Here is a 60,948-nt window from a genome sequence, read left to right as displayed (position 1 = left end):
GAAAAAACTATAATACATTTTACAATGCTGTAACCTAACAAACGGTCCAAAAAGTCAAGGGGTCTGAATACTTTCCGAAGGCACTCTATTTACCATGTTGTTGATATTGTTGCCATTTCCACCTGGTATTCACTAACAAACTAGTTATTTCTGGTATACAGAAATGACTGATGCAATATGAATTGTGCAGTGTTATTATTATGCAATTACAAATTAAACACTTTCTTAGCTAACCTTTGTACTAAGTTTCAATCATAAAAAATAAATGTATGGATTGACAATTTATAAAATGTATAAGCATTGTTAAAGGTGTGGGAATCACACACAAGCATGTTTCATTAATAAATCACCCTTTTATTTAAAAAATCCAATGAATCATTTTTTCACATCAAGTTTAAGGTTTATGAATCAATGTTGTCATGGATTTCAACGTACAAACAATTCACAATCTAAATCTGTGTAAGAACATTTCATAAATGATGCCCCAGATTTAAAAAACTGAATATAAAATAAAGCAAAAGCAAAACTGCAATTTTACATGTTAAGGGAGAGTGTGCGACTGATATTTAACTAAATGTACAGTACAGATAGCCAGAGTAAGCATTTCTGATCATGCCCTGTTATCTGGTACAATGGAAGGACCAATAGTATCAGCAAGTCGTGGCACGGCCTACCAGGCACTGTGCCATCGGCACGCTGATTTGATTCACATAGGTTATGGAAACTTAAATCAGTGGAGGACTTACAGTGAGGCATTTCTTGATCCTCTCTAAGGTGATCGGAGATTAGCGGGTCGGAAAGGAGATATACCATGCAGGTTTGGGGGCTCGATTCCAATGTCAAATCAGGAAGTCTCCTGAGTTAAACTTATCTAAAATAAAAAGTGGTATTGACTCCCAAACCTGGAGGTCAGGTTTCACGGTGGAAGTCCCTCTTCCCGCCCGTCTTAATGACCAGCTTGACGTCCGTAACGATGATGTCATGACTCACCGCCTTGCACATGTCGTAAAGCGTCAACGCCGCCACCGTGACCGCCGTCAGTGCCTCCATCTCCACTCCGGTGCGGCCTGTGGTGTGGGCAGTCGCCGTGACAACGGCTGCGAGTCGGCTGGCGTCGAGGTTGAAGGTGACGGAGACATGGTCTAAGGGCAGCGGGTGGCAGAGCGGGATGAGGGCGCTAGTCTGCTTGGCGGCCATGATTCCCGCTAGTTGCGCTACGGCTAGCGCGTCGCCCTTAGCTAACTGGTTGTCACGGAGCAGGCGGAAAGTGGTGGGGCCCAGATGAACGCTAGCTGTGGCTGTGGCGCTTCGCCGTGTGGGAGACTTGCTGCCCACATCCACCATGGAGGCACGGCCTTGGGCGTCAGTGTGTGTCAGTTGGGCGGTGGTGGGGTTGTCTGGCTTAGGGTAGTGAGAGGAATTTGCGTCCGCCCCCAAGTGCTCCTGTGTGGGTTGTTTGAGTTTGGCTTGGGGGACATCTCTGGAGGTTTGTCTGTGGCACAGCCTTATGCTATGCTGGCCTAGGAGGTGTCCTGTTTTGGCGCTTCTCAGTAGTGTGCAAAGGGAAGGAATCCCGGAGGTCCTTGTAGAGGAATTCTTTATTAACTTTGGACCCCTGGTAAGTGTGTACCTGAGGCAGTCTGTGTCATTGTGACTCAACACATGTGTGTGTGTGTCAGATCCAGCAGCTTTGGTTTGATAACTGGGGGTTGCCAGTAAGTCACCGATCCCATATTTGCTGCTGGGGGCTACACTAGAGGCACCGTCACCCCCGTAAAGGCTTCTTTTGACAATATGGGACCACTGAGGGATTCTTCCACACCGGTGGGTTCTCGAGCAGCTGCCATCAGGCTGCACTGTTGAAACAGTGTAGCCTGAAAGGCACGAAACATCCTTACTGTGTTGGCCACCCCCGCTTCTGGAGTGGTACTGTTGGAGGGCCATAGCTGAGGTGAGGACTCTAGGATGGGGGACATAGGAGAGGGGTGGGGAGGACCCCTGGCTGATTCTGGTCTTGGGCAGGGACAGAGGCCTTTTGGCTGTGGTGCCTGAGAGACAGGGAGGAAATTAAGATGAAGGTTTAGGAAGGCAACTCGAAAATATAGTCAAACAGCATTGTAATATGGTAATGCATTGTCATTATTGTAATTCAATCAGTGTTAGTGATTTTATTTTAAAAGTTACCACATGACTTAGAGGTCAAAAAGGCCTCTATCCAAGCAGAAGATCAATGTTTCCCATTTTACATGCCAGAAGAATACAATGTAGCTGAAAACACAACTCAGAGATGCACATCTCCACTTCTTTGACATGGGCAGCGCCGTTGAGGGCTTTCACCATTTTGAAGTAGTTGAAGTGGGACATGCTAGTGAGTTAAGGATAACAGAATTCTATCCAGGTCACCAGGATGGTTTAGCCAATTAAGTATACTCCTGAACATTCCGTAACTGCAGGTGGCAGTAAATCACCTACCTTGGCTTTATACCTGTTCAGACTTTACACACTCCAGCACAATAGGTGGTGGCATGCACCTTTACCGTTAATTTACAAACTTTCAATTTACTCATAGAAGTAAAAAGAAATGATATGAGCTCTCTAGTACATTTCTATGGGTTCCCTTTATCAAATTCAAATCAAAATGGACTGAGGGGACAAGATTAGGAGAGAGGGGGAAAGCGAGTGCGTGAGTTATGTACAGCCGCACCACCCACCTATTTATTTTTTTAAAGGAAGGCGAGATGAGTCAGGAGAGAGAGAAAATGAAAGAGGTAACAATTTCACCTTGTTTGAAATCTGAATCAGTGTGTGATCAAAACGTAACGTTATGACTAACTACGATTCCCTGAAGGAGTGAAAAGAGGTACAACATACTATGGGAAGTCGCACACTTGGTTGACGGAGCTAAAACCACGGCTGACAAGACCAAGGAAATCTGCGCCTCCCTGGAAGCCCCGTCGTCCACAGGTGATAAGCGAGAGGGTCGGATTAATTCCCTCAATTTAATTCCACTCTTCACCGAGCCCAGGAACGGTCGGTGTGGGGCCAAATAGGTGTTGTACCTTGTTTCCCTCCTTCAGGGAACAGTAGTTAGTCATAACATTACGTTCCCTTTCAGTCAGTCAACAACAGTACAACAAACTATGAGGAATAAAATCATGCCCCAAGCCGATCCCAACGGATATTAAATGAAACCATGGCAGACTACCCAGACTTGACCCCGCCAGATGCGGCAGTCCGGGTATTGCGCACACGGCATGCTGTCTAGTGAACTTCCATTGAGAGCATCTCGAACTGGCTGCATCACCACTTGGTATGGCAAGGTGCTACAGAAGGTGGTGTGAACGGCCCACTATATTAACTAGGGCTGAGCTCCCTGCCGTCCAGGACCTCTAACAGGCGGTGTCAGAGGAAGGCCCGGAAAATTGTCAAAGATCCCAGCCACCCAAGCCATAGACTGTTCAGTCTGCTACAGCATGGCAAGCAGTACCGGAGAGCCAAGTCTGGGACAAAGTTTCCTGAGCAGTTTCTACCCCCAAGCCATAAGACTGCTGAATAGTTAATCAAAAGGCTACCTGGACTATTAGCATTTACCATCTTTTGCATTGACTCCCTCTTACTGGACTCTTCTCACGCACAGTGCATCGAGAAAGTATTCAGACCCCTTGACATTTTCCAATTTTTTATACATTACAGCCTTATTCTAAAATCGCTTAAATACTTTTCCCCCCCTCAATCTACACTCAGTACCCCATAATGACAAAGCGGAAAAAGGTTTTTAGAAAATGTTGCACTAAATAAAATGCTAAATTCATCAATACCTTATTTACATACACCACCGTTCAAAAGTTTGGGGTCACTTAGAAATGTCCTTTTTTTTTGTCCATTAAAATTACATAAAATTGATCAGAAATGCAGTGTAGACAATGTTGTAAATGACTATTGGAAACGGCAGATTTTTTTATGGAATATCTACATAGGCCCATTATCTGCAACCATCACTCCTGTGTTCCAATGGCAAGTTGTGTTAGCTAATTGAAGTGTATCATTTTAAAAGGCTATTTGATCATTAGAAAACCCTTTTGCAATTATGTTAGCACAGAAACTGTTGTTCTGATTAAAGAAGCAATAAAACTGGTCTTCTTTAGGCTAGTTGAGTATCTGGAGCATCAGCATTTGTGGGTTCGATTACAGGCTCAAAATGGCCAGAAACAAAGTACTTTCTTCTGAAACTCAGTCTATTCTTTTTCTGAGAAATGAAAGCTATTCCATACGAGAAATTGCCAAGAAACTGAAGATCTTGTACAACGCTGTGTACTACTCCCTTCACAGAACAGCGCAAAACTGTCTCTAACCATAATTCAAAGAGGAGTGGGAGGCCCCAGTGCACAACTGAGCAAGAGGACAAGTACATTAGAGTATCTAGTTTGAGAAACAAATGCCTCACGTCCTCAACTGGCAGCTTCATTAAATAGTACCCGCAAAGCACCAGTCTCAACGTCAACAGTGAAGAGGCGACTCCGGGATGCTGGCATTCTAGGCAGAGTTCCTCTGTCCAGTGTCTGTGTTGTTTTGCCCATCTTAATATTTTATTTTTATTGGCCAGTCTGAGATATGGCTTTTTCTTTGCAGCTCTGCCTATTGTTCGAGCGAAGGCCTCCTAAGCGTGTTCCAAGTCGAGAAAAACTACACATAAATCATGAGTATCTTTCAAAGAAACAGTATAACCGCATGATCTCGACCCCAAACCCGGATTTCCATCATCGTCTTAGACGCCTTCTACTTGTTCCTGATTAGGAAACGTATGAGTACAAAAACAAACTTCAGCAAACAACGTCAACACAACGTCCAAATACATACAACATGGCGCTGTTTCTAGCTCCTAGCAAACTTTTTTTGTGCGTAATTTTGTACAACTTTCTGAGAAAATAATATATTATTACCTAGTCGGAAATAAACTTTTGGATATTAAATCAGTGGTTCTCCACCCTAAATTAGAGCAGAAATTCAACTTCCCTGTATTAGATCCTTTGTTTAAACTTCCCAAGGCAGTGCTATTCACCCCAGGGGCTGCCGGAAAAGATGCAGGAGTGGGGCCCTACTCAGACTCTGGCGGTGTGCATAACATTCTCCGCTTCAGAGTATATTACTCGTTAGCGTTCAGTCCCTGGACAATAAAGTAGACGAGTTCAGGGTAAGGATCTCCTTCCAGAGAGACTAACATACTGTTTAATAGAATCATGGCTCTCTCCGGATATATTGTCCCCGTCCATTCCGCCAGCGGGGTTCTCTATCCATTGCGCGGACAGGAAGGCAGAAGTGTTTGTTACATCATTAACAACTCATTGTGTGATTGTGGTAACGTACAGGAACAAGTCCTTAACTCAAAACAGGAAGCTCCCGTGGTAAAGACTGTTCAATGTTGGTCTGACCAATCGAAATCTATGCTTCAAGATTGTTTTGGCCAAGCTGCGCCGCAACTTTTGAAGGACGAACCATTGTAGACTCCCAGCCAAACCCAAGGAGCTGGGGAGAAACACAAACCAAGAAATAGATAGGATTGATATACTTGAGCCACCCGAACTCGACTCACTAGCAACAGTATACAACTACAGTTATACACTTTTAGGACATACTGTGGTTGGATTTTTTTTCTCCATTTACATTTACAACTCTACAGGGTTGGTGGGTCACCCTCGGGACGGTTGAGCTAACGTAGGCTAACGCGATTAGCATGAGGTTGGAAGTAAGACATTTTTTTCTCCTTAGGACATAGACATATCTGATATTGGCAGAAAGCTTAAATTATTTTTAATCTAACTGCACTGTCCAACATACAGTATCTAATACAGTGAAAGAACACCATGCTATTGTTTGAGGAGAGTGCACAGTTATGAACTTATATTTATCTATAAACCAATTAGGCACATTTGGGCAGTCTTGATACAACATTTTGAACAGAAATGCAATGGTTCATTGAATCAGTCTTAACACTTTGCACATACACTGCTAACTCTAAATTGCACCTGGGCTGGAATAATACATTATGGCCTTTCTATTGCATTTCAAAGATGGTACAAAAAAAAAATATATATATATTTGTTTTCTTTTTTACCAGATCTAATGTGTTATATTCTCCTACATTCATTTCACATTTCCACAAACTTCAAAGTGTTTCCTTTCAAATGGTATCAAGAATATGCATATCCTTGCTTCAGGTCCTGAGCTACAGGCCGTTTGATTTTGGTATGTCATTTTAAGCAAAAACTTTTTTTTTAAAGGGTCAGATTTTTAAGACCTTATTAAGGCTTTCTGTCACACACACACACACAACCGGCTATAGTGTTTTGTCGCCACCTACTGGCAAACCATAGCATTGAATTCAGATTTGATCTTCAAATAGAACCAATCGGAGGAAATGGGTTTGGAAAAATCATCCTAATCTGAAGGCCCTTAATAAATACATTCAAATAGCCTACTGGTAAGAAACAGACCAGTCAACTCCAGCACTAGGGCTACGTCTAATTATAGCAATGCAATGTATAAGACACCTATCAGACAGACCTTGATAGTCCTGCATCCAATAGAATTCTGGGTTTAACGGTCCTCCGTGGCGGATTTATTATTATAGACAGAAAAACTCCTCAGCACATCCACCCTCCCCCTCAGAAGATCAAGACAGTTGAAGAAGCCGGCTGTCGAGGTCTTGCAGTTGTGGTCTGCAGTTGTGAGGCCGTACTGCCAAATTATATAAAACAACGTTGGAGGTGGCTTATGGTAGAGAAATTAACCTTCAATTCCCTGGCAACAGCTTTGGTGGACATTACTAGTCAGCATGCCAATTTAAAGCTCCCTCAAAACATCTGTGGCATTTGACAAAACGGAATATTTTAGAGAGGCCTTTTGTCCCCAGCAAAAGGTGCACCTGTGTAATGATCGTGCTGTTTAATCAGCTTATTGATATGCCACACGTGTCAAGTGGATGGATTATCTTGGTAAAGGAGAAATTCTCACTAACAGGGACGTAAAGGACCTCCACATCCGGCTTCTTCACTCCAGTCACCCAAGTCATCGGCTGTTCTCTGCTACCGAATGGCACCGGAGCGCCAAGTCTAGGACCAAAAGGCTCCATAAGACTGCTGAACAATTAATGAAATGGCCACACGGACTATTTACATTGATTCCCCCCTTCTTTTGTTTTTACGTTGCTGCTACTCGCTGTTTATTATCTATGCATAGTCACTTTACCCCTACCTACATGTACAAATTACTTTGACTAATCTGTACCGGTACCCCCTGTATATAGCCTCGTTTTTTTAATGTAATTTTCTTGTGTTAAATCAAAATGTTTTTACTTTAGTTTATTTAGTAAATATTTTCTTAACTCTATTTCTTGAACTGCATTGTTTGTTAAAGGCTTGTATGTAAACATTTCACGATAAGGCTTGACATATCAATAATTGTAGCTAAGAATTGCTTTATTCTTGATCCTTGATTTAAATTACTCTACTGTTGTAGTCGGCGCATGTGACAAATAAAATTATACTTGATTTGTCTTGTTGAAAAACAAATGATAGTCCCACTAAGCTGTAATGAATGAAATTTATCTGAATGAAAATTAATGAATGAAATGAATGAAAATTATCTTTGGTTTCTTAAACAATCCTTGGTTCCGGGCTGTGTCTGGTCAAGAGAGGTGGAGGGCCCCCTCCATAGGAACATCTGGCAGAACGCCCAGAATATGTTCTTTAAGTTAAGATCGAGACAGAGCCAGTTCTTGGTCACCTCCATGACCAAGGCCCTTCTCCCCCAATTGCTCAGTTTGACCGGGCGGTCACCTCTAGGAAGAGTCTTGGTGGTTCCAAACTTCTTCCATTTAAGAATGATGGAGGCCACTGTGTTCTTGGAAACCTTCAATGCTGCATACATATTTTTTGTACCCTTCCACAGATCTGTGCCTCGACACAATCCTGTCTCGGAGCTCTACGGACAATTCCTTTGACCTCATGGCTTGTTTTTTGCTCTGGCATGCACTGTCAATTGTGGACCTTATATAGACATGTGTGTGCTTTTCCAAAGCATGTCCAATCAATTGAATTTACCACAGGTGGACTCCAATCAAGTTGTAGAAACATCAAGGATGATCAATGGAAAAGCAAAAATGGAAAAGACTCAATTTCCAGTCTCATAGCAAAAGGTCTGAATACTTATTTTAGTTTATATATATATAAATGTGCAAAAATATCTAACCTGTTTTTCACTTTCTCATTATAGGCCATTGTATGTAGATTGATGAGGACGTTTAATTTGATCAATATTAAAATAAGGCTGTAACGTAACAAAATGTGGAAAAGGGAAGGGGTCTGAAGACTTTGCAAAATAACTTTGTAGAAATCTTAATTTAATGTAATATCTTATGTTGTTCTTGTATATTACTGTTCTGTACGTGTTATGTTGACCCCAGGAAGAGTAGCTGCTTCATGTGCAGTAGCTAATGGGTATCCTAATAAACTAAACTGGTGAGCTGTGACGCCATCCCAACCAGAACACTAAGAAATAGAATGAATAGAACAGGCATCCCCTTTCAAGTCAATGATGGTAGAATGGGTGGACTGGCAACCATTGTGAGTGAATCCATGCCAGGAAGCAAATTAAGTACGTGCTTTGATTTGTTGACTCAACTGACATGACACAAAATACATTCCATTGCTTGAGTTAGCATCATCTGAATGAACAGTTAACATAGCAATCTAGCATCAGTTGATAGATCATTCACAATTGCCATGGAAATTGTATCACAATACCAGGCAGCCATTGCAAGTGTACCAGTCAAATTGCCAGGGTAAGAGCTTCCATGCCTGTTCTATTTAAACACGCTTAACAAATTGCCAGGGTTAGAGCTTCCATGCCTGTTCTATTTATATGCCAGAACATCCAGTTTAAACACGCTTAATTTTCTTTCCCGCCATGAGGTGGTTCAGCTTCAGTTGTACAATTCCCCCTTTCCCCCCCCATTGCATACTTCAGATGCACTGTACTAAAACCCCCACAAACATCCAATGCCTATGTGGTTATATTGGCATCTACAAGCTAGCACCTCTAACAACTCAACTAAAAATGAGATACACAGGCATGCTTTGAATTATTGTGTAAATCCTGTATTATCATGAATGGGAATCTTGGATGAGTTTCTAAAGATTCTGCCCAATGTGAACATCTCAATGGAGTGATCGGTAGGATATCACATCACAAGATACGACACACAGTCTTGGCGTAGTGAATCCATTCCCCTTCACACATGCTGCATTAAGTTGAAGCATGTGTGGAAAAGGAGACGGTAGTGAGCCTAGTCTCTGCAAAGCACTTACAAGCCTCTCTCTCCAGCAAGGGGTTGCCTTATGAATCATTGATAACTGAAGTTAATACAAGATCTCAGATCTAGGGATGTGACAAATGGAGAAAAACATTCTAACATTTAAACTGCAATTTTGTGGTTTTTCTTTAAAACGATAAGAATTCCTACAATTCCATGGGAAAGCAGCTGCACTGCTGCCAGCAACGTTTTGGGTCTTACGGTGCGTTGCACCGTGTCACTACGTCACGCGTCATTAAGCATTGCACCTTTACTACCATTACTGTACCTCAATTCCAACTCGCAAAGTTAGCATTTCCTTCTCATTTAACTTCTCAAAGAATTGCCATACAGGACTTTGCTTCTGTCGCTTGCTTTTCCCGAGCATTTTTCCAACTGTTAACGACGATGATGTAGTGGTGGAGAGTCCTTGACTCCTTGCACGTCGCTTCCCATTTCTGAGTGTCAAGATTCGATTCCATTAGGAATCTGCTTCTAAGAAACAGAATGTTTTGGAATGGAGGACACTGATTAGTTGTCGTACTTCCAAAGACACAAACATTCACAGCGAGGTTAGGAGGGGGAGTGGCACAGTATAGGCAGGTCAGCCACCAAGCAGACAGAGTCAGAACAGTACGATATCGGAAATCAAAAGCTACGCGCGACGTACGCCTAGTTTCCTGAAACGAGTCAAATTTAGGTTAGATACTACTGCATGGTCTGAACAAGAAGCACAAGCATTTCGCTACACTCGCATTAACATCTGCTAACCATGTGACAAATAACATTTGATTTGCGACTCGTTTCAGGAAACTAGGCGTACGTCATGCATCAGTACTTCACAGGAGAGCCATTTGAATGTAAAACTTTGTTTTTTTTTATCTAAATGCATTTTGCTGCAGAAATACCTTTTGGAACATGTGCAATTTCATGTGCCTTAATAATACACTTCTATGCCATCTGTAAATATGAATAAAAGAGTTAAATTACAAGCCTAGTTGGTTTTGCCACTGATGGATTCTGTTCAAATGTAACATGTTTCAAGTTAAACTGTAGTTTGTTTGTATCCTGTTTAGTGAATGATTACTGAGCATTAAATGGAGTTTAGGCCATTAAACTGTGTGCATGCTAATTTGGAAAGGTTGACCTAATCAGATGAGGAAATTGCCTACGATCAGACAGCAAGGTCAGGCCCACGACAAGAAAGGACCATGGACATTCCACAGGGGAGATATGGCAAACTCATTGGGGTCATAAAATGTATAGCTGTGGAGGTGACACCTAAAGGAGGGAAGAGTATAAGATGTGCTGTGAACTTTCTAAATGTACCCACTCAGCTGACGACATCCTTGGTATTAAACACTTGGAACTTCTCTTGAGCTTTTGGTCTCAATTCAACTTATTGTTGCGAGTTAGAATATCCTCACTAGGGTAGGGGGCAGCATTCGGAATTTTGGATGAAAAGCGTGCCCAAAGTAAACTGCCTGCTACTCAGGTCCAGAAACTAGGATATGCCTTAAACTGTGTGCATGCTAATTTGGAAAGGTTGACCTAATCAGATGAGGAAATTGCCTACGATCAGACAGCAAGGTCAGGCCCACGACAAGAAAGGACCATGGACATAGATTTGGATAGAAAACACTCTAAAGTTGTCAATACTGTTACAATAATGTCTGAGTATAACATAACTGATATGGCAGGCAAAAACCTGAGGAAAATCCATCCAGGAAGTGCTATTATTTTGAAATGCCTGTTTTCCATTGAAAGCCTATCCACCATACAAAGACTTATGACCTAGTTCACGAGCCCTATGGCTTCGCCAACAAGTGGCCATTGTTTCAGGCTTTTACTCTGAAAAATGAGGGAGAAACAGCACTTTCAATGAGAGGACAGTGGAAATTTCCAGACATGAGTCCAGCTCGTGACCAGGAGCAAGCCTCTCGTTTCTCCTTTTCTATTGACGAAGCTATTGTCTGGTTGAAATATGATCGATTATTTATGACAAAAAACAACCCGAAGATTGATTATAAACATCGTTTGACATGTTTCTACGAACTTTTATGGTACTTTTTAGATTTTTCGTCTGTCTGTTGTGACTGCGCTTTGTTCCAATGGATTACTGAACAAAACAGAGGGACATTATCGAACAAAACAAACATTTATTGTGTAACATGGAGTCTTCGGAGTGCAACCATATGAAGATCCAAGGTAAGTGATACATTTTATCGCTATTTCTGACTTTTGTTACTCCTTCTTGGCTGCTAACTGTTTGTAATGATTTGTCTGCTGGGCGCTGTTCTCAGATAATCGCATGGTTTGCTTTCGCCGTAAAGCCTTTTTGAAATCTGACACAGCGTTTGGATTAACAAGAAGTTTATCTTTAAGCTGGTGTATAACATTTGTATCTTTTATGTATGTTTATTATGAGAATTTCTGTTTGTTGAGTTTCACGCTCTGCAATTTCCCCGGATGTTGTTTGAGACAGTAGATAACTGAACAAAACTGAGGTTTTTGGATATAAAGAGGGACTTGATCAAACAAAACCAACATTTATTGGGTAACTGGGAGTTTTGTCAGTGTAACCATATGACCAAAGGTAAGTGATTCATTTTAGCGTTATTTCTGACTTTTGTTGCTGGTTTGCTGTTTGTAATGATTTGTCTGCTGGGCGCTGTTGAAATCTGACACCATGGTTGGATTAACAAGAAGTTCATCTTTAAAAATACGTATAACACTTGTATGTTTATAATGAGTATTTCTGTTTTTGAATTTGGCGCTCTGCAATTTCACTGGATGTTGGCCAGGTGGGACGGTAGCGTCCCACACCCCTTAGAGAGGATATACAAGGTGCAATTTCAAAATTTCGTTGTGCGTAGGGCTGTTGCAGTGACCGTATTACGACCACACCGGCGGTCACGAGTCATGAAGGCAGTCAAATTCCACGTGATCGTTTAGTCAAATAATTAGGCTTCTCCAAGCTCTGATGCTGCTGATGGTCATTAGTAGCCTACCAATCTTGCTAACTCAGCACTTTATTGTCCCTCTAATCACTCTGATGTCGATGCAAATGTGTTCGAAAATCAATCACTTCAGGCTATGCAATTGTGCAAGATAACAGTGATGGCCTCTACTGAAAAGAGGAGAATAAGCTTTTTATAGGCCTACTATATTTATTTCTCAACTTTCCTAATATTAAGCACATTGCTTATATTTAAAACAGGAGTATAGACTACCTGGCTGGCATGAAAATAAACTACCGGGAAAAAAATAAAAAGCGTCCTCGATTCGCAAAGACGACAAGTATTTTTTCCCGCGCCCCTGTTTCGATACAGGTGCATGATAATGGTCCATTCTAAATCCCCAAAAAATGCACACATTATTTAGTATACATAACGACAATATTAAATCAAGAATATTCTGATGGTTGATAATATTAGCCTATCACTTGTGTATTATATATTATCACTTGTGAATGATGCCTAGCATAAGAAACAATGCCTTTTTTAAAATCATGGTCACACACCTCATGTAGCCTAGCACTAAAGTGGCCAAATAACTTCTTAAAATTAAGCACATTAATCTGCTTTACAAGGGGTGTAGAGCCTAACTGGCATATATAAGCAGCACGAGTTTCAATTTTGGGGAAGACAATTTTCACCATAAAAATGCACCTTTATAATAAAAGTATTACATGCATAATTGCATTTGCGGTCACTTTTGATAATAGTGTTTTCCGCTAATAGAACATTTGCGCTTATCGCCTACTACCATGTGCGCATTGCTACACATATGTGAAGAAATAGCCGTCAGCCAGTATACATTTTTTTTTGGTGCTAGTGGTTGTATTAATTTGAGATCTATCGCATCCCACAACTGTCCAGGACTATGTTTGGAATATTTATTTCTCGCACAGAATAGGTCGACCTTTGTACTATGGGAGATAGTAGATTGACATAGGCTAGTGCTTTTGCTATTCGTTAGGCCTGCTCATCTTGTTAGCTGACAAATGTGGACAGGTCCTCCAATATCTACCTCAGAATTGGATAAGGACACGCGCAGTTGCGTCCCCGATGGGTCTGTCTTCACTTGTAGCCTGTGAGAAATGCCTGATCACGTGATGGAGCGCAGCACTCAGGGAGAAATGCACAACGGCCACTGGCCAAAAAAGGCATGGATTTTTTTGGGGGTGCATTATGTCCACACAAAGGGGATTCCACCGTGAAATTCTAGTCATTATCAAGTGCTTGTCAAATTTTGAATGAATGACTGATGGTGTGTGTACAGCCTGCGCACAAAAACAAAGCAGGGCACATGCCTTTCAAGTAAGTGACTTTTTTCAAATCATCATTTAAGTCGCATCATGCAGCCTCGCAGTGTATTAAAAAACAAAACATATAGCCCAACGTTTGTAGAACAACTAAAGTTACATTAAATTAAGCATATCGGAATATATATTTTTGTTAACCGCTCAACACAGAATAGCAGCATGTGCGCACTCCCTCAAATCGTTTGGAGAAAATATCCTTTATTTTTTTATTCAGCTTTGATCAATTGTATTTTTCATAATATAAAATACTGCCACGGAATTCTAAGCAAATCTTGCCTGCTAAATGAACTAGTGTAGCCCACAGCCTTATGGCATAGAGCCAGATCAGGACATAACTTAAGGACTCAGAGTATGCTATTCTGTTCCTCATGCTTCTTTAGACCTGTCTAAAATAAATAATGGATTTGTGTAGTCTATATTACATTGATTTACTAGACTTTTTAAAATGTAGATGTTCCAAAGGTCAGCATCAGTGGCTTGTAGGCTGTGTGTGAAAGTGCTAAATGTGTTTGTTAATTAACAGTCAATTACCATGAAACTGACAGTTATTTGCTTGACAATCACCGGTTGACGAAATATCGTGACCGCCACAGCCCTACTTGTGCATCAGCAGAGCAACTGCGCCCCTCATGATGAGATCAGATTGTGTCCCCTAGCCCTATCAAAGTTGCCTATCCCTGACCTAGGCTATCGGAAGGCAAGACGGAGCTATTAGGCTAACATTTTGTTTATCTGATTCTTTCAGGGGGTAAGGGGTGAATTACAAATGCAGGGCAGTTCTCGTGAATGAAAGACCAAAGTTAATGTGACAGAAGATGAATCACCCACTATTGGTGAGAAGTTGAATAATTTTAGTACATTTCTCTATTGTTCAAAAACCAATTATTATGGTGCATTCAATCCACCTTCGTCATGCTTACAACGAAGGTTGCATTCCTCCATCATGGAGACGCGCAGGTAGCTGTGCCTTCGACAAAAGTCGCCTGTCAGGAAGGCAGAGAAGGGTAGAACGTCCTCGTTTAACCTTTGCCTCCGGCCCCCTGGGACAGTCACCTCCTGGACAATAAAAGACAAAAGAAACTGTGAGCAAACATCTTTAGGCTTGGAGGCTTACCTAGCCAGCATTTTCTGTGCTTCATGTAGGGGGCGCAGTAAAAACCTGAGAAAAGTCCAACCAAGAAGTGGCCCTGTTTTTGAGACCTCTCTGTTCCAATGCATTCCTATTGCACATATAAAGGGATATCAATAAGACTTCTTTTTCTATATCTTCCCTAAGGTGTCAACAGCCTTTAGACATAGTTTCAGGCTTTTATTTTGAAGAATGAGCGAGAGTTTGACTGATCGTAAAATTCGACTGTGCGACAGACCACACATCTTTTTACCTCTGAAATATAGCTAACGGATTTGCTAATGTTGCAAGCTTGGTTGATAAAATGTTCATATAGTAAACAAAAAGGAAATAAATTGTAAGCGTTAGATAATACATATCACGAAAACAACTGAATGTTGTCCAGCATTACCGTATCAAAATTGGAGTCCTCTGACAATCTGCAAAAATGGATTTGGAACTTTAAACCGTATCACTATAGGCTATGTTTAATCTTACAACAGCTACAAAAAGAGGCCGTATTTAGTCAAATGTTACATCAATATTAAACTAATTGGTACACTAATTTTCATACAGATATCAAACAAAAAAACGTGGGTACACTTTCAGTTAATGTGAAAATGTTCATCCCCTTTCAATGCCTTAGCTCTGAAATGTAAATCTTTACACATGTTCAGATTGAGTTATCTTTCTAAAATGTGTATAGTTTGCCAAGTTATTTAGCGACGTGTTTACCACCACTGCATGGAGAAAGTCAAGAAGAAGCAGTGGAGCGAGGTGGACATGTTCCATGCCATGGAGGACAGCGGGGCAGTGATGGCTATCTGCCAGGCTACCAAGGTTAGGCATCTTTTGTTTTTAGGAGATTACCACGTGTATGTGAATTTTATCTGCTAGTAACAGTTTTTTGTTCTATCAAGGTGCATGGTGTACCTCATCAGACCCTGGCCGACTGGCTGAGCGGCCGGGTGACCCATGGTTGTCGCAGTGGACCACCCAGATTGCTTGCACCAGAGGATGAAAATTCTATGGTGCAGTACTGCATCTGCTGCGCCAGCCATGGGTTCCCCTTCACCAGACAGAGGCTGATGAAATACAAAATACGCAGGTAGTTGGTGTTCTATGCGTTTATGTATGTAGAATGCTGGACTGAATGTTCTCAATGTGTGTAATGTAAATGTGGATGTGTATGGTGATGACAAAACAAACATTTATCCTGATGGACAATTTCATATTTCCTTCTATTGTAGCTTTCGGCACCCAGGGGAAACAATCCTGCCACTGGGGAAGAGGTGGTGGAAAATGTTCAGAACCTGAGCATGAGGAGGCCGGACACCCTAGCCAGGGGGAGAGCCGAGTGTGCCACACGTCCGACGATGGACACCTTATTTACTTCTTATGAGAAGCACTTGGAGGAGAGTGGGTTGATGGAGAAACCCAGACAAATGTTTAACTGCGATGAGTCTAGGTTTTGTAGCAACTACTATTGTTGCTGTAGTACTTCTACATTTTGCAGAACCATATTAAATCAATTTGATGTATTCCCCCCCCCCCCCCCCCCCCCAAAATTAAAGAAGACACCACCTGCTGTGCTCACTGCGTGGATCGTGATCCACCTGCAAGCTCCCCGCAGGAGTGTATGTCCAAGGTTCCACTGCAGGAGTGTGCTGTGGCTTCTGCCAGTACCGGTTCCACTGCAGGAGTGTGCTGTGGCTTCTGCCAGTACCGGTTCCACAGCAGGAGTGTGCTGTAGCTTCTGCCAGTACCGGTTCCACTGCAGGAGTGTGCTGTGGGATCTAGCTGGATTTTTATTGTGATTTTTGTGACAATATAGGGATGGAGGTCAAGATTTAATTGTTTGTTTTCATATGAAATTTCTTTGTTTAAAAAAATAAATGACTAAAATATATATTTATTCAACGCATCTTGTGTAATTCTTCCTTTACTTTCCAAGTGCATCTCTGCAACAAACTCCAACAGTGTTTTAATTGTTTATGTCAATGCACATGACTGAAGTAGTATTTGTTTAAACTCATGTATATTTTAGTTTATAAACTGTTATCTACTTTCTCAAACCAAGATGAATATGTAAAACAAATATTCATTCTTAAACGCTGTTGAATATGACGATGTTAGCGTGGAACCCCGTATTTATGGAGAGTTTACAGAAATATGAACATCTTAGCTCTTATTGCTGGACTTTGACTGTTGGAAATCACCTTCCCAGTCAGTCTATTGTGCGTAAACAAAGTTATGACTACGTCCGTCCTAGTTCGCTAATTAATGCCTTAATCGAAATTACGGATTGCCTCTCATCAGCTTGCCGTCCCCTAATGCCATAGTGTGTACATCTTAAATGTCATTAGCAACCACATGTTTAAGCAAGTCAGCCATGTTTTTTAAAGTCAGTAAATGTAGCTGAATGAACTGTTTTGCTGCCAGACAAGGCTGATAGCCAGATGTAGCAGTGCTAAGATGTTGGGACAGCTTTATGTAGGCACCGTTTGCACTATAATGGTGACAATTCATGCATTGTTCAGTGTAGTGGCATTGCTGGCATGCATCCCACGTTGTTGCTGTTACCCCACCAATATTTACATGCTAAAATCGCCACTGGTGAGTTTGACAGCTAGCAACAACATGCATTATAACTTAAGTAGTTTGAAATGTTGGTCAAGCCTTTCTTAATAGCCTGGGCAGCCGTTATAGGTGTACTTTCTTACCTGTGTCGTTACGGTGACAGCTGCACTTGAGTGTGCACGAGTTACGAGTTCAAGTTCATTTTCCTCTTGCGTGTCACTGGAATAGAAGCGCAGTATTTTGGCTGTTGAGCTTGGCGCAAATAGTTTCATGTGCTGCGTTGACAGAGCCTTGACAACGTAATGGTTGCACAGTACAATGCGGCAGCACTTGTTGACATGAAAAGCCATCGCATAAATTAAATGTAGCTATGGAAATCGATGTTTATCGTCCTAAAAGTATCAAAGGAAGACACTTCGCATCCAATAGTGATGGCGGAGGATCGCATAACGTCTTCAGAGTCACTGCAGCCATATTCGAGAGGGAGTGGGCAGCTTCAGCCAATCATCTGAAACTGCGATTTTGTTGCCGTCTGGTAAGTGTAGTTTTACCATAGATAGGTTTCCTTCCATTGACACAGGTTTATTCCACAAAAGAAACGTCGCTAAAAACAACATTGCGACATGTAATGGCAACGGCAACTATAGGAGAAATGTTCTAAAGATCTACAAAATATTTATCCATTCAACAGAGGTGGAACGGACCCTCTTTAAGGGTTGATCCAACCGTTCTCAACTAACTTGCCAGCGACTTCCAGACATCTAAAGAGAGAGAACAACTCACTGAACATTACTCGCCCTATCTGTGGTTTCGTGTTCAGAGCGCACCCTGGACGCTCTGGCAGAAAGTAGGGTGGTTCTGAAAGCTCAAACCTCACAACTACAGTCAAGCACCCAAGCTAACTGGCTAACATTGGCTAGCTACTTCCAGACACATAATGAGAGAACACCCCACTCTGACCATTTTACTCACCCTAGAAGAGCTGGTTAGGCTTTTTTCATGTTATCCAGAGCATTGGTGACTAACTGTGCTGCTGGCAGCAATTGAATTACGCTTTGTTGCCAACGCTTACTGACACCAGACATCTTCAACAGGTGTTGAGCGTTCAGAAATGCATCAGTTATTCTGCGCTCTGGCACACTAAGACAAGAGTCTTTTGTTAAGAAATGTAGCTAACTAGGTAAACAATGAATCCCAACGCATGATGTAACGTAAACTTTTTTACATCACCTTGGTCCGTACAATTGACCTTATTTTAGCGCCCCAAAAATGTAATACTTCCAAATCAACTGTAATGTCAATACCATTGTAAAGCACAATTTCTCCCCTTTCCAACAGAATCAATTACATGACCCCCACGCTGCCCGTTTCTACATGACTCAAGAAGGCAATGAGCCCCGTCGGGTCTTTTTAAAAATGTCGGGTGGGGAAGCGAATCTAATACGTGATAGCGAGGCGAGATGTCGTGTTGGAAAATTGCTTTTTTTCACTCGATCTGTCCCAACTTATCACCTTATCGCCTCTAAAATGTAAATAAAACACTATAAAGAGTTTATATAATGTGTCATTACATACCTATTTGAAGGTTTGTGTCGAATTTGAATCGGGTTTTTAGGGCGGTGCTAAAGTGATCTTAGAAGTCAACAGAGGCTTTGAGAATGATGATTGCATACAATGATGATGCAAAAAATGACTAGGTATCCCCCCCTTTACCCCCATCACTGTCCATTTATTGTTTTTAAAGGATGAGAGAAGTGCTACACCTGGTGGAGAGAGATTGTAAGACAGAAATAGTTGCTTTATGCGTGCTGTACGTTACGGCATGACACGTCACGATGTAACGGAGGGTCAAATTTTTTATAACTTTTCTCCAATACTATAGAGCCATTACCATGTTGATCAACGCTTGAATAGAAACCTAGTTCACACCCCCGATTTTGAAGTCAACACAGTCGCTACAGTCCCATTAGTTTTCTTTGTAGCCTCGTTTGAATGTTGCGGTTGCACACATTTGTACGGAATGGGGTGAGTTTACGTTAACGTTAATTAGCGAGACAGCCAGCTAACGTTAGCTCGCTAACAGTACACTTGAAATTAAAATACTTTGTCAAAATTAGAGTGGAGTCTTTTGTTAAGACATGTAGCTAGTTAGCTAGCTAAACAATGGACCATAATCATAATAATAACTCATGACGTTACTACCCTGCGTGAATCTGCAGGTAGCTAACCAACCAGGTTATATGGCTATAACTAACTAGTCACGCAAATGTGTCTGAGATACGAAGAATAAGCTCATACATATAACGTTAGCTCACGACCCAGCCAGCTAACGTTAGCGAGCTAACAGTACACTTGTAATGAAACCACTTCCTGTCAAAATCAGAAACGTGTAATATCTGAAAATCTTACCAGTAGTATACATCATAGTTGGACGTGTCTCCTGTCTGATGCCATGCATGGTTGCCTTAGTTTGACGATGTAATCCAGACTGATGTTTTCTCCATCTCCTTAGCTATAATACTCGAATTCCACTGATTTCAAAACTCGGTCCTCCAGAAAGTGGAGAGCATACACATAGCGTTAGCTAGCGAGCCAGCCAGCTAACTGTACACTTTAACTCAACATTAGGTTTATGCAGTTTTACTACGCAATAAAAAAAAATGTTAAAGCTGCGTTCGACACGATTACCTAAACATACTGACCAGCTCCAATAGACAGACGCGTGCTTTGTGGTAGACCAATCCAAACTCATCTCTCGGCATGTCCAGCCCACTCATTATCTCAGCCAATCATGGCTAGCGGGAAGGTTGCTCACTTTTTCTGTGGCTTAACCAACTAGGCTCGTAATTTAACAATTGTATTTGCAGATGGTATACAAGTTTGTTATTAAGGCACATGAAAGTTCACATGTTTGACAAGGCATTTCTGACCAAAACAAACGCATTTTGTTAAAAATTAATGTTTACGTTCAAACGGCGCTCCTGTGAAGTCCTGACTTGCGACATACGCCTAGTTTCCTGAATCGGGTCACAAATAATGTTTCATTGCAGGAGAAGGATTGTCTTGTCTTTCAAGAATGCCTGAAGTGCTTGGCCTTGCTTTCTGGTTGTTTCACCATCCAATTATTTCAGATTTGCTACGGATAATGTAAACACTTCAACCACTTAATTTTTATTCAACACTAGGTTTTTGCAAAAAAGTTTTTTTTTTTATAGTTGTGACGTCATTACGTCAAGCTGTTTTTATCGACACAAACGCACCGTAGCAGGCAATTGTCACATCTATTTTCTAAGCAAACTTGTTAAATGTCCACAAGAAATCACTGGAAAAGTTTTTATTAAATTTTTATTTAACTAGGCAAGTCAGTTAAGAACAAATTCTTATTTACAATGGCGGGCTACCGGGGAACAGTGGGTTAACTGCCTTGTGCAGGGGCAGAACAACAGATATTTACATTGTCAGCTTGCAGATTCGATCCTTTCGGTTACTGGCCCAACGCTCTAACCACTGGGCTACCTAAGTTAATGGAAACATAGCTAGTGACTTTGGCGTTAATGGGCTGCTATACAAGTCACTACAAACAGCCTGAAGTCTGAATTAAGAGCAATTGTGTAATTCATTGATAGCCTACATGGAAATGACAAGAGAAGCCTTCAAAAACGATTTGAGACAATAATTGACTGTGAATTGAAAGCATTTGGGACGGGCAGTCTGCAAGTGGAGATAATCTAACAATGGTGCTGGAAAAATGTAACCGAGGCATTTAAAAAATGTTTTTTATGAACTATGTGACAACAAGCCCTAACAAACAAGGGAAGGCAATAACACTTGTTCTGTCATACTGCTACTGTTCAGGGCTACATGTTTTTGCTGAGTCTTTCTGTAGATTCAGTGATATAAAATAAATATACATGGGGTAAGCATAGGGCAGGGAAAGCACCCGTTTGAACCTCCATGGGAGGAATGGGTCTGTTAAAGAAGTTGTAAAAAACTAAAAATATCACCACCACCTACTATATCCCAGTGAGTACCTTTTAGCCTCCCCTCTCCATATCAACTTTAATTCAAAGTCAGCTGACCAATCAGGGTTTTGAATTTGATTTGACAATTTAAAATACATCAAAAATGTTACACCAGTCAACATATACAAATATTACTGTACACAAAAATGTCAGAAGACTTGTTTCCTCTTGACTTATTATGCTCAAGAAGTCATTGTGGTCCTCTTGTAGCCTATTCTGTAACCAATAATCAAGTTTAACGATGACCCGTGCTGATGTTTGTGTCACTTAAATATCCATTAAACAACCAGAGAAATACTATACAAAGAGACACTCCTAGTGGGTGAAGCAGGAACACTAATGCATTAATTACTTACATTCCTCCAAATACTAACCTCACTGTGGTTACAAATGCTAAATAATATATTGTGTTTCACATGCTGTAAACTTTGTCGACTTGTTCCATGTTATAATGTAAATGTGTCCTCAGTTCATCCAATAATGCTCCACCTATAGATGTATATTTTCACTTATTGGCCTAATTTATCAGTGGCAAATAGCCTACAGGCGTAAAGAATACACGGCTATAGAATCTGCTACAAACTAGCCTCAGGAGGTTGTCAATGATTCATGAATGCAGACCGATGACTCTGATAAAGGAGTTGTACTGTGATTTTGGAGTTTGACTGTATTTGGTGAAATTATTCTCACCAACACACTACCACTCACTTGCTACAGCTAATGGCAAATTTCCACCTGAGACTTATCCCGTTGTTTTACCAAAAAGGCTCAGACTTTGTGTTTCCACCTCCACGGCACGGCACCTGTGTCTCCCAGTGGACCTGCTCTGACTTGAGACCAAGGCCATGCCACTGGTAATGTACATAGCAAGGTTGCTAGGGTTTGGGTTAATAGGTAACACAACCAAATATGTATTTCTCTCACGCCTCAATTTCAATACTTTCTATTCATATAAACAATTGAAACATGTAAGGGGAATGTCAATTATGTTCTCGAAAAAGAACGAGATTAAAATGTAGGGTAGGTGCTCAAATGCACATAGAGGAGCAGCCCACACAAAGTATTCATCCCATGTATACAGCACAAAACAAAGTCTACCGCCCTTTATTGGCTAGGACACATCTTCAGTGGAGATTCACAATTAAATAGAAACTGTTATTATTTGATTCTTACACATTATCTATTGTTGAAGCATTGACAGTTGGTGTGTCAGTAACACTGCACCTCTATCTTTTGTGAGAATGGTGTCATCTAGTTGAAACTTCTGGTATTGCATACAACATGGTCAGGTTTTCAGTGTAGTAGGTGGCAATTAGTCTGGCTGACACCGAATTCATAGTCTGGAAAGGCTCTTTGATGTTGTCGGTATGATGTGTCGTTAGTGAAGGGGGCGCCGCTTTTAATGGTTGATTAGCCTCTGTGTCTTTCTCACTCAAACACTCACACACAGGATCTGAGTGCTGCCCCCTTCCATTACAACTGTTGTATTTTCAAATTCAAACAAAAAGAGGTTGCAACCACCAGAAGAAAATAAAACAGAACCAATTAAAGCTCGATCAATTTCTGGGCGAATATTGCATAAACAAACTGAGTCTTGTCCAGACTGTACACGCATTGTAATGCCAAAGACACACCAGAACTAGGAAGTGATGAGTGTTCCTAAGGGGTCCATTCTCAGTCCTGACTTAAATCTGCTTGAAAATCAAGGTTTGAATCCGTTTAGTTCTTAAACGGAAGTTGTGGAAATTGTCTCTCGTCATAAAATATAAGTGGCTGGAAGAAGGAATCCCGTGGACTTCACTCCACATGGAAGAACTGACAATTTATAGATGTCCATGTTGTTCCCATTAACATATTTGCTGTGAGTAGGCCTCAACTAGACAACACAACATGCCTACCACTTTGAAGATGCAAAATATGTTTTATTGTGAAAAACAAGAAAAAAACAGAACTTGAGCGTGCATAACTATTCACCCCCCCCAAAGTCAATACTTTGTAGAGCCACCTTTTGCAGCATTTACAGCTGCATGTCTCTTGGGGTATGTCTCTATAAGCTTGGCATATCTAGCCACTGGCATTTTTGCCCATTCTTCAAGGCAAAACTGCTCCAGCTCCTTCAAGTTGGATGGGTTCCACTGGTGTACAGCAATCTTTAAGTTATACCACAGATTCTCAATTGGCTTGAGGTCTGGGCTTTGACTAGGCCATTCCAATACCTTTAAATGTTTCCCCTTAAACCACTTGAGTGTTGCTTTAGCAGTATGCTTCGGGTCATTGATCTGCTGGAAGGTGAACCTCCGTCCCAGTCTCAAATCTCTGGAAGACTGAAACAGGTTTCCCTCAAGAATTTCCCTGTATTTAGTACCATCCATCATTCCTTCAATTCTGATCAGTTTGCCAGTCCCTGCCGATGAAAAACATCCCTACAGCATGATGCTGCCACCACAATGCTTCACTGTGGGGATAGGGTTCTCGGGGGGATGAGGTGTTGGTTTTGCGTTTTCCTTGATGGCCAAAAAGCTACATTTTAGTCTCATCTGACCAGAGTACCTTCTTCCATATATTTGGGGAGTCTCCCACATGCCTTTTGGCAAACACCAAACGTGTTTCCTTATTTTCTTCTTTAAGCAATGGCTTTTTTCATGTACACTCATCCGTAAAGCCCAGCTCTGTGGAGTGTACGGCTTGTGGTCCTTTGGACAGATACTGCAATCTCCGCTGTGGAGATTTGCAGCTCCTTCAGGGTTATCTTTGGTCTCTTTGTTGCCCCTCTGATTAATACCCTCCTATGGTCTGTGAGTTTTGGTGGGCGGCCCTCTCTTGGCAGGTTTGTTGTGGTGCTATATTCTTTCCATTATTTAATAATGGATTTAATGGTGCACCGTGGGATGTTGAAAGTTTCTGATATTTTTTATAGCACAACCCTGATCTGTACTTCTCCACAACTTTGTCCCTGACCTGTTTGGAGAGCTCCTTGGTCTTCATAGTGCCGTTGCTTGGTGGTGCCCCTTGCTTAGTTGTGTTGCAGACTCTGGGGCCTTTCAGAATAGGTGTGTATATATACTGAGATCATGTGACACTTAGTTAAATAAAGTCCACCTGTGTGCAATCTAATTATGTGACTTCTGAAGGTAATTGGTTGCACCAGCATAGGGGGTAAATATATATGCATGCACCACTTTTCTGTTTATTTTTATTTTTTAAACAAGTTTTTTTTTTTCATTTCACTTAACCAATTTGGACTATTTTGCGTATGTCCATTACATGAAATCCAAATAAAAATCCATTTAAATTACAGGTTGTAATGAAATAAAATAGGAAAAAACGCCAAGGGGGTGAATGGTTTTGCAAGGCAATGTATGTTAAGTGATTTATGTTGAGAAATACAGTGCCTAGTGAAAGTCTGTGCACCCCTTGCTTCCCTAAAATGAAATCTAAAAAGGGATTAAATTAGGTTTGTTTCCACCGGATCTACCCAACCTGCCTCACATTTTCAAAGTCAAAGAATAAGTATAGAACATTTTCTAAATTCATATATTTTGTTTTACAATGAAGATGTCTTGATTGCGTATGTCTTCACACCCCAACGTTAATAGTTGGTGAAAACACCTTTGGCAACAATTACAGGTGTAAATACTTTTGAATAAGACTACCAACTCTGCATAACTCTAAAGACAACTGAGTTTACAAAACATTAGGAACACCTTCCTAATGTTGAGTTGCACCCCCCTCTGCCCTCAGAACAGCCTCAATTCGTCGGGGCATGGACTCTACAAGGTGTCGAAAGCATTTCACAGGGATGCTGGCCCATGTTGACTCCAATGCTTCCCACAGTTGTGTCAAGTTGGCGGGATCTCCTTTTGGGTGGTGGAACATTCTTGATACACACTGGAAACTGTTGAGCATGAAAAACCCAGCTGCGTTACAGCCAGTGTCTTGCCCATTCACCCTCTGAATGATACACAATCCCTGTCTCAATTGTCTCAAAGGTTAAAGAAGGATTTTTAAGCCATCTCCTCTCCTTCATCTACACTGGTTGTTGTGGACTTAACAGGTGGCATCAATAAGGGATCATAGCTTTCACTTGGATTCACCTGGTCAGTGTATGTCATGGAAAGAGCAGGTGTTCCTAATGTTTTGTACACTCAGTGTATATGCCCAAATAATAGACGATCCATCTTTTTGGGGGACCTAGAACGCAGGCTGGCTGGGATGGGTTATTATCCAATTCTAATGGGAGAAGACGTTAATCAGGTTCTTGATCCCATTCTGGACCGCAGTAGCTCATCTTCCTCCCGCCAACGTAGGTCAGTTGGGGTATTAGCCTCTGTAAGGCCCTAGGTTTGGTTGATCTGTGGAGAATGTTCAGTCCTACAACAAGAGACTATACATTTTTCTCCTCCCCAGCATCATGTTTATTCCAGGGTTGACTCTTTCTTCATTTCTGGCCGTCTCCTCTCCTCCAGCCTCTCATGCACAATTGGGAATATTCTGGTATCTGATCATGCTGATATGAATCTCTGCTTAGTACCCTTAAGTAAATCTCATGGGTGGAGGCTTAATTGTAGTTCTAGTATCTTTTGGATGTTGACTGCAGGTTTTTTTTAAAGCTCAAATTGACTTGTATAAAGAGATGAATCTGCCCTCCGCCCATCACCTGGGGTGATGTGGGAGGCTCTAAAGGCTTTCCCTAGGGGCCACATAATCCAGCATGCCTCACACAAAAAGGAGGGTGCTGCCAAACAACTGGAATTTGAGAAACAGATACATGTGGCATAATCAGGTTTCAAACAGAATATGTCTAGCATTAATCTTAGGCATCTGACACAGTTGAAATAAGAATGCAATACCCTTCTCACTCAAAGTGGATTTCTTTCTATTCAGGGCTAGGCAGAAATATTTTGAAGAGGGTACATTACATCAAACAAAAGTAAATATATGGATGAGCAATGACCGAGCGGCATAGGCAAGATGCAATATATGGTATAAAATACAGTATATACATATGGGATGAATAATGCAAGATATGTAAACATAATTATTAAAGTGGCATTAATAAAGTGACTAGTGATCCATTTGTTAGTGGTGGCTGTTTAACAGTGATTTCAAGTCTGTATGTAGGCAGCAGCCTCTGGTTAGTGGTGGCTGTTTAACAGTCTGATGGCCTTGAGATAGAAGCAATTTTTCAGTCTCTCGGTCACAGGTTTGATGCACCTGTACTGACCTCGCCTTCTGGATGGTAGTGGGGTGAACAGGCAGTGGCTCGGGTGGTTGTTGTCCTTGATGATCTTTTTGGCCTTCCTGTGACACCGGGTGCTGTAGGTGTCCCGCAGGTAGTTGCGTTGTGCAGACCACACCACCCTCTGGAGAGCCCTGCGGTTATGGGCAGTGCAGTTCCCGTACGAGGTTTCAAGACTAGTCATTCAACTGAGACTGCTCTTCTCTGTGTCACGGAGGCGCTCCGCACTGCTAAAGCTAACTCTCTCTCCTCTGCTCTCATCCTTCTAGACCTATCGGCTGCCTTTGATACTGTGAACCATCAGATCCTCCTCTCCACCCTCTCCGAGCTGGGCATCTCCGGCGCGGCCCACGCTTGGATTGCGTCCTACCTGACAGGTCGCTCCTACCAGGTGGCGTGGCGAGAATCTGTCTCCGCACCACGTGCTCTCACCACTGGTGTCCCCCAGGGCTCTGTTCTAGGCCCTCTCCTATTCTCGCTATACACCAAGTCACTTGGCTCTGTCATATCCTCACATGGTCTCTCCTATCATTGCTATGCAGACGACACACAATTAATCTTCTCCTTTCCCCCCTCTGATAACCAGGTGGTGAATCGCATCTCTGCATGTCTGGCAGACATATCAGTGTGGATGACGGATCACCACCTCAAGCTGAACCTCGGCAAGACGGAGCTGCTCTTCCTCCCGGGGAAGGACTGCCCGTTCCATGATCTCGCCATCACGGTTGACAACTCCATTGTGTTCTCCTCCCAGAGTGCTAAGAACCTTGGCGTGATCCTGGACAACACCCTGTCGTTCTCAACTAACATCAAGTCGGTGACCCGTTCCTGTAGGTTCATGCTCTACAACATTCGCAGAGTACGACCCTGCCTCACGCAGGAAGTGGCGCAGGTCCTAATCCAGGCACTTGTCATCTCCCGTCTGGATTACTGCAACTCGCTGTTGGCTGGGCTCCCTGCCTGTGCCATTAAACCCCTACAACTCATCCAGAACGCCGCAGCCCGTCTGGTGTTCAACTTTCCTAAGTTCTCTCACGTCACCCCGCTCCTCCGCTCTCTCCACTGGCTTCCAGTTGAAGCTCGCATCCGCTACAAGACCATGGTGCTTGCCTACGGAGCTGTGAGGGGAACGGCACCTCCGTACCTTCAGGCTCTGATCAGGCCCTACACCCAAACAAGGGCACTGCGTTCATCCACCTCTGGCCTGCTCGCCTCCCTACCTCTGAGGAAGTACAGTTCCCGCTCAGCCCAGTCAAAACTGTTCGCTGCTCTGGCACCCCAATGGTGGAACAAACTCCCTCACGACGCCAGGTCAGCGGAGTCAATCACCACCTTCCGGAGACACCTGAAACCCCACCTCTTTAAGGAATACCTAGGATAGGATAAAGTAATCCTTCTAACCCCCCCCCCCCCCCCCCTTAAAAGAGTTAGATGCACTATTGTAAAGTGGTTGTTCCACTGGATATCATAAGGTGAATGCACCAATTTGTAAGTCGCTCTGGATAAGAACGTCTGCTAAATGACTTAAATGTAATGTAATGTAAATGAGGTGGTGATACAGCCCAACAGGATACTCTCAATTGTGCATCTGTAAAAGTTTTAGGGTTTTAGGCAACAAGCCAAATTTCTTGAGCCTCCTGAGGTTGAAGAGGTGCTGTTGCGCCTTCACCTCACTGTCTGTGTGGGTGGACCATTTCAGTTTGTCCGTGATGTGTACGCAGAGGAACTTAAAACTTTCCACCTTCTCCACTGCTGTCCCGCCAATGTGGATAAGGGGGTGCTCCCTCTGCTGTTTCCTGAAGTCCACGATAATCTCCTTTGTTTTGTTGATTGAGTGAGAGGTTGTTTTCCTGAAACCACAATCCGAGTGCTCTCATCTCCTCCCTATAGGCTGTCTCGTTGTTGGTGAACAAGCCTACTACTGTTGTGTCGTCTGCAAACTTGATGATCGAGTTGGAGACGTTCATTATCACGCAGTCATGGGTGTACAGGGAGTACAGGAGGGGGCTGAGCACGCACCCTTGTGGGGCCCCAGTGTTGAGGATCAGCGAAGTGGAGATGTTGGAGGGTACAATGGTGTTGAATGCTAAGCTGTAGTCAATGAACAGCATTTTTACATAGTTATTCCTCTTGTCCAGATGGGATAGGTTAGTGTGCAGTGGAATGGCAATTGCATCGTCTGTGGACCTATTGGGGCGGGAATGCAAATTGAAGTGGGTCTAAGGTGACAGGTAAGGTGTAGGTGATATGATCCTTGACTAGTCTCTCAAAGCACTTCATGATGACATAAGTGAGTGCTACGGGGAGATAGTCATTTAGGTCAGTTACCTTTGCCTTCTTGGGTACAGGAACAATTATGGCCATCTTGAAGCATGTGGGGACAGCAGACTGGGATAGGGAGGGATTGAATATGTCCGTAAACACACCACCAAGCTGGTCTGCGCATGCTCCTGAGGTTGCGGTTAGGGATGCTGTCTGGGCTGGCAGCCTTGCGAGGGTTAACACGTTTAAATGTCTTACTCAGGTTTGGCTGGTGTACAACATCTCCTATGCACTTCCTTATAAACTCACTCACCGAATCAGTGTATAAATCGATATTATTCTTTGAGGCTACCTGGAACATGTCCAAGTCGAGTGATCAAAACGATCTTGAGGCGTGGTTTCCGATTGGTCAGACCAGCATTGAATAGTCTTTGTCATTGGTACATCCTGTTTGAGTTTCTGCCTTTTGGAGGGGAGAAGCAAAATGGAGTCGTGGTCAGATTTGCTGAAAGGAGGGCGGGGGAGGGCCTTGTATGCATCGTGGAAGTTAGAGTAGCAGTGATCCAGTGTTTTGCCAGCCCGGGTACTACAATCAATATGCTGATAGAATTTAGGTAGCCTTGTTCTCAAATTTGCATTGTTAAAATCCCCAGCTACAATAAATGCAGCCTCAGGATACATGGTTTCCAGTTTGAATAGAGTCCATTGAAGTTCCTTGAGGGCCGTCGTGGTATCGGCTTGAGCGGGGATATACATGGCTGTCACAATAACCGACGAGAATTCTCTTGGGAGATATTACGGTTGGCATTTGATTGTGAGGAATTCTAGGTCAGGTGAACAAAAGCACTTGAGTTCCTGTATGTTGTTAAAATTACACCACAAGTCGTTAATCATGAAACATGCACCCCCGCCCTTCTTCTTCCCGTAGAGATATTTATTCTGCCGGCGCTACGCACAAAGAATTCCGGTGGCTGTACCAACTCCAACACCGTATCCCCAGAGAGCCATGTTTCTGTGAAAAAGAGTATGTTACAAGAGCTGATGTTTCTCTGCAAAGCAACGCTTATTTTAGTCTATCTTGTTATCTAGAGACTGGACATTAGAGAGTAATATACTCGGAAGCAGTGGGTGGTGTGTGCGCATCTGAAGTCTGACCAGAAGGTCGCTCCGTCTACCTGGAAGAAGTTTGGAACCACCAAGACTCTTCCTAGAGCTGGCCTCCCTGCCAAACTGAGCAATCTGGGTAGAAGGGCCTTGGTGAGGGAGGTGACCAAGAACCCGATGGTCAGACAGAGCTCTAGAGTTCCTCTGTGGAGATTGGAGAACCTTCCAGAAGGACAACCATCTCTGTAGCACTCCACCAATGAGGCCTTGGTGGTGGAGTGGCCAGACGGAAGCCACTCCTCAGTAAAAGGCATATGACAGCCCACTTGGAGTTTGCCAATAGGCACCTAAATGATTCAGACCATGAGAAACAAGATTCTCTGGTCTGATGAAACCAAGATTGAACTCTTTGGCCTCTTGCCAAGCGTCAGGTCGGGACAAAACCTGTCACCATCCCTGCGGTGAAGCATGGTGGTGGCAGTGTCATGCTGTGGGATGTTTTTCAGCGGCAGGGACTGGGAGACTAGTCAGGATCGAGGGAAAGATGATCGGAGCAAAGTACAATGAGATCCTTGATGAAAACCTGCTCCAGAGTGCTCAGGATCTCAGACAGGGGCGAAAGTTCACCTTCCAAGAGGACAACAACCCTAAGCAAACAGCCAAGACAACGCAGGAGTGGATTTGGGACAAGTCTCCGAATGTCCTTGAGTGGCCCAACCAGATCCCGGACTTGAACCTGATTCAACATCTCTGGAGAGACCTGAGAATATCTGTGCATCAACACTCCCCATCCAACCTGACAGAGCTTAAGAGGATCTGCAGAGAAGAATGGGAGAAACTCCCAAAATACAGGTGTGCTGAGCTTGTAGGGTCATACCCAAAAAGACTCAATGCTGTAATCGCTGCCAAAGATGCTTCAACAAAGTACGGAGTAAAGAGTCTGAATACTTATGTAAATGTGATGTTTCATTTATTTATTTTTTTATCAATTAGAGAAACTTTCTAAAAACATGTTTTTTCTTTGTCATTATGGGGTATTGTGTGTAGATTGATGAGGAAAAAACCCTTTTTAATACATTTTAGAATAAGGCTGTAACATAATGTGGAAAAAGTGAAGGGGTCTGAACTTTCGGAAGGCACTGTATGTAAATTGTGTGTAAAATGTGCAGTATGTGTAACAAGAAAGCTGTAAAAACAATCATGTAAAAAAAGTTACTTTTGTCCCCCGAAGAGGATGTTTTTATTGGATCAGCCAATACATCTAAAAAATAAAACCCTTTTCCCCCTTGATTTGGAGCCACGCTCAGAATTTGAATTGATTATCATGTCACTCAGTCTAGTATAGAGGCACCCTGTTCCATGTGTATCTTTCCGAGTCCCAAACAGTTGCAAACTGTTACCGTCTCTATGCGCCAGTAGTTCAAGCCTGGGGATGAAGTTAGACGCCATAATGGGACAGATACAACGTTGCGATCTTCATACATCTCTATTTCTGGAACGTTGCTGGCAGGCACTTCCCTTAAACTCAATCTAAACTGTCCAATGTAGACAAGCGAGTCTAATTTCACGGTGGTCTGAAGGCTATTCCATGAGCTGGGGGCATAAAATCTGAAAGCATTTCACCCCAGCTCAGTGGATACCCGCGGGACCACCAAAACCACCCAGTCCAGAAAGCGGGTCTGACAATTGCTGGATCTCCAGTTAATACGTGAGCTGAGGTAGTGGGGGAGTCTCTGAAGAATCACTTTATATACAAAAAGTTGCCAATGCTGGGGCTTTCTGGTGGTCAAAGACTCCCAGCTAACAGAACTATACAAAATGCACTGATGTGTGTTAGAATTGTCCGCAGTGGTAAAATGCAGTGCTGAACCTAAAGGGTTTAAAGCAGAGGCTGCCACATGCATGTAGATTATATCACCATAATGAAGTACTGTGAGAAGCGTTGCTTGAGCAATCTTCCTTCAACTTTCCAAAGTGAGACAGAATTTATTTCTAGAAAATAAACCAATCTTAATTCTCAACTTTCTTGTCACTGTGATTTAAAATAGAGCTGATCGTAATTCCAAATACGTAAGTAGTTAAAATGGGAACTTGCTCAACTTGGGCTCTCTTTAATGTGCAAATACAAAGGTCCTCGTGGTCAATATTACGAGACCTAGAGAACAACATAAACGTGGTTTTATTAGCATTTAGCCCTAGTTTAAAATCAGTAAGCAATTTGTTTGAATTGAGTCAAAACCATGCTGAAGTTCATGAATGGCCTGCTGTACTGAAGGGGCACAGGAGTAGATAACTGTATCATCCACGTAGAGACCAATAACGACCCCTGCGGCAAGCCTTTCTTAATATTGAGGAAACTAGATTTGATACCGTCAGTAAGCACATAGTGTCCTGTCTGTTAGATTTGTTTTTATTAAACAATTGGACGGTAGTTATCCAAGTCAGAAGGATCTCCGCCTTTGTGTAGGGGGTGGACTTGTGCCTTTTTCCATATTTTAGGAATAACCCCAGAAATATTTGTGAAGACAAAATATAGGTTAATGATTCTGCAATAAGTGGGGCAAAAAGCTGCAGCAAAAGAGGATCAAGTGAGTCAGCCCCAGTTAGTTTTGTAAAAGTATTTTTACATCAATCTTCAATAAGGCACTTAGTACATCATAGACATCAAATGGTTGAAATGAAAAATGAGGAATGTGTATCATTCTCTGCAACCTGGCTCAAAGTGAGTGAAAGACTCCCTCTGCTGGAATTAGAGTTTTAAGAAGCTGAGGCAAAGTGGTTATTAAAAGCACCATAAATGTCCATCCTAGCTGTTATGTGACCAGAGGCTGTCATAACCTGCTGGTGTAATGAGGGGATGGAGTTTTTTTTCAAGAGATTTTACTACCTTCCAGAAGGATTCCCACATTTCTCAGATACACAGTTCAAGAAGTACTGTATGTCAGTTTTGCTTTTCTAATCAGGGAAAGACTTATGAGGGGCGTTAGTCAAAATAATACCTAAAATAGTCGATTTTTGCGGGGTGTTTACAGTTTGGCAGAGTTGGCTCAGTTATCAGCTGAGTAAAATTTTGCTCAATGCAGATATCTTTCAGCATATCAGAAATGAGCATCAACCAATCCAGATTAAGATCACCCAAAATTAATAATTCAGATTTAGCATAGTTAGTTCGCAAGTCAGAGAGTTGGCTAATAGCACAGACAGAGGGCGATAAATTCCCACTAGTGTAAATTGGGCATTATTACCAAGGCCCACATTTAGGACTACATTCTAATTGCTTAGGGAGAGAGGTAGTGAGAGATACAGAAACATTTAAGTTGTTCTTTGTAAATATGGTTGACACCTCCACCTCTGCCAACTGTCAGATCTAAAAGCACTATAACCAGCCAGAGGCATGAATGTCCACATTGGTTTGAGAGGCCAGAGTTATAATAAAATACATTTTTGAGATCAAACTTCTGGCATTTACATGAATCAGTCCAATGTCGCAGCTGTCGTATTTCAGATCAGATGGAGTTTCTAACACAAGCATACTATGCTATACCATAGGGCTAGCTTGAATTGGCATAGATACAAGATTTTCTAGAACTGTACCGTTAGGCCTATGCTTTGAGTGAGGATGTGGCCAAAGTCAATGATGGTTATCAGTTCCGGGCCTGCAGTATGATGATAATGCTGCTAATTTATGGTTGTGATTACCTAAGTGGAACTTGAGGAAGTAGCTAGGCATACAAAGCAAAATATACTGTATGCCTAAAGGAGCTCAGCTGAGGCCCAAATTCAGCACTACTGGATGGACAGCACCGCCCCATAGAAATAAATGGTTTAAACCATGACAGAGAGGTGGGGGTGTTCGTTTCACTGGAAAATGTTCATATTTACCGCTGTAAAACATATTTACCACGGCATTTTAACAAATAAGAATGGTTGAATTGGTATTATTTAGAGACCCCCTGCATTTAGTGGAACTAATGTCTCATTCAGGGGCCCCCCCTGGCTCCCCTGTAATTTGCACCATGCACACACACACATGCACAAATACACACCGTGGTCCCTAGATGGCAGGCAAGCATAACATCTTGCATCCTGCAGTTGAAGACCATCTTACAGTTTTTCTTGATTGCTTGAACACGGAATGAAATTAGGAATGAAATGGCCAAAACAATAACTTTTCTATGCAACAGTTTGTAATTTATCATTGGTTTCACCACCGAACGCAAATCCTAAACAGATGTTGGCGAAACAGTGCACAACTTTTTACCAAGACACTTTTTGCAAAAACAGTTGACAACTCTACACAATACAGAACAATATATTGTGTAAAGTAAATAAAAATACATTTCTCACCGTCAATAATAATTACTCCCGTAATAGTAAATCTATACCACCAACATGTAAACCCTCTTTGCATAATCACAATCAGTCATACACTGTCACGTTTACTCCTGCTCCCCCCTCTCTGGCGCTTGTTGTCGCCAGTTCTCATTATTATGCACACCTGTCACCATCGTTACGCGCACGGACGCCTCATGAGACTCACCTGGACTCCATCACCTTCCTGATTACCTCCCCTATATCTGTCACTCCCTTTGTTTTTTTCCCCGGATGTTATTGACTCTTTCATGTCTGTACGTGGCTCGTGTTTTGTTCCATGTTAATTTATTCATTTCACTTCCTGTACTTGCTTCCTGATTATTAGGATGCCTCAGCCGGCTCGTCAGGCTTCCAAGCCTCGATTGGCTCATCATGCTTCTATGCCTCGGCTGGTTCTACAGGTTCCCGCGCCTGTACGACCGGCCTGCTCCTGGGACCGTCCCCCTGATCAGTGTCCTGCGGCTGGAGTCGCATGTCAAGGAGGGGATACTGTCATGTTTTCTCCAGCAAAGGTTGTAGCCAGTTTTGTTAATTTATTAAATTCGCATCTGTACATGCTTCACGAGTCTTAGTGTACATGTTACATGTACACTAGATCATATTGTTATTTCTCAAATTGCCAGCTTCGAGAGAGACTATGGCCAAACTACTAGTTAAACAAATGAGGAAATAACAGTGTTCCAGACTTGAGTGAAAATAACAATTGAGTGACACTTTTTTTACATCTCACCTATGTTGATGTTAACTTAATAACATCTGATACTGTAAGTTTTAAATAATAGAACTGCATTAGAACCATTTTATAGGCACCAACATGAGGTGTAATTGGGGAATTTATCACCAACAGACCTCTGATGGGCAGAATGATAGTTGAGAAGGGTTCTTCTGTTCACTCTTTCTGGTTATTATGTTGAGACTGCTGTGGCTAGGTGCATCATTAAATTTCTGATTACAGATGTCAGGGGTGTGACTTTCACTGCGGACAAGGGGACATGTCACCCCACACACACAATTAGGGGGTACAAGTGTGTGTATCATTGGAATGTGATACAAAACGCAGGAACAGTGTGCTTTAGACCATGCGGATGGGTAGGCTGTTTGGCGTGTTTATCTTTACTAGGGTAGGGGGCAGCATTACAAATTTTGGATGAAAAGTATGCCCAAATTAAACTGCCTGCTAGTCAGACCCAGAAGATAGGATGTGCATATAATTAGTAGATTTGGATAGGAAACACACTAAAGTTTCCGAAACTGTTAAAATAATGTCTGTGTATAACAGAACTGATTGGCAGGTGAAAACCGGAGGAAAATCCAACCAGGAAGTGCTGTTTTTCCATTTGAAAGCCTATACACCATGCAAAGACTTAGGACCCAGTTCACGAGCTCTGTCTTCCTCTACATGTGGCCAGTCTTTAGGCATTGTTTCAAGCTTTTACTCTGAAAAATGAGGGAGATACAGCACTTTCAATCAGTGGCCAGTGGAAATTTCTTTATCAGCCATGCTCCCTGATCGGGAATGCGACTTGTTTTTCCTTTCCTATTGACGAAGCTTTTGTCCGGTTGAAATATTATTGATTATTTATGACAAAAACAACCGGAGGATTGATTTTTAAACATCGTTTGGCATGTTTCTACTAACTTGTACTTTTTTTTGACTTTTTGTCTGGAATTAGTGCATGCGCCTTTTACTGGACAAAACACGCGAACAAAAAGGAGGTATTTGGCCATGAAGGGACATTATCGAACAAAACAAACATTTATTGTCTAACATGGAGACCTGGGAGTGCCACCAGATGAAGAGCATTAAAATTAATCACTTACCTTTGATATTTCTGACTTGTGACACTCCTTGGCTGGAAAATGGCTGTATGGGTTTCTGTGGCTAGGTGCAGACCTAACATAATCGCAAAGTGTGCTTTTGCCATAAAGCGTTTTTGAAACCTGACACAGCGGTTGCATTAACCTCTCTTGGGTACGTGAGACGTTAGCGTCCCACCTCTTCAACAGCCAGTGAAACTGCTGGGTGCCAAATTCAAATACAGAAATACTAATTTTAAAAATTCAGAAAACAAAACGGAGAGGTTAAATGTCAGTGAAGACACTTGCCAGTTGGTCAGCACATTCTTCTCCACAATGAGCCCAGTCGGAGGGGCAAATGGACGAATACTCCCTGCAGCAAGAGAATCCTCAATGTATCTCTACATGGTCAGGGAATAAAGCCGCCCCTGAGTCAGTGTAGTACCCAGGAGAAGGTCGACTGTACGGTTGATGCGGAGGGAGAGATGTAGCGTGGGCCTTCTTGAAAACCTCCCGGAGGTCCTGGTACTCCGCAGGAATGGTGGAGAGATCCGAGGCTTCTCTCAAGCCCGCAGGAAGACATGCCAGGGCAGAGCAATGTGAATGGCAGAACCTGGCTCCAACCCATGAGAGAACTAGTTGCCCAGTCAGAGGATTGTGCCTCTGGAGCCATGAAACCCCCAAAGCCACGTGTGCATGAGGGGATTCAATGGGCAGGAACTGCATTGACTCACTGATTACAGGTTCAGCCCCTGGTTCGACCGCAATCTTACAGAGTTATTCCACCTCAAATTGCATTTGGCAAAAGGCTCGGTACACGCATACTCAGGCTGACTGGCTATTGTTCTGAGAAATGAGTGCACTCAGGCTATCCGGAAGGCCAAAGTTACTTTAACAGCTTCTACCCCAAGCCATAAGACTCCTGAACAGCTAATCAAATGGCTATCCAGACTATTTGCATTGCCCCCCCCCCCCTGTTTATTATCTATACACAGTCACTTTAACTCTACCTACATGCACACATTACCTCAACTAACCGGTGCCCCCGCACATTGACTCTGTGCCCACACCCCCTGTATATAGACTCACTATTTTACTGCTACTCTTTAATTATTTGTTTAATAAAAAAAATGGACTTGCATCACGTTGTTGCTGAACTTTTATTTTTTCTTAACTGCATTGTTGGTTAAGGGCTTGTAAGTATTTCACTAAGGTCTTCACCTGTTGTATTTGGCACATGTGACAAATACGATTTGGCAACCTGAACCAGGTTGCAGGCACTGGTTCCAGTTTGAATTTTTTTTTCTTGAGTGGGCAGTTTGAGAGCTTGTCAATATTTAAATCACCCAGAAAATGTACTTCTATGATCATCTACATCACAGGTGTCAAACTCATTCCACGGAGGGCCGAGTGTCTGCGGGTTTTCGCTCCTCCCTTGTACTTGATTTATGAATTAACATCACTAATTAGTTAGGAACTCCCCACACCTGGTTGTCTAGGGCTTTATTGAAAGGAAAAACCTGCAGACACTAGGCCCTCCGTGGAATGAGTTTGACACCCCTGATCTACATTATCAAGCATTTCACACACATTATCCAGATATTGACTGTTAGCACTTGGTGGTCTATAACAGCTTCCCACCAGAATGGGCTTTAGGTGAGACCGATGAACCTGTAGCCATATTACTTCAACAGTATTTAACATGACATCGTCTCTAAGCTTTACAGGAATGTGGTTTTGAATATAGACCGCAACACCGCCCCCGTTAGTGTTTCTCTTTTCAGTAGATGTTAGAGTCCATCAAAGCTGGGACCGAGAGACTGCTAAACAGCAATCACTAACTCAGAAGCTGCTGCCTACATAGACTCACTAGTCACGTTAATGTTTACATATCTTACATTACTCATCTCAAGTGTGTATATACTGTATCTTATACCATCTATTGCATCTTGCCTATGCCGCTCGGCCATCGCTCATCCATATATTTATATGCACATATTCCATCCCTTTAGATTTGTGTGTATTAGGTAGTTGTTGGGGAATTGTTAGATATTACTGCACTGTCGGAACTGGAAGCATAAGAATTTCGCTACACTCACATTAACATCTGCTAACCATGTATGTGTCCAATAAAATTATTTGATTTATAACCATGAATTGCTACCATTGTCATCTGTTACAAGCAAGTTATTTACTTAATGGACCTTTTTTCTCAGGCTAAGTGATATTTCTAGCACTTCTCTGGGATGCTTGATTGTTTTTAATGCTTTACTAGCAAGCTTAGCAGAAGTAGACTTGCTCAAGTTATTTATATTGGAGCTTATAGTGCAGCTCACCCTGCACTAAGTGGTCTTCCTACTATTTCAGTGCTAACAGTATAACTCTGGTTCATAGGCTCATGATTACTGCACACAATAGCTGTAGGATCAACAAAGGTATTCAGGGCAATTAATGTGACGTAAGTGAAGTTACTTACGTTGTCTTCCAATGTCCCTTGGATAATGTACATTTGATGCATTATGACGACTCATTGTCAATGGTAGGGATTAACTGAGCTGGTCTTGGAGCCAAGATTTGGATGGACTCTGTCGAGGTATCTTCTGGTTCCAGAAGGTGTCAAAGTTATCAATATAAGTGATTCCAGCAGAGCCAGATGTCCTGTGCTCCTGTGTAGCACAGGGTTTTTGCATTGGGAACCGAGATGTTTCTCACCATAGAGCTGCTGGTGAGGTTGAATGGGCTGGTATCTCAGGCAGCCTCACGGTCTGATGAGGGTGGGAGCTCTGACGATCTGAACCTGAGGTGGAAGCCACCGGAGAGGGAGACGGAACAGAGGATGAAGCCGCAGGTACCTCCGGTTCCGATCTCACGTGGGAAACGCACAAGGAAGAATCTCTTATGATTCATGCTAATCATTTCCCATATCTGGGAAAGGATCCATAAAGGGCAGCAGATGAGAGTAGTATTTTGTCAGGCTGTACTAGGTGAAAGGAGGTGTGTTCTACATAATTGGCTGCTATCAACGCACACGTGGTGTTCACGCAGTGCATGAACAACACCATGAGCAGGAGAGACTTCATGAGTCTTTCATACGGACTATGTGAGACATATGAAGGCCAAGGCAGCAGCAAAGATTCCATACGAGCCATTGCACAAGCCAAATTGCGCACAGGAGAAACTGCAGGGTGGATATGCACTCGGAACAGACCCCAAGACACTGGTTTCAGCTGCAAGCGACTTGTTTGTTGTAATCAAGTGAACGTGACAAAGATTTGTGGTGACTTAGGACAGGGTATAACAGCCAAATGAGATTCAACTGTTGCGTGAAGACTCACAACATACTGTAAGCACGAGCGAGGCAGCAAATGTGTGCAATAACTGACCATAATATACTTTTTTTTTAACCGCTGTCATACACGTACATTATAATGCCGTTATTGCTTTTGTGCTGATTTTCACTATTCATTAACACACTGGAGATTTATACTGATATTTTCTTCATTGACCGTATGTCTTGTGGGTTGGGTATTTTTATTTGTTTTATCATTAAAAATATGCTTTTATTGTGTTTCAACGCACATGCTCTTTTTTCATAGTTGTAACAAAGACACTCTGCAAATGTATTTTATACTTCAAATTCAGTTTTCAGTGGTTTTACATAGCCTACAATAACTAACTCATGAAAATGTTATGTTCTTTCAAATATTTACATTTCATATTCTACTGTTACCTAAGACCTTCATAAACGCAACCAAATGGCATGAAGGGGGGTCCAACGGGCCAGGCTTTTTTAGTTAAATAGAATTATTACTGGTGGCTTTCGGTACTCCTCGAAGCCAGCTATTCTACTGTTAAATATGCATATGGTCATTTTGACCTTCGTGGCGCTTTGAGGATGATAGGCTTCTAAAGTTATATTTTATGATATTTATCTGAATGTACTGCTAGTGTAAAATACACATTTAGGAAAAGTCAGGGACAGGTGGGTTCAAGGTTATTGAAATCACAAAATAGAAAACAGTCAGAATGACTGACTTGGTGGATCAAGTATTAAGGGAACTTTGCTGTCAAATTATGGCCTTTTGATATATGTAATGTATTGGCAAAGCGTTTAATTTCAATGATAACATATTCACTTAGGCACTCACTTGCTGAAGGCTACAGGACTGAAAGCCATTGAATGCAACAATGCTGTCTCTGTCACAAGCAAAGACTGCCATGGGTGGTACTGGTCACCCTAAAATTCACGTTAAAGGCACCCTGGGAAATATGCAAATAAGGTTTTACACCTTTTAGTGTTTTTCAGAGGTACATTTTTGCCACTTAAAAGAAACAAACAGCTTTGTCACTGTGGTGGTACCCTAAAAAGGCATTTGTAGTGCTAGGGCAAAACACTAAATGTGTACCCAGTGGGGGACCCAGTACAGAGTTGGGAAATTCTGTCCTACGGTACACCATTGGCTCTAAGGTACGAATTGCAAGGGTACATTTTATGTACCTATAACTAAAGGATGTACATTACAGCATACCAATACAGTGACAAGCGTTAGGAATAATCTAAACCTTTTATTTTTGAATGTGTAGAGAATAGGATGCCATTTTGGACATGCCCATATCATACTCTCATATCTGCCATGGCAAACACCACACCAAAATTAAGGAAAGCGATTTGAGAGACGAGCCTATTCCTTTTTCCTGAAGATATTTTTAGTTTTCCTCTTCATCGTGGACAAGTTAAAATGATGAATGGCCAATCAGTGTGAATGGGGAATGCTCCCCATTTAGTATCTGTCCACATCTGGTTTAGTCAGATCTATATGTCCGACCGTGAATATGGAGTCATTTCTGATCTCCTCCCTGTACGCTGTTGTAACGATTGTCTAGCTCTTCCTCCTCAGACGAGGAGAGAGGGATCGGAAGACCAATGTGCAGCGAGGTATGATGACATAATGATTTATTTAACAAGACGAAGACGAAACGAAATACACTTGATAAATTAACAAAAGAACAAAACGAAGTAGACAGACCTGAACGACGAACTCACATGAAACACGAAGAACGCATGAACAGGGAAACTGACTACATAAAAGAACTAACATATAAACAAACCGAAAACAGTCCCGTGTGGCACAACGACATACACAGACACAGGAGACAACCACCCACAAACTAACAGTGTGAAAACACCTACCTTAATATGACTCTCAATCAGAGGAAATGAAAACCACCTGCCTCTAATTGAGAGCCATATTAGGTCACCCTTAAACAAACATAGAAACAGAAAACATAGACTGTCCACCCAAACTCACGTCCTGACCAACTAACACATACAAAAACTAACAGAAACAGGTCAGGAACGTGACATAACCCCCCCCTTAAGGTGCGAACTCCGGGCGCACCAGCACAAAGTTTAAGGGGGGGTCTGGGTGGGCATCTGACCACGGTGGTGGCTCTGGACGAGGTCGCCACCCCACCATAGTCAATCCCAGCTTACGTTTCCCCCTACGACTGACCACCCTCCTATTCCACCCACTTAATTTTTTGGGTAACATCGAGACAAGGGGCAGCACCGGGACAAGGGACAGCACCGGGATAGAGAGAGAGCTCGAAACAAAGGGGTAGGTCAGGATAGAGAGGTAGCTCAGGATAGAGGGGCAACTCCGGACTGAAGGGCAGCTCCGGACAGAGAGACAGCTCTAGACTGAGGGGCAGTTCTGGATAAATAGCCGCTCTGGGCTGAGGGACAACTCATGACTGGCTGACGGCTCTGGACGCTCATGGCTGGCTGACGGCTCGGGACGCTCATGGCTGGCTGACGGCTCGGGACGCTCATGGCTGGCTGACGGCTCGGGACGCTCATGGCTGGCTGACGGCTCGGGACGCTCATGGCTGGCTGACGGCTCGGGACGCTCATGGCTGGCTGACGGCTCGGGACGCTCATGGCTGGCTGACGGCTCGGGACGCTCATGGCTGGCTGACGGCTCGGGACGCTCATGGCTGGCTGACGGCTCGGGACGCTCATGGCTGGCTGACGGCTCGGGACGCTCATGGCTGGCTGGCGGCTCGGGACGCTCATGGCTGGCTGACGGCTCTGGCAGATCCTGGCTGGCTGGCGGCTCTGGCAGATCCTGGCTGGCTGGCGGCTCTGGCAGATCCTGGCTGGCTGGCGGCTCTGGCAGATCCTGGCTGGCTGGCGGCTCTGGCAGATCCTGGCTGGCTGGCGGCTCTGGCAGATCCTGGCTGGCTGGCGGCTCTGGCAGATCCTGGCTGGCTGGCGGCTCTGGCAGATCCTGGCTGGCTGGCGGCTCTGGCAGATCCTGTCTGGCTGGCGGCTCTGGCAGATCCTGTCTGGCTGGCGGCTCTGGCAGATCCTGTCTGGCTGGCGGCTCTGGCAGATCCTGTCTGGTTGGCGGCTCTGGCAGATCCAGATCCTGTTTGGCAAGAATTGGATTTGCCGTTTCGGTCAGGAAGCTGGAATTTATCTCAACTAAACTAATGGTGTCTCTTGTCAGTTCAGTGGGAGACTGTTTAGCCGCTTGACTCATTGGTTGATCTTCGGTTCCACATAGGATGAGCTATAGAGGGAGAGATATGTGGAATTGACCCAGGGGTGACAGCAACTTTAGCACAAAAAAAATCAAATATATATATTCGGTTTTTACAAAATGTGTATTTAACACAAGCAGGTGCAGATTTAACACAAGCAACAACAGGATTACAATTTACAATACAGGAGTTTACACTCCCGTCCACCCACCCCTTTTCATGTAGCTGGGAATCTTAAGCACATCTGACAGGCAGACATTATGGGCCCTATTGAAGTAAACCTGTTAAATTAATTTCTGTGACGATGACAATAAGGTGGATTGGATCTCAATTGTCTACTGAATCAAGTAGGAAAGCTGGAAGCTGATACGACAACAATAGCACCAAGAGAGGAAGCCCTATATAGAATATCCATCTCACTAAGAACTTTGATGGTTCTCTCTGGTTCTAACATGAGCTTACATATCTTACATTTACATTTAAGTCATTTAGCAGACGCCCTTATCCAGAGCGACTTGCAAATTGGTGCATTCGCCTTATATCCAGTGGAACAGACACTTTGCAATAGTGCATCTAAATATTTTACAATTGAGTATTATTGTTTATTTTTGTTTTACACGTTATTTTGTTGACCCTCCAGCATGACAATGCCATTTATAAATCCAAAACTGGTGTATTGTTGTAGTGCAAAAATAATTTAAAAAAATAAACTCGTTTGGAGTAACCGGGAAACTAGTTAGGGGTTTTCATTGTAATATAGTGTAATTCATTTTTGCTATCACAAAAATAATAATTTGGTTGTGTTTATGAAGGCCTTGGGTAACATTAAAATAAGATTTTTATTTTATTTCAAATAACACAATAGCATTTCCTTTAGTTTGTTACTGTAAGCTATATGTAAAAAATAAATCCAAAATTCAAGTGTTCAGTAAAAAAAATTAGTGGAGTGTCTTTGTTACAACTATGAAACAGAAAGCAAATTTGTTGGAACACAGTAACAGCTTATTTTTATTAACATTTAAATTCCCTGGTCAAAAGAGGCCAAGTGCCCCTGATAAATAGTGAAACTCGGTACAAAAGCAATAATGGCATCTTTAACATAAATGTCTATGAAAGCAGTAAATTATTGTCAGGTTGTGTGCATCTTCATGAAATGCCATCAGTTTGATTTCATGTAGCTGTTTTCCCTTGTACTAACAGTTGACACAATTTTTGTAATGTTCAATTGCTTGACACACTTTGACATACCTTTGTTTGGCTGTGGTGCATAAGTTTCTCTTTATTGTGTCCTGTTGTCTTGTAATTATTCAGCACCATTGTGAAGTACAATGGCTGTGCATGTGCCTTATTTTGCGAATAGGGAGGGAGCTTCCTTCTCACTTTGTTCATGGTGTTGGCCAGACTTGTTTTCTTTGCGAGCAACTTGTTTGCAAATTACAGTGAAGTGAAGTCATCCATGGTGACATTTCTCCCCTTGCCAACTTGCCAACGTAAGGTCCCACAAGCCCCATCACCACATTCTACACCACTCGCTCACCTGCTGCCTGATGTGGATAGTTTTCCAGGTATTGAAAGCGTTCAGCATGTACAATTGCACACACTCTCACTATGTAGCCTACTCCAGTTAGGCCAGAGTCGACTGATAAGATGGGCTGATATAGGGTACATTTATAATTAGAATGGATCAATACAATAGAATGGCCGCCCTGTTCTTCATTCACAATTGGTGATTATCAACTCCCACTTTCTCCCCATCATACTTTACTTCATTTATTTAATCTGTTACATGTGAAATTAGTTTCGGTATGGTTTCGGTTCAGCTGGGCACTGCACTTTCAACTCTCCGAAAAAGGAGAGTAGCAGGCCCTACTGTTAGGAGGAGGGGCAATGGGGCAAAACCATTAATAAAATTACATGCCTGTAATGGGGTGTGTGCTGGTGGCAGGGAAGTCTGGCGCAAGAGAATGAAATTGGTATAAACTGAGTAATTTAATAAATGCTTACTCTGAAAACCAGCATACAAAATAAAGAAAGTGGGTAAAAACATGTTGCACACCATAACATACTTGGTACCAATACATACAATGAACAATTCCCGACAAGGACATGAGGGAAAATATACAACATGTAATTTAGGGAATTGAAACCAGGTGAGTGTGAAAACAAGACAAAACAAATGGAACATGAAAAATGTATCGGCAATGGCTAGAAGACCGGTGACGTCGACCGCCGAACACCGCCCGAACAAGGAGAGGAACCGACTTCGGTAGAAGTCGTGACAATGCCCTCCTAAAACGTGTTATATAGCCTATTTAGGAAAAGTCAAAGACAGACGGGGGCATGACTTCTGTAGTGGTTCTAGTGTTAACCTGTCTCCTCTCCATCTACACTGATTGAAGTGGATTTGAAGTGACATCAATAAGGGATCATGACTTTCACCTGGTCAGTGTATGTCATGGAAAGAGCAGGTGTTCTTAATGTTTTGTATACTCTGTATATGTTAGTGATTTAGTCGACTCAAACGCCCCCTTTTCAGACTATCCCCCTCATCTCCATGGCATGAGATGGACCGACCCATAGCGTCGATTACGGGGCTGTAACAAACATGCAAGGCTGGTGCACAGTCAAGCTGTCACAGAGGGGGGGATCAAGATGCTAAAAGTAATTAACCAGCTGACGACAGGGTGTCTCCTCTAGCGCTTTCACCCTTCCAGTTTGACTGATGGGTCGCACTTCGGTAGCTTCCATCTCTTTCGTCCTCTCCCCTTCAACTCTCATCTCTGGCAAACCGAGAGCTGCGAGGGGACCCGGTAACAACTCAGACGTTCCTGGAGCTTGTCAATAATGTCTGCGTGGCTTGTGTTTGCATTTTTAACTACAGTTTACCTCACGCTATTTGCTCTGTAAGCGCTAACCACGAAGGTAATGTTGACTGAGCAGATCATTCAGACCAACCCGTCACATCCCCAAATTCTTTCTCTTTTACTTCTGGTTCAAACAAAGTCCACTTTTTTTACTGCCTCTTATCTACTCCCCCACAAGTATTACTCCATTGTTTATCGATGTAATTCTCCCTCTTGTGAACCGAAAAAAAGTAATTGATGGCAAAAAGCCAGCGAGCGCCCCCCACCCATCCCAGCTCTGGGAAAACGGCCATTCCCCACATCTAATTTTGATGTTTACAGTTCCCGCTAGGAACAAGCGCCTGGGTAATGTTTTATCTTTTGGAAAGGTTCCATAATTGATCATTATCAGATCAAATTATGGGCTACCAAAAGCACAATGCAATATTGCTGGGCTGGCTCTAAAATAAGCAAGGCCACCACAGATATGCTCTCCTCCCTTTCTTCCTCTCAATTAGCTCATACATCACGTTCATAAAGGGGGTTCGGCTTTAATTATTATTACTGCCGGTGTGCGGTCTGATGTCACCTGAGATTTGCTTGATTGGAAAAGAAGAACATCAGAAATGGAGAAGCTTTGATTCGGTAAATAACTTGGCTGGCTTTCATTGGTTTAATTTGACTGTTTATTTCTGCCCCTGCCGTCACCTTTGGGATATTTTAAATGTGGCTGGATGCTGAGAGAACAGACCACAGGTGGAGAGGCTGTTAATAAGATAGTGTTCTACCGCATGGGTAAATCACATGGGCTTTGTCTCTGCATCTTCTATTCTAGTCTACGCTGACTCTAGGCTGGCAAGACACAGGCTACCCCAAGCTTAAGACTTGACCTGTTACTTTTACTAAAGTGGGTACCAGTTATCTGCATTGAGGGCACAAGGTCTATCTGTATGCCCAAAAAGCTGAGTTAACTGGTCCAGCCTTCTGAATCCCATTATAAAGAGTCAAACTCTTTATTGGCCTATTGTCACCTTGGTCATCATTATCACTGTCTAATGAAAGAGCTTCTTGCCACACTATGGATTTCACTCAAGTCCTTGCAGATAAGTTATCACGAAAGAAAGAAGGTACGAGTAGATGCATATTAAAACAATATTTATTGGCAGAATTTAAATGTATGGATTTTGGATTGTAGATATGTGGTAGTGGTGGAGTAGGGTCCTGAGGGCACACAGTGTGTTGTGAAATCTGTCTATGCCTTATGTTTTTATTTTATTTTATAACTGCCTTAATTATTTTTCGCTCCGAGTGGCGCAGCGGTCTAAGTACCGGAAATCTCAGTGCTAGAGGCACTGGTTCGATTCCAGGCTGTATCATTGGGAGTCCCATAGGGCGGCGCACAATTGGCCCAGCGTCGTTAGGGTTTGGCCGGGGTAGGCTGTCATTGTAAATAAGAAATTGTTCTTAACTGGCTTGCCTAGTTAAACATATGTATATATTTTTGCTGGCCCCCAGGATGCATAATACATACAAATGTGGTGAGTTCAAGAGACATGTAGCTCAATGTAAAATAATGAAATAAGCCTTTGTATGTTTCCAGTAATATCAGTCTGTTTGGAAGGAAAAAGGCCCAGTCATGTGAGGAGAGGGGATGGCACATAGCCTGGTCTCAGATCTGTTTGTGCTATAGTCAACTCTTATGGTTGTAGTCAGTGGTGTAATGGAGGATAAACACATGTAGAGTTGTATTTGCACAGTTTTTTATTTGCACAATCGTTATAAAAAAGTCCATTCCATTCCTTTTAAATCCATAACGGGGGATATAAACTCAGCAAAAACAGAAACGTCCCTTTTTCAGGACCCTGTCTTTCAAAGATAATTCGGGAAAAATCCAAATAACTTCACAGATCTTCATTGTAAAGGGTTTAAACACTGTTTCCCATGCTTGTTCAATGAACCATAAACAATTAATGAACATGCACCTGTGGAACGGTCGATAAGACACTAACAGCTTACAGACGGTAGGCAATTAAGGTCACAGTTATGAAAACCTAGGACAATAAATAAGGCTATCTACTGGCTCTGAAAAACACCAAAAGAAAGATGCCCAGGGTCCCTGCTCATCTGCGTGAACATGCCTGTGGCTAGGGTAATAAATTGCAATGTCCGTACTGTGAGACGCCTAAGACGGCGCTACAGGGAGACAGGACGGACAGCTGATCGTCCTCGCAGTGCCAGACCACGTGTAACAACACCTGCACAGGATCGGTACATCCGAACATCACACCTGCGGGACAGGTACAGGATGGCAACAACAACTGCCCGAGTTACACCAGGAATGCACAATCCCTCAATCAGTGCTCAGACTGTCCGCAATAGGCTGAGAGTGGCTGGACTGAGGGCTTGTAGGCCTGTTGTAAGGCAGGTCCTCACCAGACATCACCGGCAACAAAGTCGCCTATGGGCACAAACCCACCGTCGCTGGACCAGGCAGGACTGGCAAAAAGAGCTCTTCACTGACGAGTCGCAGTTTTGTCTCACCAGGGTTGATGGTCGGGTTTGCGTTTATCGTCGAAGGAATGTGTGTTACAACGAGGCCTGTACTCTGTAGCGGGATCGATTTGGAGGTGGAGGGTCCGTCATGGTCTGGCGCGGTGTGTCACAGGATCATCGGACTGAGCTTGTTGTCATTGCAGGCAATCTCAACGCTGTGCGTTACAGGGAAGACATCCTCCTCCCTCATGTGGTACCCTTCCTACAGGCTCATCCTGACATGACTCTCCAGCATGACAATGCCACCAGCCATACTGCTCGTTCTGTGTGTGATTTCCTGCAAGACATGAATGTCAGTGTTCTGCCATGGCCAGCGAAGAGCCTGGATCTCAATCCCATTGAGCACATCTGGGACTTGTTGGATCGGAGGGTGAGGACTAGGGCCCCCCCCCCCCAGGCACTTGCAGGTGCCTTGGTAGAAGAGTGGGGTAACATCTCACAGCAAGAACTGGCAAATCTGGTACAGTCCATGAGGAGGAGATGCACTGTAGTACTTACTGCAGCTGGTGGCCACACCATATACTGACTGTTACTTTTTATTTTGACCCCCCTTTGTTCAGGGACACATTATTCCATTTCTGTTAGTCACATCTGTGGAACTTGTTCAGTTTCTGTTTAATCTTATGTTCACGCAAATATTTACACGTTAAGTTTGCTGAAAATAAACGTAGTTGACAGTGAGAGGACGTTTCTTTTTTTGCTGAGTTTATAAGTGCACACTTCAGGAGAAAGAAAGTAGAGAATACGAATGCTCTCAAATAGTTTTCATGATGGTGGCAACCAAAGGGGCACTTGCGTTTCAAATAATTCGCAACTGAGTCATTGATTATGAAATTATTTCCAAATAGAAGCACATGCATTCAGCGTCTTTCATCATACCATGCCATTGGTACGTAACCATTGAATGATTCGTCGGGGGAATTTGTTCTATGGAAAGCATATTTCACTTAACTGTGCCAGATAAGTCACATGCTACTGTGAATACATGTGTTTAGGTACTTATTTTTGACGAACACAAAGTTAATAAATCTTGATATCCTCCATGACTGAGCACAAAGCCGGCGCGGAATGAATAGTTTCACCAACGCATCGGCTGTATTTCATAATTGCCTCCGCGGCATAATAACTCCGATTTAGTTCCCCCCCCTAAATCAGGGAAGGAATGCTGTGCCGCTAGATCACCTATCACGCCACGTATCCGTCTCCCTGTTAGAAAACAAGCTGCCGAAATAAGCAAAAGTGCTAAAGGGTTCTAAACTCAGTGATTTGTTGTTTTGGCAGCTCTGGCCAGGAAAAGTCCTAATGAATGAGGACAGCACGAAAAGGAAAGCACAATAGATGAGAGCAGGGGAAATGATCACAGCTATTATCATTAGCATCTATTTAATGTATTTTACCCTTTATTTAAGCAGGGAGTCGCCATTGAGACCAGGGTCTCTTTCACAAGGGAGCCCTGCATATACAATTTCATAAGACACAATTAAATACAATATATAACAAGTGAAATACAGCAGAACACCAATATTCAAAAAATCATTATTTTAAATGGCCCGAGCGGTACCAGAACATCCAATTGTAATGTGTTTTGTAGTTGATTCCAGCATTGAGGTGCTTTTAAACTAAAAGTGGATTTACCTACAAGTTTGGAGACCCAAGGAACTTCAAGAGTTAACAAACCTTGTGAATGGGTTTGGTATCTCATGAGGCCATGTTATGTTTTGGATCACAGTGCCATGGCCCAGTAAGTGCAATACCTGTACTCCATCTGCTTGGTAAGAACAGTGTGCCTCGTCAGTGTTGTTCCATTCGTTTTGATTGATGTGGGGAGGGTGGGGGTGAAATGTTTGTTAATTGATTAGAGGGCAGGGGCTTTCTCTGTATGAAGCACATACTGTAAAGGTTCGGAGTACAGGTATTGCACTTACTGGACCATGGTACTGTGATCCAAAACATGGCTTCTACAACTAAATCTGGTCTAGGATGTTTTCAAACAATGACGTGTATGTCAAATGTGTCATTTATTCCTGATGATATGACGCTGTATTTGGAGAGACACTCAACTTGCCTCTCTATCTATCCTGCATTGGATGGTTTGTGTATACAACAAAGTAGATAATTAACCTTGAGCTGGAATGGTGAGTGACAAGCAGAGACGCATGGGGTCCCATTTTTTTACAGTGTTTGGTATGATTCAGCCAGAGAACGAACTCCCAACCTTCCAATCTCAGGGCTGTCATTCTTGTTCATCTGGTCTGTTTTATTGTGATCACAAGTTAAGGGTGAACACTGACAATTTCGTAGCTTTAAAGAGGTTTACAGTTTTTCTCTAGCCTATGCAATTTATGAAGTTACTTGTTTCTGCTTTTTTACTCTATGTAATCAGCACTGTCATGTTATCAACATTATATGCATGACTTTTCAAAGCCATTTTTATTTGCAGTGTACAAACTTAACATGATGAACAATAACTACATTTACTCTAACAGGTGGCCAACAACTATGTGAAATCCACGCCTCCAATATGTCAACCCTTCAATGTTCTGATAAGCTGCCACCTCTACAATATATTATTTAAAAAGTTCAAAATTGAACCTGTTTCTTCACAAAAAAGTTCAGGTTTGAGCCTTTAGATAAGGGTTCCTCGAAGACCATTTTCAGGGAAGTGAAAGCAGCTGAGATTATTTGACAGAAGTTTGAAGAAAGCACGGAGAGGCCACAGATTTGTAAAATGGGCTAAGGAACAGGAGTTGGGTTTTGGAGAAATGACATCAGTGCGTGCTCTGCAAGCAATGCAGCGGATGAAGGTGCAGCAAGAGCATTGTGAATGGATAGTGTGGTTATGGACAGCGAGGAAGGAGAGCCGAGTGTTGTGGGAAGATGTGTGTTGAGGAAGAATGGCGCCAGACATCATGAAAAAGATTCTGGACCAGTAGGAGTGACATTTTTGGAGATAGAGGACTCTTGACTTCTGGCAGGTCCCTTGGTGGTTTTCAGGGTGGGTGAGAAAGGAGTTGGGTGCAGTTGAATCGGTGAGTGGACTTCTCTGTAGTGGACTTGTGATATTTGTTTGTGTTTCTTTTGACCAGAGGGAGCAGGCGCTCCGTGTCACTCAACTTGGGTCAAGATCTGTTTCTTGCTTTGCTCTTGGGAAAAGGAGTGATTTCTGGGGTAGAGTGAAGTGTGGAGGTGGAGCGATTTGAAGTAGAAAATTCCTGGTGTTTGTGACGCCCACCGTTGCTTCGACGCAGACATGGTAGGGAGTGTGGTGAAACAGAGCAGTCAGTCCTTTTTGAGTTTTGAGTCAGAATTTCAACTAGACAAAGTCATGTTAGAATATATAATTTTTCCTGTTAGAGCTTTTGTGCAGAATCCACTGCTCTGTTTCAGTTGGAACTTGTATGTTCATGTTGCAGCAGTGTGTAGTAGGGAGGTTCCAAGATGTGGGAAGTGTGGAGGAGGGCATGGGGCAGAGGATTGTGTAGTTTCGGTGGATAAAGTTTGTGTGTCAACTGTAGGGGTGCTCATGTCGTTGGTGATCAGAAGTGTCCATTGCGAGAGAGGCAGGTTGATGTGGCCAGAGTCAGAGTAGTGCTGACAGTGTCGTATGCTGAGGCAGTGAAGACAGTAGAGGAGGATTGGTCAAGGATGAGGGATCCTGAGAGGATCCCAGTGTGTGGAAGATTTGTGCCAGCTCAGAGGGTTAGGGCAACAAGTGATTCATGATTCAGTAAGGTTGGCTTCTTAGTGTTCATAGCTATGGTTATCAACTTTACTGCAGAAATGGAACCACTTCAATCACAGAAAATATAAGATGTTGTGGTGGCAACACCGGAGACGTTTTTGGGGTATACAAGCCTCCCAGGCCATTGGCATGGTGCAGGAGAAGATATGGTCAAAGTAGTGGAATGGGGGAGTAGGTTTTTAATGAGTAGATGGCAGCTGCAGAGAAGCACCGAGATTTTACTGCAGAAGAGTTAATGGAGTGGTGATTTGTATTTTTATTAAATAAATGGTGTTATATAGGGGTAGGGTTAATTGGTGGGGGAATTTTTTTCCTTTTAGAAATCTGAATAATGAAGATAATTTAATGTAGGTAGGCTGTGACTGGCCTCACACTTCAGTAGAGTAGGTGGCAGTGCATGCACCTTAAAGTTGGATGCGATCCGCCAACCCAATCCCAAAGAAGAAGACAATTTTCAGAGGCTTTTTAAACTGAAAATTTTCCCCGTGTGGGTTATTCCAGGCTCCTTTACTTCTAGGAGTGTATGAGAGAAACTGTAACATCATAAGGTTGTTATTTTCCATATTTTGCCACTTACATGTTCCTGACTCCAGCTGTTACAGATACCACACAGTCCACTGACAGTATAGGCCACTCACATGTAAGATGTTGATAAAACGTGCATTTGTCAATTAGCGCAGAGATCCCGCTAGCGTGATCAAATACGACAACATCCGGTGAAATCGGAGCGTGCCAAATTCAAAATACAAAATGGTAATATTAAACATTCATGAAAATACAAGTGTCACACATGATTCTTTAGCTTAGAATCTTGGTAATCGAACTGCGTGGTCAGATTTCTAAAAGGCTTTACGGCGAAAGCATAGCATTCGATTGTCTGAGGACAGCGCCTTACATTAGCATATTTTCCAAACCAGCACAGGCGTCACGAAATAACAAATAGTGATAAAATAAATCACTTACTTTTGAAGATCTTCCTCTGTTTACAATCCCAAGGGTTCCAGCTACACAATGAATGGTCGTTTTGTTCGATAAAGCCCTTCTATATTTCCCAAAAATGCATTTTAGTTGGCGCCATTAAATTCCATAATCCAGTCCTTCAATATACATACAAAGGATTTCAAAACGTTACCAGCAAAGTTCTTCCAAACGAGTAAAAAAATTTTTTTTATTAATCCTCAGGTTGTCTAATATCTAAATAAACAGACGGAGATTACTATGTTCAATAGCAAAGGAAAAGAATGAAGAGCCCACTTTCACGCGCTCAAAAAGACTACTTTTGCCCTGGCACTCAACTTGGAAAGACTACAAATACTTCTTCATTTTTCAAAAAAACAAGCCTTAAACCTTGTATAAAGACTGTTGACATCTAGAGGAAGCCATAGGAACTGCAATCTCGGAGGCGGAAATGAGATCTTTCAATAGCATTGCATTGGAAGTCATTCGGAGCTCCAAAACACATTCCCGGATCGATTTTCCTCGGGTTTTCGCTTGCTATATCAGTTCTGTTATACTCACATACATTATTTTAACAATTTTAGAAACTTCAGAGTGTTTAAAAAAAATCTAATTCTACCAATTATATGCATATCCTAGCTTCTGAGCTTGAGTAACAGGCAGTTTACTTTGGGCACATCAGACAGGCAGAAATTCAGGATACTGCCCCGACCCTAGAAAGGTTCATCTGATATGTTTGACTTCTTAAAATTAAAAGTACTCAGTAGACTTGGAATGTGTAAACATTTGAAATACAATCCCAGTGATAGCAAAGGTGGATAATTTAAACTGCTTTACAGGTTCAGAGGCTTTTAATTGCTTTCTCAATCGAAAAGTATTCATGATTACATATTTCTCTTCTCCCCATTACCTCTCCCTGAGACACTATGCCCTGATTTCATACAATAGTCATTCCTCATAAAGTCAATATTATTTTACGACGTATTATCTCATTATCCGCTGCACAATGTCTGCTCTTATTAGGCATGAGCACTCATAAATGGCTAAAACAGTTAAACATGGGGCATTAGAAAAGAGTGGGGCAAGAAGCAACTGCTTCATTGAATCTTGGACAAACTACATGTAGGTAACATGGTTGTTCCATGTAGAAATTGTGCACCAATATTGGATTTTTAAAGCCTGTTATATTAAATGAAGTGCCACATGGAAATATAGACCACATGGATATAACCACATACAGTATATAAAGACGACATGGAAAATTCTATAAATAAATTTTTTTATATGAATTAAGACTTGCTGAAGTGCCAAAAATCAGCATTTTGACATGTCACTCAAGTTTTTTTTGACAAAGATTTAAACCAAAATAATAACTTTTCACCATCCTGGTAAAAGCCCTCGTTACTTTGACAAAATAATTTCACGTGACTAGTGATTCATTTACATTTGTCCCTCATTTTAAGATCTGTTATGTGAACTGAACTCTCATTTTAATATGGTGAAATCTATCCTTATTTTTTCCCCAAAAGAAACATTGAACATCCAGTAGTCAAATCAGGTGAGCTGGTTCTACTCTTTCTGTAAATGTTCTCATGTTTTGTAGTGGAAAACTGAGTGGGTCGAGCATAACACGTCAACCCTGTTACCTGTATGTCATCCCTGTTTCTTTAATTGGCACTTATTTTTGTATTTTTTTCCTAATTTAACCTCTTGAGATGGGAAAACATGTTGAACAAGTGCCCTTTATGACAGAATGTTAATAGTAGCTGAAAGAAATATTTTTTTAACCAAATTACACTACCCAAAAGGCACTCTATTGGTGGAATGACCCAACACTAGCAGAACCTATCCTGGCATAGCATGGGAGAAGATGGTAAACACTATCTCTCTATAGGGATTAACCTCTGAAAGAGTTACCACTGAAATGCAAATAATTTAAATCGGGCCCCAACATGTATCCCTGTTGTACACCCTCCTTGTTCAATTTGGAAAGTCTGGGCCATTCAGGCCAATTAACATGTATGTCACTTCTTCGTATCACGAGAGGAACAGGGATAACCCTTGAGAACCTTGTGCTTTTTATGCGCTGAGGACTGAACATATACAGTATATACCATGTGACTCCTATTAAGTGGAATGAAGCCCGTAGGACTGTCAAAGGCCCCTTTGAAGCTGCCGGCCCTTGCCCTCTGTTGGCACACTGACACTGCTGTGGTCCATGGGTAATTTATTCTGACAAATAATTAAGTAGAAGTCAGTGGTAGAAAACCATGAATGGCAATTGGAAGAGGCTGGTCCTCCTGCGTCTTCTGCTAACAGCATGTGTGGGATAAAGTCAGGTACACACACTCAATATGTAAGTCATTATGAAATTTGGCCAGCCAGGGAGTAATTGCTCAGAAGTCTGTGTGCATGGAATAGCCCTTCGGTGCAATTACTTCTGTATGCTGAGCCCAAGCCAGGGATGTGGAATGGAAGCAGCTTCCCTTTTTAGCTGGTAAATAGCAATACAAATGCCAACACATTCACACTAAGACACTCGTGTACACACACGCACTGTAATGGAGGGTTCTCCCTCTCTCTCTGCCACTCACTCATTGCATATTCCCTTCCTTGCGCTCCTTTTCTCTCTCCCTTTCTTTCTCTGATTGCATAACAGCACCTCTATACAATTGCTAGACTGAAAAGATCATAAATGATTCCAAACAAGCCATTTTGGCTTAACAACCTCTCCCTCCTCTCTTTCTCATTCACACGCACGCACACACGTATTTACCTGAGTTTAATATTAATAGTTAACTAATATGCTTAACAGTAGTAAATATATTTATTTAGTGCCAATGCTGTGCTTCTGAGAAAGAATGGTTCATCTCTTACAAGTTCACTCCCCGCAGGTGGTCTAGGCATGTAATCAAGTACATGGGATGGAGATAAACTTGAGGAACAGATTGACCTGTATTGTTTACAATCATCTTTGCTTCTGAGTAACCTGGTCGCACGGCATAAGACAAAGAGCCTCTGAGATTGAACACAGTTCTTCAGTCCATCTTGTTCTTTTACTATCTTCCAAGGACACAGCTGTGGGGAGATAGAAGAGAACGGAGGCTAGCTTGGTAGAGAGAGAGGGGGGGTTAGTGGGGTGCTAAGGAGTATTTCTGTCTGTTTTAAAGCCCTTTTGTGGGGAAAAACTCCTTCTAATTGGCTGGGACTTGTTCCCCAGTGGGTGGGCCTGCCTGCCAAGTGGGTGGGCCTATGCCCTCCCAGGCCCATCCATGGCTGCACCCCTTCCCAGGCATGTGAAATCCATAGATTAGAGCCTAATGAATTGATTTCAATTGACTGATTTCCTTATATGAACTGTAACTCAGTAAAATCTTTGAAATTGTTGCATGTTGCGTTTATATGTTTGGTCAGTATACATTGATTGATTATTCTTATGCTAAAAAAAGATAAAACGTACAATTTTATAAACTAATTAGTTAGATTTATTGCACCCCTTTACCAGAGTCCCTAGACTTTTTTTGCCTTCAAGTTGACTATTTTTCAAAAACGAAATCTATGGAATTATTTAGGATGTTTAAGACAGAAGCTTATACTATAGAAATTTGAACAACAGTGCAGAAAGTGTGGTTTCACATACAACATTTTCAAAATAGTGTGTCTTCAACAGGATTTGACCTCAATCCCTCAGGTTCCTGAATATTCCATAGTTCCCTAATCTACCTGCTAAACTCATAGTCATATGAAATATTATGTACAAAATCCTACCTATATTTATAAGTATGGTGTACAGTAGAGGTTGTGTTTGAAAGCAGTTTGGAACTGAAGAAAGCACTGGCACCACGGGAACCAGCGAAATCTGTGGGACTAACGGTTTGAAAAAGCACGTTGATCAAACAAAGCTTTGATGTCGTTGATGATGTACTTCTGATAGTGACACACGCATCGGCACACTGGTTCAAAGTTAGCTGCTTAGCGATGTTGACAAATGCCTCAGGGCTGCGGTATCAAACGTAACATCATTACCAGCCAGCATAATGCGACTTGCAGACCTGATGATGGCCTGTAATTTGTAAACCAGGATTTTCCTAACACCACTATGTTGGGATAAAACTAGTCTATCAAAATAAAGCCTTGTAATGTATTGTCATAGTAAACAAAATGTATGGTAACATTCGCCTAAGTACTCATTTGGTGAAAGTCTCAAACCTTCAAAAATAAATAATTCAGCAAACATGTCTCTGTCACTAACAAATAAAATCATGAGTGGTTATTCTACTTTTCACTTGAGAAAAAAAGGCACCATGCACAATATGCAAATTACCACCCATGTGATAGTGTTAAAACAACACATCAAATAATTTACTGTAACAGTGTTTTTGCATAACACTAATAGTAGTTAACTCTAGATTAACACTAATATTGAATAGAAATAACACTGTAAATATGAATTACCCTATAGTGTTACATGGTAAGCGAGCATAATACAAGCGTAATACAGCATACAAAATTTAACTATGAAGTGTTACATTAACACTCAAAATGTAACACCATAATAAGAGTACTTTTTAAACTCTGTAGAGTAGGACCATATATTATCTGAAGAAGTGTTAAAATTAACTATTAAGTGTTGATTTAATACTGCGAAATGTATTGTGTAGTAACAGTGACAATGGTGTCAGATATCATTAAAAAGTCCTGCCTATTTCCCGCCTATTTCATTCCCTGAAAGGCCCTAACTTCTTGGCAGAAAGAGACAGTACGCACTGTCAAATGAAGGACAATGCTGGAAATCTATCTGCATCCACATAAGATAGTCCCGGCATCATTCTATGACGAACACATAAGATTTTATATTTAATTCAATGGAAGAAAACAGAGAGAGGGAGAAACTGCCAGTTCCTCAATGTAGCCATTGGCTGTATTATACAATACAAAGTGCAAAGTATTATGAATTATTCCATGACATAGACTGACCAGGTGAATATAGGTAAAAGCAATGATCCCTTATTCATATCACTTGTTGAATCCACTTCCTTCAGTGTAGATGAAAGGCAGGAGAGAGGTTAAATAATGTTTTTAAGCATTGAGGGGGTGCAACTCAATATTAGGAAGGTGTTGTGTGTGTGTATATATACATGTGTGAATAACTAGCTTATTATCATTTACAAATGTGGGAGTTATGAGTAATAAAATGGTGAGCAAAGGGTTTGCAAATGCCTTACAGATGGTTTATTATGGACCCTTAAAATAAAGTGTTACCCTAGGATGTTACTGTGTGGTTCCCTGGTCTTCTAGTCCCAGTGATGCTACACTGAAAGTAATTAAGGTTATTAACTTTTTCACATGTGAGTTCCAAATATCTCTACCGGTCTTTTTTACGCAATAGGACAGTTAACACACGCTGCCTCCTAATTTTCTATAGGCTATGTTTCAACTTCTCAATTTCAAAATATTTTCTAACAAGTTCTATTTTCTAACAACAGTTTGAGTTGAGGTGTGTTCCGCCTCCTCATTAATTCACAAAGAAGTAACCCATTTCAGCATTGCGGACAATTTATGTTTGAGGCTTTACTGAGCCGGTCCACATGCTTCACCAATGTTTCCGCAGATCAAGTATGCAGACATTTGCGCAGTCTTGCACGAATTGGCAAATTCTCTGGCTGTCGCTCGCATTGCCTTCCTTGTTATTTTCCTTACAAATTATAACTTTGGACATGTGTGCGTTCTTATCACAGTAAGTACCTTATTTTCTGTATATCGTGTTGTCGTTTCTACTGTAGCATACAGTATGTATATGTACGTACAGTGGGGCAAAAAAGTATTTAGTCAGCCACCAATTGTGCAAGTTCTCCCACTTAAAAAGATGAGAGGCCTGTAATTTTCATCATAGGTACACTTCAACTATGACAGACAAAATGAGAAAGAAAAATCCAGAAAATCACATTGTAGGATTTTTAATGAATTTATTTGCAAATTATGGTGGAAAACTTTTGTTATTGACCAAATACTTATTTATCTCAATACTTTGTTATATACCCTTTGTTGGCAATGACAGAGGTCAAACGTTTTCTGTAAGTCTTCACAAGGTTTTCACACACTGTTGCTGGTATTTTGGCCCATTCCTCCATGCAGATATCCTCTAGAGCAGTGATGTTTTGGGGCTGTTGCTGGGCAACACGGACTTTCAACTCCCTCCAAAGATTTTCTATGGGCTTGAGATCTGGAGACTGGCTAGGCCACTCCAGGACCTTGAAATGCTTCTTACGAAGCCACTCCTTCATTGCCCAGGCGGTGTGTTTGGGATCATTGTCATGCTGAAAGACCCAGCCATGTTTCATCTTCAATGCCCTTGCTGATGGAAGGAGGTTTTCACTCAAAATGTCAAGATACATGGCCCCATTCATTCTTTCCTTTACACGGATCAGTCGTCCTGGTCTCTTTGCAGAAAAACAGCCCCAAAGCATGATGTTTCCACCCCCATGCTTCACAGTAGGTATGGTGTTCTTTGGATGCAACTCAGCATTCTTTGTCCTCCAAACACGACGAGTTGAGTTTTTACCAGAAAGTTATATTTTGGTTTCATCTGACCATATGACATTCTCCCAATCTTCTTCTGGATCATCCAAATGCTCTTTAGCAAACTTCAGACGGGCCTGGACATGTACTGGCTTAAGCAGGGGGACACGTCTGGCACTGCAGGATTTGAGTCCCTGGCGGCGTAGTGTGTTACTGATGGTAGGCTTTGTTACTTTGGTCCCAGCTCTCCGCAGGTCATTCACTAGGTCCCCCCGTGTGGTTCTGGGATTTTTGCTCACCGTTCTTGTGATCATTTTGACCCCACGGGGTGAGATCTTGCGTGGAGCCCCAGATCGAGGGAGATTATCAGTGGTCTTGTATGTCTTCCATTTCCTAATACTTGCTCCCACAGTTGATTTCTTTAAACCAAGCTGCTTACCTATTGCAGATTCAGTCTTCCCAGCCTGGTGCAGTCTACAATTTTGTTTCTGGTGTCCTTTGACAGCTCTTTGGTCTTGGCCATAGTGGAGTTTGGAGTGTGACTGTTTGAGGTTGGGGAAAGGTGTCTTTTATACTGATAACAAGTTCAAACAGATGCCATTAACACAGGTAACGAGTGGAGGACAGAGGAGCCTCTTAAAGAAGAAGTTACAGGTCTGTGAGAGCCAGAAATCTTGCTTGTTTGTAGGTGACCAAATACTTATTTTCCACCATAATTTGCAAATAAATTCATAAAAAATCCTACAATGTGGGGCCTCCCGGGTGGCGCAGTGGTCTAGGGCACTGCATCGCAGTGCTAACTGCGCCACCAGTCTCTGGGTTCGCCCCCAGGCTCTGTCGCAGCCGGCCGCGACCGGGAGGTCCGTGGGGCGACGCACAATTGGGCTAGCGTCGTCCGGGTTAGGGAGGGTTTGGCCGGTAGGGATTTCCTTGTCTCATCGCGCTCCAGCTATTCCTGTGGCGGGCTGGGCGCAGTGCGCGCTAGCCAAGGGGGCCAGGTGCACGGTGTTTCCTCCGACACATTGGTGCGGCTGGCTTCCGGGTTGGAGGCGCGCTGTGTTAAAGAAGCAGTGCGGCTTGGTTGGGTTGTGCCTTGGAGGAAGCATGGCTTTCGACCTTCGTCTCTCCCGAGCCCGTACGGGAGTTGTAGCGATGAGACAAGATAGTAATTACTAGCGATTGGATACCACGAAAATTGGGGAGAAAAGGGGATCAAATTGATTTTTTTTTTTAAAGATGGAAAAAAAATCCTACAATGTGATTTTCTGGATTTTTTTTTCTCATTTTGTCTGTCATAGTTGAAGTGTACCTATGATGAAAATTACAGGCCTCATCTTTTTAAGTGGGAGAAGTTGCACAATTGGTGGCTGACTAAATACTTTTTTGCCCCACTGTATGTATGGAGCATAATGTATTTACAGTTTATTCACGTTGACATAATGCATTCCGATTATTGTATAGATTGTAATAATGGACACCTATGATCTGTGTAAAATAATTTTTTGAAGATTGTACTAATTATAATGAGCTAATGCTAAGCTTTTTGCCAGCTATAGGTGGCGCCATGTTTGACACCCAGAATGCATTGCATAATGTCATCTAAACTTCTGTCAGACCAAAGATGTT

General features: G+C 42.3%; 1 protein-coding gene across 2 annotated transcripts; it reads right to left on the bottom strand.

The window, feature by feature from the left end:
• Positions 1–333: 333 nt before the first annotated feature.
• On the bottom strand, positions 334–17,858 carry LOC129812558 (uncharacterized). 2 transcript variants are annotated; one of them, XM_055864209.1, is made up of 3 exons: positions 17,508–17,858; positions 14,582–14,732; positions 334–2,048 (listed from the first exon to the last, which is right to left on the bottom strand). In XM_055864209.1, exons 1-3 carry the CDS (start codon positions 17,712–17,714, stop codon positions 910–912), a joined length of 1,497 nt encoding a protein of 498 aa, XP_055720184.1. In that variant the 5' UTR covers positions 17,715–17,858; the 3' UTR covers positions 334–909. The 2 variants fall into 2 exon arrangements, with proteins under 2 accessions (XP_055720184.1, XP_055720185.1); XM_055864210.1 differs by having other exon boundaries at positions 14,597–14,732; positions 17,508–17,856.
• Between the last annotated feature and the right edge of the window lie 43,090 nt (positions 17,859–60,948).

Source organism: Salvelinus fontinalis, chromosome 16, assembly GCF_029448725.1.
Source record: "Salvelinus fontinalis isolate EN_2023a chromosome 16, ASM2944872v1, whole genome shotgun sequence".
Taxonomy (NCBI): domain Eukaryota; kingdom Metazoa; phylum Chordata; class Actinopteri; order Salmoniformes; family Salmonidae; genus Salvelinus; species Salvelinus fontinalis.
Note: the sequence above shows the minus strand (reverse complement) of the source record. Positions and strands in the feature narration are given on the sequence as shown.

Excerpts from the sequence above, each read along its gene's own strand:
- LOC129812558 (XM_055864209.1), bottom strand. The coding sequence starts at position 17,714 with ATGGCTTTTCATGTCAACAAGTGCTGCCGCATTGTACTGTGCAACCAT. Across the intron at positions 14,733-17,507 it reads CTGTCACCGTAACGACACAG|GAGGTGACTGTCCCAGGGGG; the intron begins GTAAGAAAGTAC and ends TTTATTGTCCAG. Across the intron at positions 2,049-14,581 it reads TCGTTGTAAGCATGACGAAG|GCACCACAGCCAAAAGGCCT; the intron begins GTGGATTGAATG and ends CCTGTCTCTCAG.